General features: G+C 43.4%; 1 protein-coding gene across 2 annotated transcripts; it reads right to left on the bottom strand.

Moving 5' to 3' along the window:
* Positions 1-34,933: 34,933 nt before the first annotated feature.
* CDK5RAP1 (CDK5 regulatory subunit associated protein 1) lies at positions 34,934-68,812 on the bottom strand. 2 transcript variants are annotated; one of them, XM_036245458.1, is made up of 14 exons: positions 68,739-68,812; positions 65,537-65,867; positions 63,159-63,262; positions 62,648-62,682; positions 61,211-61,311; positions 59,710-59,920; positions 56,452-56,572; positions 52,446-52,676; positions 52,111-52,208; positions 49,921-49,976; positions 47,905-48,035; positions 44,942-45,091; positions 41,607-41,747; positions 34,934-35,211 (listed from the first exon to the last, which is right to left on the bottom strand). In XM_036245458.1, exons 2-14 carry the CDS (start codon positions 65,844-65,846, stop codon positions 35,122-35,124), a joined length of 1,779 nt encoding a protein of 592 aa, XP_036101351.1. In that variant the 5' UTR covers positions 65,847-65,867; positions 68,739-68,812; the 3' UTR covers positions 34,934-35,121. The 2 variants fall into 2 exon arrangements, with proteins under 2 accessions (XP_036101351.1, XP_036101352.1); XM_036245459.1 differs by lacking the exon at positions 34,934-35,211 and adding an exon at positions 39,464-39,606.
* Between the last annotated feature and the right edge of the window lie 3,277 nt (positions 68,813-72,089).

Genomic DNA, 72,089 nt, shown 5'->3' with positions numbered 1-72,089 from the left:
AAACTCAAGGTGGCTGAATTAATCGGTAAATGCCACCATAGTGACACCTGCCGCCATATAAGGAGACAATTTGTTGCATTTGCAAAAGACCATGCCATCTAGCAGCAATGTGTAGACAGTGAATTGCAAATCAGCAGAAGGTGCTCAAAGGAGAGGCAGCAAAAACAAAGTGCCCATCAGCCACTTACCCTTCTGGGAATGAATGAAAGCACCTCTTGGCGCCCACAGTCTCCACTGTGACTTCAAAAGCAGAATCTATGGCCCTAATACTGACTGTGGACATCAGTGGGGCAAGTGGGTGAAAAAAGAACAGAACCAGAGCACACACATCTGCAAACGTGTCTTCAAGTAAGTTCTTGGCCTTTTCAAACCTCTTCAGCATTTATGACAAGTATAAAGACATGCATAGTTGTAGTAGAGTGTGTGGAACTCTATCCCCCATTGAAAATAAAAACTTCAAAGTGAGGTGGAAATGTCTCTATACCAGACTTCATTCAGGTAAAAGCATTGGAAAGGATCTGGTTTTGGGGGTAAAGAAACATAAATAAAACATTCATTTTTCTTGTTATAAATAAGGTGTAATAGTAGCCAAAAAGTAGGTACACAATATTGATAAGGAAATAGTACAAAATCTGAGAGAAAGGTGGAAAACAACTGAAAATAACTGATCCAATAGTACGTAATAATAATGACAGTAAATTATGAAACACTCACACATGCCAAACATAAGCTAATTATTTAATATAGTTTATCTTCTCTGATCATCATTACAACTCCAAGAAAGGTCCAATATGATCCTCACATTATAGAAAGAAAAATAAGCCAGAGAAATTTATTAGATTATGTCCCAAGACCACACACTGAACCAGGATTCACACACACATCTGTCTGGCCCAAAACCATGTGCAGAGAAACTCTGCCTTCTCCAAAACACTGATTCATCACCTTTAATAAAACACAAGGCTCAGTGAAAATCTCATAAGAGATATATATCCCGAGAGGTAAAAATTAACCCACATTTTAAGCACAACTCCAGACTATTCAGGGACAGATTCCCTGCTGGAGGCCCTGTAACTCCAGTACCGACAAAGATCTGAGATGGATTACACCAGAGAAGGAAACTGAGGCCAGAGTGCTGCACAGACTGCGGGGTTCCAGAGACATAGACTCAGACAAGCACAGACACAGATAAAAGTACAAATATGTACACACCTGTGGTTTTTCACTAAAGAAGCGACCATGAAAGGTCAAAATCCTGATGCCTCTGTCACCAGGATGCCCACGGCTCAACTGGGCCTATGGTGACATCTTCACAGAGAGGCCATTAAAAATTGGCATCTGTGTTATCACCAGCAATTGTGATCCCAGCCAAGCCTTGGCCAGCCTTCAAAGGCCCTCTCTTTCCAAAGTCAGTAGGTCAAAGCGCTTAAGGGCTTGACAACATGGGAGTCCTAGTGCTCAGCCTGCTCAGCCACCTTCTGAGAAACTGTGTGTGGGGGTCCTGGATTAGCAGACGTCAATGGCTGCCCCACCTCCACAGGTTTGAGAGAGAGAAAAACAAGAAACCAGGAAGCCCGAAGGGGCCATTAAAGGCTGCATCCCAGCCCTGGCCAGTTTGGCTCAGCGGTTAGAGCGTCGACCTGCGGTCCAGAGAGACCCGGGTTCGGTTCCCGCTAAGGGCACGTACTTCGGTTGCAGTTTGTCCCCGGCCCTGGTTGGTCGCGCGGGTGGCAGCCACTCGATGTGTCCCTTCATGTCAATGTTTCTCACTCTCTCTCCCTTCCTCTCTCTCCCTCCCACTCTATCTGTACAAAAAATGGAAAAATATCCTCGGGTGAGGATAAAAAAATAAATAAATAAATAAAAAATAAAGGCTGCATCCCAGATGCGCCCCTCCCCACTTCTGGAGCTGGGTTCATTCCTTCCGTCCAGAGAAACCATTAGCAACAACAAAAAAGGGTCACACCCACGAGTGGGTGTCACAAATTCTGCCTAAATGATCGCTCAGCTATCCTCAAATGTCCAAGAAAAATAAGACGCAGGACGGTTGGGTTTTGTCTTCTGCTTCTCATCACGAGTAAACCCTTGGTTCTAGTCTTTGCGGAAAGGTCAGCTGCGTTTGTTCTATGCAGCTGGCATTTCAGCAAAGCCCCAAATGGGGTCTTTGGCAACTGGAACTGTATTTGAGGTTCACAGTCAGAACCACAGTGGGGTTGGAAAGGGCCAGGCGGCAAACATGCTGAGCCTGCTTGAAGACAGGAACCCAAACCAATGCCCACTTCAAGTGAGCAGAAGCAGACATTAACCATGCCCTCTGTCAACAGCATCTCCCTCTCCCAGACTATTGCTTTGTGAAGCTGGGATGACCCCACACAGCAAGCTCATGACAGGATGTTCAAATCACAAATATCCGAGTGGTAGGAACTGAACAGATGACTGAGAATAGCCCTCTTAAATAGGGGAAAGCCAGAGGCCCAGAGAACATGCTCTAGAAATTTGGGAGCCATTAAATAAGAAACAGGTGAGAGGAAGCCTGGCAGAGAGATGGAAATTTCTAGAACAAAATGAAAAGGACAGCAGACATCTGAAAACATTTAACTCTCAAGCCTGAGGCACTCTGGGAAAGGAACACAGGCTGAGCAATTTATGTAACAATCACGCTTCCAGTCCCCTGGCCTGACTTCATGTTCTCGCCCACTTCAGACACTTGCTACTTTCCAATCCTCCAGCATCCATCGCTTTATTCCCAAATCTTTGCAAGTGTGGATACTTCCTATCACACACACCTGACATAAAATGTCATTTAACAGGAAGACACCCTATCCAAAAGACCCCATGCCCTCTGCCTCGGGTCTCCACCCTAGAACTGGTCACTCAATGCTGAGTGCCAACCTTGGACTGGGCACAGTGCTGGCACCATCATTAAAGGGCTCTCAAGAAGTTGGCACTTGGAGCCTTATAGACTGCTCTCCTCTTCATTCAGCCAGCACACACATTATTTAAAGATAACAGGTCTTTAAAGGTTTAAAATAGGGAGGGGACAGATACTGGGCCAAGCTGCCCCCTCTGAAAATGTTCCAGGCCCTATTAACATCTCTTAGAGAGACACTGACAAATGTCACAACCACTACCAGGTGCTGACCTTGGAAATCAGCCTATACAACACCACCCTCATCAGCACACTTGAATTGAGTCCCTTCCTGTCTGATGACTTTCCCAAGAGGCACTGGTCTATAAATGTGGGATGCAGCTTTCCATCTGACACTTCCAGGCAGTAGCGGGAGGAGAATCAGCTTCCGAAAACGACCTCCCATCAGCGCCCACCCATCGACACTGGACAAGGTAAGAAGTCACTAAATCAAATTCATGAAAGAATGGGTGGAAAATCAGAGGTGGACACAAGCATAGGCAAGTTCATCAAAGGACGATAACTAGGGTTTTGCATTTAGAATCTCATCAGCCACGCCCTTTCCTAAGGAAACACACCGCTCTCTACTAGCATAGCAGGCGTCACAGTTGCCGGTTGTGCCACTGCTTTCAGAAAAGGGGGATCTGTTCCTGGGATTCTCCCGGGGTCTTACTAAAACATGATGTCTGACAGCATCGCCATCACCTCAGTCACAGGCACAGAATTTTATTAGTTTTTCCTTACAGGAGACTTACATGTCACCTGAATAAATGCCAGTTTCTCACAGATGAGGGTACAAATTAGAAAACTAATAAGAATGTGATGATGATTTATTCATAAAACCTAATTTGTTCAATGTGAAGGATCGTCAATGGTTTCTGATTATGTCCTTCCCAACATTTCTGCAATAGTGTTTCTTTTTTTTTATCCTCACCCAAGGACATTTTTTCATTTTTTGTTCAGATAGAGCAAGAGGGAGAGAGAGAGAGAAACATCGACATGAAAGGGACACATCGAGTGGTTGCCACCCACACAACCCAACCAGGGCCGGGGACAAACTGCAACCAAGGTACATGCCCTTAGCGGGGAACTGAACCCGGGTCTCTCTGGACCACAGGCCAACGCTCTAACCACTGAGCAAAACCAGCCAGGGCTGCAATAGTGTTTCTTTGATGATGTTGGTAAATGGCAGGCAGCCTGATCTAGGCAATGCCTACCTACCCATGGCAAGAACAAAGGTCAACAAGCCTGATTTTATAAAACTTTTCTGAAGAAAAACAATCCAAACAGACAGGAACTCCAATGTCTACTTGCTTCACTGAGGGAAAGTGCCCAGGACACATTTTGTTAGCCAAAATGTTAGATACAGACAGACTCCAAAATCATGGTAAGGGAAGAACCTGACAGCCAGAAAAGGAAATGATCGCCCTGGCCTTTTGGCTCAGCGGTTGGAGCGTGGGCCTGTGGACCAGAGAGTCCCGGGTTTGGTTCCCACTAGGGGCACGTACCAAAAAAAAAAAAAGAAAGAAAGAAAAGGAAATGATCTCCACTGAGTAAACAGCTGAGCTCAGAGTCTAATGGACTTTCCTGTTGGGGAGTGAACCCAGCTCTCTGCCTTCAGCTGGAAAGAGGAGTAATAATACTACCTAGCACCTAGTCTTGCTGGGAGAATTATATAAGATGTGGCAGATGTTAGCAGAGTAACCAGTACAGACACTGGCCAGTACTCAGTAAGTACATATGTATGGTTGTGTCCCATCCAACAGAGGTAGAGCTGAGACGTATCCATTTATACAGTCACATCAGTTATGGCTGTTCAATCCCAGCCAGGAGGAAGAGGCCATATGGCTGGTGGTCGGTAGTATCACTCATTGCCCTGCACACAGAAGAGGCCACAGAAGGTGGATGACCTAGTTAACTCACTCATTCACTTCATACACAGGGAGCCCACTTTGTGCCAGATTCTAATACAATGGTGTGAACTGGCTAATGCCACCATCGAACCATGCCAGTGCTCTCCCGAAACAGAAGAACAGGCCTCAAAAGACAAAGCAGCCCTAGCGGGTTTGGCTCAGCGGTTAGAGCGTCGGCCTGTGGTCTGGAGAGACCCGGGTTCTGTTCCCGCTAAGGGCGTTTACCTCGGTTGCAGTTTGCCCCCAGCCCTGGTTGGGTCATGCGTGTGGCAACCACTCCATGTGTCCCTTTCACATTGATGTTTCTCTCTCTCTCCCTCCTGCTCTATCTGAACAAAGAATGGAAAAATGTCCTCTGGTGAGGATAAAAAAAAGACAAAGCAGCCTTGGCCATTTTGGCTCAGTGGTTAGAGCGTAGGCCCACAGACTAATGAGTCACAGGTTCGATTCCACTCAAGGTCATGTACTCGGTTGCAGTTTCTGCCCGGCTCTGGTCAGATCATGCAGGAAGCCACCAGTCAATGTGTCTCTCTCACATCGATGTTTCTCTCTCTCTCTCCCTCTCATTCCCTCCCTCCCATTCTATCTGATGATAAATATAAAAAAATGTATATGCTAGGATGAGGATCTAAAAAATAAAGATTAGGCCCTGGCAGGTTTGGCTCAGCTGTTAGAGTGTCGGCCTGCGGTCCAGAGAGACCCAGGTTCAGTTCCCGCTAGGGGCCCGTATCTCGGTTGCAGTTTGTCCCTGGCCCTGGTTGGGTTGTGTGGGTGGCAGCCACTCGATGTGTCCCTTTCACGTGATGTTTCTCTCTCTCTCTCCCTCTCTCTCCCTCCCACTCTATCTGAACAAAAAATGGAAAAATGTCCTCGGGTGAGGATTAAATAAATAAATATATAAATAAAGATTAGCCTTGAGATAATCCACTCACAGGGAGATAGCTCAGGCCTCTGCACACTATCTTAAAATACCAGAGCAGCCCAATAACCAAAGAGGTGGCAGGTACCAAGCCAGGGAGTGGTTGATTGGGTGGTTTAGTCCTGATCATGATAACTACCAGAATGCTAGACACTGGGCACAGGTGAGCATAACTTCTTACTCTATACATTTCACCATCTGAATAATGAAGAATGGGCCTTCCCTTTCAGGGTTGTGCAGAGAGTTTAAAGCAACTGACATCCGTTTTTACTCCAAAAAGAGATTGGCACTTGCTAAGCTCACACCAACAAGACACTGCTGTACATTACCTGACCGGAAGTAGAGAGATACCTTGACCAACACTGGAGAGATAACATATGTAGGTGGATTTTTCAAAACTCTCCAAATACCCAGATGTTGACTCAGACCACTCCAAGGATGTTTGAGTCAAAAAGATTTGCAGGGACCCTACAAGTAAGGCCTATAGTAAGGGCTTGGTCTGTACTCAGCGAGTGCCACCTGGCCATAGACACCTTTATGCAACGGTGAAATAGAAGTGAAAAAGGGCCTTTATCAAGATATTGACTGCCAAGTGCTGAATCATTGTCTCTTGAATACACTATGCAGGCTAGAATATCTGCAAAATGAAAGGCACCCTTCGATAAGAGGTAGGTTCTCATATGTACGTCCAGTACAAACATACTGGCAGCCCGAGGGTCCACTGGGAATGTGGTGTCTGATGAAGGCCTCCTTTGCAGATGTCAGCTGCCAAGATGCTAACCCTCTGGGCCCTGGCTACCACACTGGCTGTCCAGGCAGAAGCACTTGACCTGCAGACCCCTCCTTCACTGCTGGAAAAACTTCCTGTCAAAAGACCCCTTCCACTACCTGGACAGTTCCACAGATATCCCCCAACTTCAAATGACTCTCCCCCTACAAAACATCTAGCTGAGACTCCCCCTGTGGCCAAGTGCTTCATGTCTAGCGGCAAACTCAATGACTGTAAGTAAGATTTCTTTCACCTATACAACTTTGACTTCCACACCACTCACACATGCTTCTCACTTCCAAGCCCAAAGGCTAATTATTCCTTCTGAACAAGTGGTTCTCAAAGAGGAGGTGATATCAGAATCAACTCAGGAGCTTGTTAACAAAACAGCTGCCTGGACCCTGGACTAGTGGCTCAGTTGGTTGACCATCATCCTGAACACCAAAAGGTTGTAGGTTTGATCTTCAGTCAGGGCACACACAGGAGGCAACAAATCAATGTTTCAGTCTCATTTTAGTGTTTCTCACTCTCTCTCTCTCTCTCTTCCTCTCTCTAAAAAATAAATCAATTAAAACAAAAAACATAACCTCAGATGAGGATAAATAAAAAAAGCTGTCTGGGGCCCACTCCCAGACTTTGTTGTAGCAGTAACAGTTTTCTTTTTATTGTCTTTATTTGAAAGAGAGTCAGGAACGGAGAGAGAGAGAGAGAGAAACATCGACTTCCTGTTCAACTTATTTATGCATTCATTGGTTGATTCTTGTATTCTGACCAGGGATTGAACCCACACCCTTGGCATATCAGGACAATGCTCTAACCAACTAAGCTACCCGGCCAGGGCAATACTGATATCCTGATAAGAGCTACATGATGCTGAGGCTGCTTGTCCGCGATCTACACATTGGGAAGGACATGTCAAAGCTAGCTTGGAGCCCTGGCCGGTTTGGCTCAGCGGTTAGAGCGTCGGCCTGCGGTCCTGAGAGACCCGGGTTCGGTTCCCGCTAAGGGCGCGTACCTCGGTTGCAGTTTGTCCCCGGCCCTGGTCGGTTGTGCGGGTGGCAGCCACTCGATGTGTCCCTTTCACATCGATGTTTCTCTCTCTCTCTGTTCCTCTCTCCGCCCCCCCACTCTATCTGAACAAAAAATGGAAAAATGTCCTCGGGTGAGGATAAAAAAAATAAAATAAAATAAAAGCTAGCTTGGAGAAGGGAGTTCTGAATCCAGCAACCTCTCCAGTTGCCTGCCTTTGATATGACACTTATCACCTGAACACTGTGTGAGGAGCTCTCACAGCTTCTCAATGCTGGGCCCCAGAGCTCAGCCTAGACACCCATGGGTGCTTAAAGCATCAACATGCTTGACCAGAAACCAGAAAGTAAGAAATCTAGGCCTACCTCCAAACCCCTGGACCAAATTCATGCTCCCCAAGCTTCCTTCTCAGATGTGGAATTCTGTCCCCCAGCAATCTCCCAGAGCCTGAGGCCAAAGGAAGTCAAGAATTGCAAGACTTGGCGAAGAAGTGACTCTTTGGGGGAAATAAGAAGGGAATAGGACTCATCATCAAACAAAGGCCAGCAGGAAAGTCCTCATGGCTACCCTCAATGCCCTGCAATCATTGCCTAGGTCAGCCTTCCAGCATGACAGAACAGAGTGACAGAGGGAAACTCAGCACCTGCCTACTGACCACAGAGCCAGCCCCAAAGCTCACCCACCACCGCTTTACCTCTAGGAATATGTGCTCCACTCTTCTGACCATCCTGCCTTATTACAAAATACTTTAAATTCACAGAAAAATTCAGATAGTGGTACAGAGGACAGCTGTGTACCTATTAGCTGTATTTGGTGGTGGTGCTGGTAGTTCATTTCATTGGCAAACATATAAAAACCCAAAAGATATACACAGCAAACACCTTTGTAACCAACATCTACATTAAGAATAAAACCAGGGGAAGGAGAAACCAGCCATGCAAAGAAATGCAGAAAAAGGATTCCAAGCAGAAGAACACCTAGAGTCAAGAGAGGGCCTGCCGTGCTCTGTAACAGAGAGGAGGCCAGTGCACCTTGAATGAGGGAGGAGCTGTATGAGATGAGATTCAAAGGTGCTTCATGGATACCAACACCATGAGCCAGAAAGCATCCATGAAGTAGATGAAGTGGTCCAGCTCAGAGACAAAATAAAAGCAAATGAAATGGAAATCTTCTGACAGAGTGAAGCAGCTTTATGTGCTCTTGGAATTCTTGGAATTACCTGGCAGCTTCACCTGAGGACACAGAAACTATAGTTTCTCAGACAGAATGAGGCAAACTGTGTCTGCCAGGGCTCATGTCCTTGCACAGCGGCTGCTTTGAGACTTCTCTCAAACTGTGGACATGCTGTCTTGCAAATGGTCTCAGGCCTAACTTAAAATATATCAGCTGCTAGGTGGGAGGGGGGTTGGGAGGATGGGTGGAAAAGGTGACAAAATTAAGACGTACAAGTTGGCCCTTTGAACCTGGCCTCCGTGGGCGGAGCGGCCCACCCGGATGGAGTCTCAGCTGAAACAACCCTAGCTGGAACTCAGAGGACAGCTTTCTGTCCCCTCCGGCAGATGCCTCGGCCTAGGCCAGAACAATGGAGAGAAAGGGGTAGTGGAGCAGAACGACTTGATGCCCAGGTGTGGTGGCATGTTGGACCTGAAAGGCCCTTGAGAGAGAGTACTCTAAAACAACAAAAAGCTTGAAGGAAAAGATCTAAAAGAAGCACACGAAAACCCAATAGTACCAATAGGCTGACTGGGCACAGGCCCTTACCTACAGCCTCTGCTGCTTCCACCGGGGTCAGAGCCAGTGCTCCCAGCTCATGATGTGCACCCGGATCGCTGCCCAGGGCTTCATGGTCGCAGCCATCTTGGTGGGTCTGGCAGTATCTGCTCTGAAGTCTAGACCCTGAGCCCACAGCCTGACCTTGAAAGCTCCCGGGAGATCATTCCCAGCCCCAGGAGCAACCACTGATCCTGCCACTGGGCTTACTCATCTCCCCTGATAAGCCCCTGTGCCAGTGGGGGAGGAAATGGCCAATTGAGTAATTGACAGATTTTTTTAAGGAATCTCTGGTCCGGTTCCATTTGGGTGTTGCATATATCTATGTCTGCTGCACTTGATCCACGCTCTACTTAATAAACTCTAAACCATTTGTAAAAAAAAGACGTACAAGTTGGTTGTTACAGAATAGTCGTGGGGGTGTAAAGTACAACACAGGGAACATAGTAAAAAATATTGTGGTAATTGCCTGGCCAGTGTACTTGCCTCATCCCATAGACTGAGAGGTTTCAGTTCAATTCCCCATCAGGGCACATACCTGGATTGCAGGCTCAGTCCCTAGTAGGGGTCGTGTAGGAGGCAGCCAATCGATGTTTCTCTCTCACATCAATGTTTCTATCTCTTTCCTTTCCTCTCTCTCTAAAAAAACAATAAACACATATTTAAAATATAAAACAAAATAAAGAATAAAACCAGGCATAGGGCTGAAGGCCCTGTGACTTACAGGGGCTGCATATCCTCCCTTCCTCCCCTTCTTCCTGACAAGACGAAGCTTCTAGCCTGATTATTATTCCCTTGTCATTTCTTAATTGTCGTGTCATGTGGCTACCCATTCTCAATCAAAACATTTGCACTGCATGTCATAAAGTTTCTCAAAAGTTGTCCTGCTTGCATTGTCTATCATAGTTATGCTTGTGACGTGATTTATCCATGAGGGAATTTTGTCCATTTTCCCAGAGATATTCTTCCTCATAAGTTCTCCACGATTTACATATCAATTGTATTGTTGTCCAATTGCGTGCTACTATAAGCAATGCTGACCACTACACTCTTGTATGGGTCTGAGGTTCACATGTGCAGTAGGTTCTCTAGGACATATACCGGGGATGGAGGTGTGTCCACATCACCCTACACAGGCAAAGGCCCTCCAGACCACAGAGTCCAGACACGGGAAGCAGCAGCAAGGCTCCAAAAGCCACGGCCTAGAAGCTTCACAGGGGCTGGTACTAGCAGACTTTTTCCTCCTGCTACTCTACTGGGCCAAGGATCTTGTCCCTCAATCCAATTCACTTTCATGCTAGGCAAACAAGGTGGACTGTCATCCAGATGTGACAGCTCTTCTGAGTTCCTTCCTCCAGCCATCAGGCAGCATGATAGGATAGGACCCTGTGACTTCACAGCTCTGACACTTGGCTCTTGACCCCTCCCCCTTCCCCACCGTCTTCTGAGATTCCAGTTCTCCCTGACATACTTCTCTCCAGTGTGGAGGCAAACCCACAGCTAGCACCTGCTCCACCCTGATGACAACGATGTTGCAGGGGGGTGAGAGCTGATGCAGGAGGTGTAGTAGAGGCAGTTTGTCAAAGTGGCAGGACGTCCTGAAGACCCTCAAGGGAAAAAGAGGACTACAGAAGAGAAGGGACTTGCACAGACTCACCCAGATGGAGAACAGAAAACTCCAGATCACTCAGCTCCACCAACAATTTCCTCAGCTGCCTTCTGCCTACTCAGCACTTAAAGGCACAATTGCTCATTTCATCCTGTGCCCAGTTACCCATCTATAGGTTCTACCATGCACCCATGAACAGCTGCAGAGACTGGGGCTCAGGAAAGAGAACACCCTGCCTCAGGACACATGGCCTTCAAGGGGCAGAGCCTAGTCTATATTAAATTCCAGGCTATTGGGCTCAAAAGCTAAACAAAGTCCTCTCATTCCATGCCCAATTCACTTCAGAGTAATATACTCAAACCAGGCTAGCCTCAGGGAGGTGCTAATAAATGTTAACTCTTAACAGGGAACTAGTATACTTCTCTGTCTCCAGGCTATCCTCGGGGGTGGGCAGAAGCAGGGATTGGTGTGTCCGGGAGGCATGATATACAGTGCCTATGGGCACACAATTCCTCAATGCAGGCTCTCCAGCTGGGAAGGTTCCTCTGGCTGAATCAGCTGGGCAGCTAATGATAAGAACATGTCTCTTCACCATTTTCAGATCTGAACACCACTCTGAATCCGCAGATTGAGAAGATACTGATGTGTGCAGAAGTGGATCTGGCCCTGGCCGGTTTGGCTCAGCGGTTAGAGCGTCGGCCTGCGGTCCAGAAAGACCCGGGTTTGGTTCCCGCTAAGGGCACGTACCTCGGTTGCAGTTTGACCCCGGCCCTGGCTGGGTGGTATGGGTGGCAACCACTTGATGTGTCCCTTTCACGTCGATGTTTCTCTCTCTCTCTCCCTCCCACTCTATCTGAACAAAATATCAAAAAAAAAAAAAGAACATTTAAAAAAAAAAAAAGAAGTGGATCTGGCCGGTGTGCTTGGGACAGTGTTAAACACAGTATCCAACTTGGATGTGCTGTCTCTGTTAGATCTCACTTCCTCCCTCAATATCCTCGGTGATGGTGGTCTTAGTGGTATCCTGGGCAAGGGGAGCAACAGCGAGTCCTCAAAGTCCCCACTGCCATTGCTCCCAAAAGTCACTGATGCTGTCAGTAACCTGATACCCTTGGCCCAAGGGGCCCTGGATGGCCTACTACCCAACATTATAGGGAGGGATTCTACAAGAAAAGCTGATTATGACTCTTCTCTTCTCTCAAATCTCCCCGTGCCCCTAAGTGGTGTGCTTAACAAAGTTGGCGAGCTCAAAGAATCCACCAAGGGTGTACTAAAGTATGTGGAGCCCGGTGGCATCAATGATGCACTCTCAAGTGTGCTGGGAAATATTAATGTCAAAGATCTCTTGATGGGGCAAGTGATTCCTTGACCCTAAGTTATGGCACAAGAGAAAGCTGATGTTCGGGGAGACTGAGGTTCAACTTCCTAAAATCCCATGAAAAGGGACAACCATGATTTCACGAAGTAATATTCCAGCTCTGTGGTAAAACTCTGCCCTTTGGTGGGAAATATGAATAAGATTTCTTGAGCTTAAAGAACTGGGTGGGAGCCCTGGCCGGTTTGGCTCAGCGGTTAGAGCGTCGGCCTGCGGTCCAGAGAAAGAACTGGGTGGGAAATGGGGCAGATAATCCAGGGGATGGATAGATAAATCGTAGGTTCTTAATTGGCTGCTTCAAAGGCATTTCTCCACTGCTCAGGCTGATTACTTGAGTTAGGACTGACCCTGGATGCTGTCACGTTGCAGATTACAGGTTCAAAAAGCAACTGTGGAGAACAGGATGTGAACCATGACCGGCGATGAGATCCTCATCCAGGCCATGACTACTGCCTTCATAGGTGGAAAAGGGTGAGCCTCTCTCCCAATCAGTCAACTGGGTTGCCTGGACCAGACCCTTAATATTCAGTGTCCAGAGCCAAGCAGAGACAACACAGAGTAAGGCAGAATGTCTGAGGATAGAGCTACTTAGGCACCACGCACAGCTGTTCCTCTCCTCCAGCCCAGAGGACCAAGGGGGTACAATGACATCATGGAGCCCCATCCTCAAAGAATGTAAGGAAAGCCAGAAACCCTGATTTCTTAAGAAATATGCATATTTCAGATGGCCAATGGAGAGAGAAACCACAGAGTGCCTCCCATACTGATGGCACTGCTATTATGGGAAGTATACCTTCCAAATAATCTGCGCTCTCCACAGAGAAGCAGCCCACTCTTACACGCACTGTCCTAGGCACTTGGGGGAGGGAGACATTTAATAGCACTCTGGAAGCTCCAACTTAAACATGCATGCATGCACACATTCACTCATCCACCTAACAGGTAGTTAATAATCACTGCTCTATACCAGATGCCAAGTGGGCACACAGGGAGGACTAAAAGTGGTTTCTGTCCTTGGTGTGAGTCAACATGTGGGAGAGGAACAAGTTCACAGTAGAGACCCAGGGCATGGAAGACGTGCGAGGTGCAGGAACCCACACTGGGGAAGACTTCCTGGACTAACACAGCACTGATACCCCTCACTGACCGAGGCACTTAACTGAGGCACTCTCAACGGCTGGAAGCCTCTTGACAACCTCATCGAGAAAGCAGTCCTGTCTCAAGATTGGGAAACCAGTGGAGACCAGCAAACCAGTCATCACCCTTGCTCAAACTCACACAGCTGAAACACGGCAGCGATAGCATTTGAACCCAGGCATTCTGCCTCCAGAGCCCATGTCTGTGACCAATACAATTAGCAGTGGCAGGAAGAGCCATTTGTCTTCTCCAGAACATCCGACGTTAATAAGACCAGGCTCTGGTAAAAGGTGGATTTTTCTTGTGCTGTCATTCTCACAACAGATAGCTGGGGTGCTGGGCACAAAAGTGAATAGTAATGGGCATCTAGTTACAAGGTAGCCTGGTGCCTCCAGCAAAAAAGAGAAAAAAGACATTCTGAAGATTAGTCAGGATAGGGATTTTCCAATGTTTATGGAATGCCTGCCACGAACTGGGCTCTGAATCCTGTGTACAGGGGGCAGTCATCCTTGGGGCATGCTCATTGGAAAGCGCCAAATTTTCTCTCTCTCCAATCCCCTGGACAAATTCATGAGGATGACTCCCAAAATGCCTATCACTTTGGCTGAGCAGCATCTTGCACCTAGGTCTGGTTTCACCTGTATCTTGCTCTCCACAGCTTAGTAGGACCTATAATCAGCCTCCTGGGATTTCAAGTGAATTCGGGTGTGATTCTGAACATTGGTATTTTCACAAACAACGACCAATGTGTCAGCCTCCAAGTCCAGGACAAGGACATCAAAGCCAAGAGAGTGTACCTTCAGTTGGTGAAGACGTATATGAGACCATTTTCCTCATTTTGGGGATCAACGAGCCTTGTTCGTGAATGTCCCCACTGGTACACAGAGGGTAGCCTCATAGATTAGTTCAGCCAATCCGATGTTTTTGTTTTGTTTTGTTTTTTCCTTTATTGATATTAGAGAGAGAGAGGAAGTGAGAGGGAGAGAGAGAGAGAAACATCAATTGGCCGCCTCCTGCATACCCTGCACTGGGGATTGGGCCCACAACTGGGGCGTGTCCTGACCAGGATTCAAACCAGCGACCTCTTGGTGCATGGGTGGACACTCAACCACTGACCACACCCGCTGGACCGATTCAGTGGTTTCAATGATTGATACACAGAGGCCCAGCAAGGGGTCTCTGCTAGGGAACAACCCACTATGTTTGAGAACAGCATTTCCTTACTTGATCTGCATTCCACCTACATAGCACAGTTGTGTGTTTTCTTCTAGTTTTTTTGTATAGCAATGCATTCACCTAGATCAAAATTCAAAAACTACAAAAAGCTGTATAGTGAAGTCTCCTGCCCACCCATGTACACCAGCTGGCCATATGCTCCTTAGAAACAACCAATGAATCCAGTCCCTTTGTCTGGTTTTCAAGATATTATTTGCATAGGCAACAAATATGTGTGTACCTACCCACACACATACGTGGGCAGATATTATAGACACTGTTCTGCACTCCAATTGTTTCACATAAAAAAAAAAATTTCATGAGCCCTGGCTAGTTTGGCTCTGTGGTTAGAGCATCAACCCGCAGACCAAAGAGTCTCAAGTTTGATTCTAGTCAAGAGCAGGTACCTCGGTTGTGGTTCATCCCTGGCCCTAGCTGGGGGTGCAGGAGACTACCAGTCAAAGTGTCTCTCTCATATCAATGTTTCTCTCTCTCTCTCTCTCTCTCTCTCTCTCTCTCTCTCTCTCTCTCTCTCCCTCTCTCCCACTCTATCTGAAAATAAATAGAAAAATATCCTCGAGCCCTGGCCGGTTTGGCTCAGCCCTGGCCGGTTAGAGCATCGGCCTGCGGTCCTGAGAGACCCGGGTTCGGTTCCCGCTAAGGGCATGTACCTCGGTTGCAGTTTGTCCCCGACCCTGGTTGGGTTGTGTGGGTAGCAACCACTCGATGTGTCCCTTTCACATCGATGTTTCTCTCTCTCTCTCTCCCTCCCACTCTATCTGAACAAAATATCAAAAAAAAAAAAAAATGTCCTCGGGTGAGGATTAAAAATATATATATATATATCCTCGAGTAAGGATTAAAAAAAATATCAATAAAAAATTTTTTTGCCCTGGCCAGTTTGGCTCAGTGGTTGGAGTGTCGGCCTGCAGACCAGAGAGTCCCAGGTTCAGTACCCGCTAGGGGCATTTCCAAAAAAAAAATTTTTAATTCCATTAGCCACCCAGCCAGTGTGGCTCAGTGAGTAGTAAGCATTGACCCATGCACCAAGAGGTCATCAGCTGATTCCCAGTCAGGGCACATGCCCAAGTTATGGGCCCAATCCCCAGTGGGGGGCATTCAGGAGGCAGCCAATCGAAGTTCTTTCTCATCCATGTTTCTATCTCTCTCTCCCTCTCCCTCTAATATCAATAAAGAAAAAAATATTTTTTAATTGCATGAATTAGTTGCATCAGTAAATAGCGTCTTTTTTTATTTTATTTTTTATTTTATTTTTTAAATCTTTATTGTTGAATGTATTACAGATGTTCCTCATTTTTCCCCCATTGACCCCCTCCTCCCCACTCCCGCCCCCCTCCCACCTTTTTCCACATTATTGTCTGTGTCCATTAGTTATGCATATAAGTTCCTTGGTTTATTTCTTCCCACCCCCCAACCCCTTTCCCTTTGAGGTTTGTCAGTCTAGCAATGAATTTGTACTTCTTAATTCCTTCATCTTTTTCACCCATTCCCCCAACCCCCCTCCCATCTGGCAACCAACAAAATGTTCTCTGTATCTATGAGAATGTTTCTGTTCTGCCCATTCATTTTGTTTGTAGATTCCATTGTTGATAGATATGTATTCATTGCCATTTTGTTTGTTCATATATTTTATCTTTTTCTTCAAAAAGACCCTTCATCATTTCATATAATAACAGTTTTCTGGTGATGAACTCCTTTAACTTTTTCTTGTCTGGGAAACTCTTTATATGGCCTTCGATTCTAAATGACAGCTTTGCAGGATAGAGTAATCTTAGTTGTAGGTTCTTGCTTTTCATCACTCCGAATATTTCTTTCCACTCCCTTCTGGCCTGCAAAGTTTCTTTTGAGAAATCAACTGACAGCCTTATGGGAACTCCCTTGTAGGTAACTAGCTGCTTTTCTCTTGCTGCTTTTAAGATTCTCTCTTTATCTTGAACCTTTTGCATTTTGATGATGATGTGTCTTGGTGTGGGTCTCTTGGGGTTCATTTTATTTGGGACTCTGTGTGCTTCCTGGACTTGTATGTCTGTTTCCTTCACCAAGTGAGGAAAGTTTTCTACCATTATTGTTTCAAACAGGTTTTCAATTTCTTGTTCTCGCTCTTCTCCTTCTGGCACCCCCAAGATGCGAATGTTGGCATGCTTGAAGTTGTCCCAAAGGCTCCTTACACTACCCTCATTTTGGGGGGATTCTTCTTCTTTTCGCTGTTCTGATTGGGCGTTTTTTGCTTCCTTATATTTCAAGTTGATGGTTTGCTTCTTGGATTTAAGTACTCTACTATTGAATCTGTGTAAATTATTCTTTATTTCAGTTAATGCCTCCTTCATTTCTGACTGTACATCCATCATTTCTAACTGGTCCTTTATTATGTTCTTGAGGCCCTCACTAAGTTCACTGAGGTTCTCATTAAGTTCACTGAGCATCCTTATAAGCAGTATTTTGAACTCAGCATCTGCTAGGTTGCTTATCTCCATTTCGCTTAGTTCTTTTCTTGGGGTTTTGTTCTATTCTTTATTTGGGACCGGTTTCTTTGTCTCCTCATTTTGGCTGCCTCCCTGTGTTTGTTTCTGTATATTACTTAACCAGAGGTATGGGGCTATCTGAGACCAGATGCTGCTTGTTTGAAAGAATTTAGGAAAACCTGAGGCAGGATCCAAGACAGGCCAATCCTATGGTTAAGCAACTGGCAACAGCTTGGGTGGGCCTGAAAGCTGGGTGGGGCGGGGCCTCAGGGAGTCACCAGGGTGGGGCTACCAGTGTGAGCCAGGTTGCTGGAGTCCCAGATATGGCAACTGTCTGCCGCCCCAGGGAAGGGCTCACCAAAGGAACGAAGGCCTCTGACAGCACATTTGTCCCGGAAAAAGCCCCCTCTCCAGCCCTTGCTCCAGTGCCAAACAGCTCAGTTCTTCCCTGTATGTCTCTGGCGTCCCTCAAGCTGCTTCACCTCCAAGCTTAGAGGGAGAAAGTCTGATAAATCCGTGCGCGGGCCCTTTAAGAGGAGCTGCCTGGGGCTCCAGCCGCCTCAGCCTCCCGCAGCCTCAGTTCCCACTGGTTTTTCCAGCCAGAAGTTATGGGGACTTCTCTTCCTGGCACTGGAACCCTGAGCAGGGTGTCTGGTGTGGGACGGAGACCCCTCAGTCCTCAGGGAGGACCTTCCCAGCCGAGGTGTCCTCCTGATTTTTATCTGCCACACGTGGGTGTGGGACCAGCCCGTCTGCCTCCGCCCCTCCTACCAGTCTCAATGTGGCTGCTTCTTTAATTCCGTAGTTGTAGGACTTCCATTCAGCTTGATTTCAGGTGGTTTTGAATGATGGTTGTTCTGTAGTTTAGTTGTAACTTTGATGTGGTTGTGGGAGGACGCGATACCGCGTTTACCTACGCCGCCATCTTGACCGGAAGTCGCGTCTTATGTTATATCTACCGAGAACTCCATTATGAAGGTGCACTATAATTTAAGCAGTCCCTTATCAAATAGTTGTTTTTTATTTTTAGTCCTCACCCGAGGACATTGTTTTTTTGATATTTTGTTCAGATAGAGTGGGAGGGAGAGAGAGAGAAACATCGACGTGAAAGGGACACATCGAGTGGCTGCCACCCGCACGACCAACCAGGGCTGGGAACAAACTGCAACCGAGGCACATGCCCTTAGCGGGAACCGAACCCGGGTCTCTCCGGACTGCAGGCCGACGCTCTAACCGCTGAGCCAAACTGGCCAGGGCCAAATAGTTGTTTTTTTCCAGTTATTAACATTAGTAAGGTTCCAGACAAGTCTGCTCATCAAAGTGCACAGTATGTGAAGGATAAATTCCTCCATGTGAAACAATGAGTCAGATGTCCAGCCTTGGTAATTTTCCCAGGTGTCCTTGCATCTTCTTTCATGACTAAAACTGAAGGTGAAAGGGCTCAGGTGGCTGCAAATGTTCAACAGCAGCACACCATCACAGCTGTATCCATGGATGGTGTTGTAGACCAACGAGACAGACCAGACTCAGACTCCGAACTGGGTTCAAATTAAGAGAGCTTTATTAGCCACGGCGACTGTCCCATCCTATGCAGAGGAGAGAGCAGCCCCGAGCTCAGGGGGAGGGTTGCTTATATAGTTGTCTTAGCCCCTGTTAAGGAATTTGGATTAAGGGTATGTGAGCAAGCAAGCACGTACAGAAGCAGATATTTGCAGTTAGCTGTTAGGCCTGAGGGAACAATCAGTTTCTGTGTACACAAAGCAATGGTTATCTATACAATGCAGTGGTTATCTATTAGCAGATAGTTCTTGCCATTCCCTTAAAAATCCAGGGGGCAAGGTCATGTGTTTGTCCTTTACAATGGGTGAGCTCCAAAGTTTGGCAAAATCCAGAAATGCAAAATCACACAGCTCTCCACATGTTTCTTCCACAGGGTCACAGATATTTTGCCTCTCCCTGTCCCTTTGCCCTAGTCACTGGAAAGGGGAGGGCACCACTACAAAAGTCTATGTCATTGAGGGAAAGACAGGAAGAAGCCCCTTAGCGATGGCCTGATTCTGGAAGAGATGTGGGAAGGTCACATTGGCTTTAGGAGTCCAGAGGCTAGGGGATGCAACATTCCCTCTGGCCCAAAAGACCCCAATAGCAGGATAGGACAGTGCCTCAGGCTGGGGTGAAGGAGAGGGTGACTAAAAGAAGGCCAGGAACTAGAAGAGGGAGATGGAAGGAGGCCAGGGGAGAAGGGAAGAGGAGCTGGTGAGGAGATGGCTGGGCCTGCTGCATTTCCTCTGCAAAGCTAACTGGTGGTTAATTTACAGATGAAAGATGCAAAATCATGTGACATTGACCTCAGTGATTTCAACAAATGCAAGAACTGTGAGTACGAACACTGACTTTCCTGGGGCTGCGGTTAATGCAGAGAGTGGCCAAGCGGTTAATGCAGAGAGTGGCCAAGCCTCCTTAGGAATCCCGTTGGGTGACAGACAGCAGAGGATGGAGCTGTGAGCTGCAGCTGAGTACCTCCATGCACCCAACAAACTCCTCAGCACACTCAGGGCAGAAAATGTGGCAGCTTACCTGCTTTTCCAAATTTATGAGACTCATTATCCAGGACACAGCAGGACTAAAAGCCTCTTTTTTTTTTTTTTTTATCCTCACCCGAGGACATTTTTCCATTTTTTGTTCAGGTAGAGTGGGGTGGGGAGAGAGAGGAACAGAGAGAGAGAGAAACATCGATGTGAAAGGGACACATCAAGTGGCTGCCACCCGCACAACCGACCAGGGCCAGGGACAAACTGCTACCGAGGTACATGCCCTCAGCGGAAACCGAACCCGGGTCTCTCAGGACCGCAGGCCGACGCTCTAACCACTGAGCCAAACCGGCCAGGGCTAAAAGCCTCTTAAGAGTCTCAGCGGTAGCTCCCCAGGCCAGTTGGTTTGCAAATTGCACAAGTGGGTGGAGCCTGAGCAAGGAGCAGTCCTAGGCCATCACACCTGGGAGGCTGAGATGCAGAGATTCCCTGCAATATCCCCAAAGTACCAAGAAGACAGGGATAATAAGAATTGGTGGGACAGCAGCCACCAAGACAGCCAAATTAAGAAAGTGGTGGCATTTCACAAATCCCATAGTAGAAGAAACACGAAGCCTGAGCAAGAAGCCTTTTCCTCCCCGTGGAGGTTTTCATTTATTAAAAATTGTTAAGCCCAGCCCTGGCCGGTTTGGCTCAGCGGTTAGAGCATCGGCCTGCAGTCCAGAGAGACCCGGGTTCAATTACCACTAAGGGCATGTACTGCGGTCGCAGTTTGTCCCCAGCCCTGGTTGGATTGTGCAGGAGAAGGCAGCCACTGGATGTGTCCCTTTTACATTGATGTTTCTCTCTCTCTCTCTCTCTCTCTCTCTCTCTCTCTCTCTCTCTCTCTCTCTCTCTCTCTCTCTCTCTCTCTCTCTCTCTCTCTCTTCCTCCCTCTCCCTCCCACTCTATCTGAACAAAAAATGGAAAAATGTCCTTGGGTGAGGATTAAAAAAGAAACAAAAATCTGTTAAACCCAACCAGTGTGGCTCAGTGGTTGAGCACCAGCCCATGCACCACAATCACCAGTTCAATTCCCAGTTAGGGTACATGCCCAGGTTGTGCACCAGGTGCCCCATGAGTTGCATGCAGGAGATGGCCAATGGATGTTCTCTCTCATCAATGTTTCTCTCTCTCTCTCTCTCTCTCTCTCTCTCTCTCTCTCTCTCTCCCTTCTTCCCTCTGTAAATCAAATTATGTTTAACCTTTAAAAGAATAAATTGTTTATTAAATTTGTCACCAGGAAAACAGTAAATGATGAGGGTGGAACTAGGGAAAATATATGAGAGTGTAAAAACATTTTTATCTTTTTTTTAAACTGTTTTTAATTTTTTCTTTTATCCTCACCCGAGAACATTTTTGCATTCATCTTCAGATAGAGCAGAGGGAGAGAGGGGGAAAGAGAGAGAGAGAGAAAAACATTGATGTGAGAGAGACACATTGAGTAGCTGCCATCCACACAACCCCAACCGGGGCAACCGAGGTACGCGCCCTTGGCGGGAACCAACCCGGGACTCTCTGGGCCGCAGGCCAACGCTCTAACCGCTGAGCAAAATCATCCAGGGCTATAAAAACATTTTTAAATCTCTATCAGCCTTACATGTTCCATTCTTCTTTTTTTTTTTTAATCTTCACTCGAGGATATTTTTCCATTTATCTTCAGACAGAGTAGGAGGGAGGGAGGAAGGGAAAGAGGGAGAAAGAGAGAGAAACATTTATGTGAGAGAGATGGTTGCCTCCTGCACGACCTGACCAGAGCCAGGGACCGAACCACAACTAAGGTACGTGCCCTTGACCGGAATCGAATCCGTATCTCTTTGGTTTCAGGCCGACACTCTAACTGCTGAGCCAAACCAGCCCGGGCCATGTTCCATTCTTAATAATTAGTAGGTATATCTGACCAATAAAAATACCAACTTCTTTGTATTTTGCTTGTTGGCTCAATCCTCACAAGTTGTACATTCCCATTTTTACTCTAACTCCCAAAGTCTCATATCTGTGGCCAAATCAAGAACTAGAGGAGAGTGTGGTGAAATCAGCATTGGCCTTAGTGCTGGTGTCCCACCTCCTGCTCTTACACTCCATACATCACTTCGCCTCCCTATATCAGCCCTGAGTCAAGAGATGGGATCAGATGAATGACAAGTGCATTTCAGCTACAAGTGACAGAAAGCACAACACAAACTGGTTGCACAACAATAAAATCATCAGTACTGAGCATTAAGAGATGGTGCTAGCATCAGCAACAGCTGGATTCCAGGCCCAAACGATGACACCAGAATCCATCTCTTGGCTCTACCACTTCTGGGCAGGCTCTACTTTGACTCTACATGGAGTTCCCCACCTACCAGGAGCTTCACCATCCAATTCGTTCTGGAATAGCTCAAATGACAATCACCCAGAAATAACCTCCAGGGCTTGCCTGCAGCCAGCTTATATCTTAAGAGTATAATTTATCTTTTATCTCCCCATAGAGAGACCTTCAGGCAGCAAACTAAACCCAGTGCACGTGATACCAGAGAACTATCAAGAATGAAAGCACTCTGAAACTTCTCTGAAGTAATATGGAGCCAAGGACATCCTTGTGATTAAGGAGCCAAGTTGAATAGTGTTCTGAACATGTCAACTACTCTTTGGAACTGCACCAACAGTACCTTGATTTAACAAGTGCAAGAAAATCCAGAATAGGGTTTGGGGCATTTTGTAATCATCTCTTTAACAATTATCCTATTTTCATGCAGAAAACGACCCACTTGTCTTCAATTCCTACATACAGGAGTTTTGTAGTGTGTTCATGATAAGTAAAAGCACTATACATACTAGGAACATAAAAATCAACAATGTAAATGATGAGGCAGCAAAGCCCAGGATTAATTTATCTAGGGCACTAGGGGACAATGTAACAATGATGAAGACTTTTCTTCTCATACCTCTGCCCTCCGCTCTCCAACTCCAGTTGTTTTCCATTGGCCCAATATGAAAATCACACAGGGGCTAGGATCCAAAGTCCCCATCATCACATGTTACACAGAGAAAGGCACAGACCAAATGCTAAAAGATACATGGAACAGAGCAGGTAAGAAGAGCCTGGTGATGCTATGAACAGGACAGCAAATGATCTAGGTCCAGCTCAGTGACATGTCAAGTGGCTATTAGAGGGAAGCCAAGCCAAACAGGAAACCTATAAATAAAAAGAATCTCAGAAAAGTTTACAAGAGGGGTACTGAGAAACACAACTGTGATCAGAGACCCTCCACCCTGTGTCGTGTCTGCATAACATATCTGCTCTGGAAACAAAAGAGCTCAGATTGTAGACACCAAGACTAGATAGGCTAAGCAGGGTCAGCGACTGGGCTTTCCTCACAGTAAGGAGCAGCACTCCACAAAATAAAGGTCGAATCACACTATTACCTTCAGCCCTTTGTCCAAACCTTCGGACTTAATTTCTTCCCAGGCCAGTACCTCATATAGTCAATCCATTTTGGTAAGTGGCTGCATAATCCACCCAGCTTTCCTAGTCAAACACTTGGGAATTGGTCTTCATTCCCCCCTCTCTCACCTGTCTTGTTGATTTGTCTCAGGAACATTTTTCCCCTTCTGTTTGTTTCTCTCCATCACCATCCTAGTCCAAGTCACCGACATCGTTTAGCAGGGCTACTGGCCTCCCTGCCCTTGCCTCCTATGATCCATCCTCCACCTGGCAGCCAGAGTGCTCTTTATAAAAATCTATACTCCCTTCTTAAAAACCTTCCAACCAGTGATGAGTATGTGAAAAAATCAGAACTCTCATTCTTTGCTGGTGGAATGTAAAAATGGTTCAATCTCTGTGGAAAACAAGTTGGCTGTTCTTCAAACAGTTAAACATAAAATTTACATATGACCCAGTAATTTCACTAGGTATATGCCCCCCAAAATTAAAAACAGATATTCAAACAAACCCTGTTCAGAGCAGCACTGTTGACAATATCCAAAAGGTATAAACAACTCAAATGTGCATCTATGAATGAATGGATAAGCAAATGTGGTATATACATACAGTGGAATATTCTTCAACCATACATAAAGAATGGAGTACTGATACATGCTACAACGTGACTCAACCTCAAAAAGATTATGCTCAGTGAGCAAAACCAGACACAAAACATCACACATTGTACAATTCAGTTTTATGAAATATTCAGAATAGCTAAACGCATAGAAACAAAATACAGAGTTGTGGTTGCCAGGAGGACAGAGAGTAGGTAAGGAGGAATACCTGCTTAATGGGTATGGGGTTTTATTTTGGAGTAATGGAAATGTTGTGGAACTAGACAGAGGTGGTAGTTGCACAACATTCTGAATGCCACTAAATTGTTCCCTTGACAATGGTTAATTTTATGTTATGTGAATTTCTCCTCCACTTAAAAAACAAAACACCTTTCAACCCACAGTAGCAACAAGGTGTTGGTGTCTGATACCATTCTTCATAAAAGTAATCAGGGCTCCTTGAAGAAATGGCTAATTCTAAGACTGGAGAGGAAATATAAAAGATGTCCCTAGCCTTAGTCGGTTTGGCTCAGTGGTTAAAACATCGACCCGCACACCAGAGAGACCCAAGTTTGTTCCCACTAAGAGCGCATACCTCAGTTACAATTTGTCCCCAGCCCCGGTTGGGGTCGTGTGGGTGGCAACAAGTCGATGTGTCTCTCACACATCAATGTTTCTCTTTCTCTCTCTCTTCCTCCCTCTCTCCCTCTCACTCTATCTGAAGATTAATGCAAAAATGTCCACGGGTGAGGATAAAAATAAATAAATAAATATCCCTAGAGCTTCTTATAGTTATTGAAAGTAAGAAAGTGCTCACACAAAAATAAATAAATAAACCCACAATGATGGAGGTTATGTCAAAGGGATACAGGGATAACTGAAAGAGCTGACAAGACTGAAACAATCTGACAAACAAAAAAAATAAAGTAGTATTGGATTATAACCCAACATATAAAATAAATATCCAGCAGTCTATACTAATATGAATAAATGGCACAATAAATACATGGGGGAGAACAGACACATCTCCCATGCAAAAGACTCCTAAATTATTTATATAGCTCCTCCACCCTGTGGAGGTAGAGCATAACTTCCCATTCCTTAAGTTTCGGCTGCATGGTGACTTTCCTCCAAAGAGTACAATATGGAAAGGGAGGGGGAGACAATTTCACAATGAAGAAGGTTAACATGAGGAGTGATAAATCACACTAATAGTCTGTACCCTTATAATGTAATGAGAATGACACCTGACCTCTGTGGTCCTCCTCCTAGAAATACATGACTCCAGTCTAATAAAGAGAAAAATATGTGACAAATCCCAACTGAAGAACACTCTACAAAATACTGACCTCAAAACTGTTAAGGTCATCAAAAACAAGAAAAGTCTGAGAAATGGTCACAACCGAGAAGAGACTACGGAGAAATGACAACTAACGGTACTGTGTTATCCTAGATGAGATCCCAGAACGATAAAAGAGATGAGGAAAATACTAGGGATATCTGAATATAGTATGGGCTTTAGTAAATAATGTATTGACTAACATAACAAATGAACCATATTAAATTAAGATTTTATAATAGGGATAAATGGGTGTGGAGTATAGAGGAACTCCCTGCACTATCTTTGAAATAATTCTGTAAAACTAAAATAGTTCTAAAGTTGAAAGTTTATAAACAAATAAGAAGTAAAATAAAATATTATTTTGGAAAGGAAGTGAAGAGGAAGAAAAATAAAAGGACACAAGAACCATCCTGAAAGAGTTCCCAATTCCCAAATTGGGATCAATTTGAGAAAACAGAATAAATATCACAGTATAAACCAAAATACAAGGTAAACATCCATGAGGCCATACTGACATAAATAAATGAAGGGATAAACAAATAAACAGGAGAGATGAGGCATGTTTTCTTGACAGAAGAATCCCAAATAATATGTGTAAATACTCCCATATTTAAACATACGGGAGGTAGAGCTTAAGCCCACCATCTTTTTTCGAAGGACAGGACTTGGTGACTCACTTCCAGAGTAGAGTACAGAAAAGAGAAAATGGCAACTTTATAGTGAAGAAACATGGCAAACAGCATCTTAACCAGGTGATAAAGATTAACTTCAACAATGACGTTCATTCATATCCTGTACTCCCTGATTTGATTTGATGAAGAAGGTACTAATCATAAGAAGACATCAGAAAAATCCAACTTGAAGGACACTCTACAAAATACCTAACCAGTACTCTTCAAAAGTGTCCAAGCCATGTAAACCAAGAAAAGACAGGAACTTTCATAGATCAGAAGAGACTAAGGAGACATGACAACTGAATGCAGTGTAGTATCTTGGATTGGATCCTAAAACAGAAAAGGTATATTGTTAGTGAAAAAACTGGTGAAATATGAATAAAGTTTATATTTAGCTAATGGTAACATGTCAATATTAATTTCTTAGTTTGGACAAATAATACTACAGCTATATAAAATGTGAACATCAAGACAAGCTGTGTGAAGGATTGAGGGGAACTCTTACACTAACTTGACAACTTTTCTGGATAGCTAAAATATTCCAAGGTTAAAAATAAAAATTAAGCCCTGGCTGGTTTGGCTCAGCAGTTAGAGCATCAGCCCACAGACCAACGAGTCGCGGGTTTGATTCCGGTCAAGGGCACATACCCGGTATTGGCCCTGGTTGGGGTCATGCGGGAGGCAGCCACTCTTTCTTCCTCTCTCTCCACTCTAGCTGAACAACAACAACAACAAAAAATTAAAATTAAAAAGCAGCCCAGTCAGTGTAGCTCAGTGGATTGAGCATCATTCCATGGACTGAGAGGTCCTGGTTTGATGCCCAGTCAGGGCACATGCCCGGATTTCAGGCTCAGTCCCCAGAAGGGAGTGTGCAGGAAGGAGCTGATTGATGTTTCTCTCTCACATTGAGAAATCTCTCTCTTACTTCCTTTCTCTCTAAAAAAAAGTCAATAAAAACATTTTTTTTTAAAAAGAAAGCATTATGCTTAGTGAAAGAAGCCAGACACAAAGCTTACATTTATTATTATGATTACATTTATATAAAATTTCCAGAATAGGCAAATTCAGAGACAGAAGATATAGTAATGTTTGCCAATGGATAGGAGGAGGGAAAATTGAAGAGTGTCCACTAACAGGTATGAGGTTTCTTTTGGGAGATGAAATTGTTATAGAATTAAACAGTGGTGATAGTTGCACAACCTTGTGAATAAACTAAAAAACCACTTAACTGTACACTTTAAAATGGTGAAATTAATGCTATGTGAATTATAATCTCAATAAAAAGGGAGTCAGCCAAAGTAGCTATAGTAATATTAGACAATGTAGATTTCAAAGCAAAAGATATTATTAGTATTAAAGAAGGTCACAGCATAACCCTGGACAGTTTTGCTCACTGGTTAGAGTGTCAGCCCATGGACTGAAGGGTCTTGGGTTCGATTCCCAGTCAAGGGCATGTACCTGGGTTGCAGGTTTATCCCTGGCCCTGGTTGGGGTCTTGCAGGAGGCAATCAATAAATGTGTCTCTCTCACATTGATGTTTCTCTCTTTCCCCCACCCCTCTCCTTCCCTCCCTTCTAACTCTATCAAAAAATTAATGGAAAAAATATCCTCAGGTGAGGGTTAATCAAGAAAAAAAAAAAAAAAGGAAGGTCATTTCATAATGATAAAGGAATCAATTAATCAAGGGAACTTAAAAATTCTAAATGTTGCCCTGGCCGGTTTGGCTCAGCAGTTAGAGCATCAGCCTGCGGTCCAGAGAGACCCGGGTTGGGTTCCCACTAAGGGCAAGTACCTCGGTTGCAGTTTGTCCCTGGCTCTGGTTGGTTATGCAGGTGGCAGCCACTTGATGTGTCCCTTTCACGTCAATGTTTATCTCTCTCTCTTCCTCTCTCTCCCTCCCACTCTATCTGAACAAAAAATGGAAAAATGTCCTCCGGTGAGGATAAAAAAAAAAATTCTAAATGTTTATTCACCTATTAACAAAGCTTCAGAATACACGAAGCAAAACATGATAGAACTGCAAGAGGACAAAAGACAAATCTATAATTATTTTCAGAAATTTTAATAACCCTCCCTTAGTAGTTGATAGAAAAACTAGATAGATAGTAAGCAAGGATATTATAAACTTGAACAAAAACTTGAATTGATTGGCATTTATAGACCTCTACACTCCTCGCCCCCCAAAAAAGAACTCTACACTCGACAACAGAATACATATTCTTCTCCTCTCCAGTGTACACTGAATATCTACCAAGATAGATCATATTCTGAGCCATTAAACAAGTCTCAATAAGTTCAAATGATTTAAATCATACAAAATATATTCTCACAGTAGAATTAAATTAGAAATCAATAATGTAAAGATCTCAGGAAAATCCTTAAATATGAGGAAATTAAATAGCCCAGTTCTAAATAACCCATGGGTAAAAGAAATCAAAAGGGACATTAGAAAGTAGTTTTAAAATTAATAAAAATGAAAATACATGTCAAAATGTGTGACAGGAAACTCCAGGGTCACTTGGGGATTGGGGATCACAGGAGAGGGACTATAAAGGGACATGAGAATATTTTCAGGGGTGATGGGTATATTCCCTATCTTGGTTTGATTAATTTTTTTATTGTATACTTTAAATATGTACATTGCCCTGGCCCGTTTGGCTAAGTGGTAGAGCATCAACCCATGGACCAATGAGTCACAGGTTCAATTCCAGCCAAAGGCATGAACCTAGATTGTGGTTCGTCCCTGGCCCTGGTGGGAGTCGTGCAGGAGGCAACCAGTCAATGTGTCCCTCTCACATCAGTGTTTCTCTCTCTCTCTCTCCCTTTCTCTCCTTCTCTCTCTACCTGAAGATAAATAGAAAAATATCCTCAGGTGAGGATAAAAAAAACAAAAATATGTACATCAATTACACATACCTCAATAAAGATATTAATTAACAGTGTTTATGGTGTTTAATCATTAGTGTCAAACAAATACACCCACACAAATCACTGTCTATACAGAGATTATCTCTGAAAAGGCATATTAGAAAATTATAAAAGTGCTGGCCTTTGTAAAAGAAAATTTAGGGGTCTAGGAGAAAGTGGTAGGAGGGAAACTGACCAATTATAGATACCTATTGGGTTGTTTGAATGATTTACCACATGTATATCTTTTTCTTTTTTTTTTTTTTTTTTTTTTTTTTTTATAATCAACACCCGAGGACATTTTTCCACTTTTTGTTCAGATAGAGCGGGAGGGAGAGAGAGGAAGAGAGAGAGAGAGAAACATCGATGTACAAGGGACACATCGAGTGGCTGCCACCCGCACGACCAACCAGGGCCGGGGACAAACCGCAACCGAGGTACATGCCCTTAGCGGGAACCGAACCCGGGTCCCTCCGGACCGCAGGCCAATGCTCTAACCGCTGAGCCAAACCGGCCAGGGCACATGTATATCTTTTTCATAAAAAGTAAAATAAAATATAAAAAAGTGGGGTTTTTTATTATTTTTATCGTTATTGTTGAATGTATTACAGATGTTCCTCATTTTTCTCCCATTGACCCCCTACTCCCCACTCCCGCCCACCCTCCTGCCTTTTCCCACACTGTGGTCTGTGTCCATTGGTTATGCATCTAAGTTCTTTGGTTTATTTCTTCCCACTCCCAAACCCCCTTCTTTTTGAGGTTTGTCAGTCTAGCAACCAATTTGTTCTTCTGAATCTCTTCACCTTTTTCACCCATTCCCCCAACCTTCCTCCCATCTGGCAACCAACAAAATGTTCTCTGTATCTATGAGAATGTTTCTGTTCTGCCTGTTCATTTTGTTTGTAGATTCAGTTGTTGGTAGATATGTATTCATTGCCATTTTGTTTGTTCATACATTTTATCTTTTTCTTTCTTTCTTTTTTTTTTTTATGTTTTTTTATTTCTCTTTTTTTTTTTTCCACATCTTTATTGTTGGATGTAAAATGTATTACAGATGTTCCACATTTTTCCCCCATTGACCCCCTCCTCCCCACTCCCGCCCCCCTCCCACCTTTTCCCAAACTATTGTCCGTGTCCATTGGTTATGCATATAAGTTCTTTGGTTTATCTCTTCCCATCCCCCCAACCCCTTTCCCTTTGAGGTTTGTCAGTCTAGCAATGAATTTGTGCTTCTTAACCCCTTCACCTTTTTCACCCATTCCCCCAGCCCCCTTCCCAACTGGCAACCAACAAAATGTTCTCTGTATCTATGAGAATGTTTCTGTTCTTCCTGTTCATTTTGTTTGTAGATTCCATTGTTGATAGATATGTATTCATTGCCATTTTGTTTGTTCATACATTTTATCTTTTTCTTTAAAAAGACCCTTCATCATTTCATATAATAACGGTTTGGTAGTGATGAACTCCTTTAACTTTTTCTTGTCTGGGAAAGTTTTTATATGTCCATCGATTCTAAATGACAGCTTTGCAAGATAGAGTAATTTTGGTTGTAGGTTCTTGCTTTTCATCATTCTGAATATTTCTTGCCACTCCCTTCTGGCCTGCAAAGTTTCTTTTGAGAAATCAGCTGACAGCCTAATGGGAACTCCCTTGCAGGTAACTAGCTGCCTTTCTCTTGCTGCTTTTAAGATTCTCTCTTTGTCTTGAATCTTTTGCATTTTGATGATGATGTGTCTTGGTGTGGGCCTCTTGGAGTTCATCTTGTTTGGGACTCTCTGTGCTTCCTGGACTTGTATGTCTGTTTCCTTCACCAAGTTAGGAAAGTTTTCTGCCATTATTGTTTCAAACAGGTTTGCGATTTCTTGTTCTCTCTCTTCTCCTTCCGGCACCCCCAAGATGCGAATGTTGGCACGCTTGAAGTTGTCCCAGAGACTCCTTACACTATCCTCATTTTTTTGGATTCTTTTTTCTTTTCGCTGTTCTGATTGGGCGTTTTTTGCTTCCTTATATTCCAAATCGATGGTTTGCTCCTTGGATTTACGTACTCTATTATTGAAGCTGTGTAAATTATTCTTTATTTCAGTTAAAGCCTCCTTCGTTTCTAACTGTGTAGCGATCATTTCTGACTGGTCCTTTTTTATGCTCTTGAGGCCCTCACTGAGTTCATTGAGCATCCTTATAAGCAGTATTTTGAACTCAGCATCTGTTAGGTTGCTTATCTCCATTTCACTTAGTTCTTTTCTTGGGGTTTTGTTCTGTTCTTTCATTTGGGACCTGTTTCTTTGTATCCTCATTTTGGCTGCCTCCCTGTGTTTGTTTCTGTGTATTACTTAATGAGAGGTATGGGGCTCACTGAGACCCGATGCTGCTCGTTTGAAAGAATTTAGGAAAAACCTGAAGCAGGATCCAAGACAGGCCAATCCTATGGTTAAGCAAGTTGCAAGAGCTTGGGTGGGCCTGAAAGTTGGGTGGGCCTGAAAGTTGGGTGGGACGGGGCGGGGCGGGGCCTCAGGGAGTCAGCAGGGCGGGGCTACCAGTGTGAGCCAGGTTGCTGGAGTCCCAGATATGGGAGATGTCTGCCACCCCAGGGAAGGGCTCACCAAAGGAACAAAGGCCTCTTACAGCACGTTTGTCCCAGAGGAAGCCCCCTCTCCAGCCCTCGCTCCAGTGCCAAACAGCTCAGTTCTTCCCTGTATTTCTCTGATGCCCCTTGAGCTGCCTTCCCTCCAAGCTTAGAGGGAGAGAGTCCGATAAGTCCATGCGCCGGCCCTTTAGGGAGCTGCCTGTGGCTCCAGCCAGGTCAGCTTTTTCCTCAGTTTCCGCTGGTTTTTCCAGCCAGAAGTTACGGGGACTTCTCTTCCTGGCACTGGAAACCTGAGTGGGGCACCTCATGTGGGACGGGGACCCCTCAGTCCTCAGGAAGGACCTTCCCAGCTGCGGGAGCCTCCTGATTTTTATCCGCCACACTTGGGTGTGGGACCAGCCCGTCGCGCCGCCACCACCCTTCGCGCCGCAGCCCCTCCTACCGGTCTGGATGTAGCTGCTTTTTTTTTTTTTTTTAAATTCCGTAGTTGTAGGACTTCCATTCAGCTTGATTTCAGGCGGTTTTGGATGATGGTTGTTCTGTAGTTTTGTTGTAACTTGGATGTGGTTGTGGGAGAACGCGATACTGCGTTTCCCTACACCGCCATCTTGACCGGAAGTTTATCTTTTTCTTCAAAAAGACCCTTCATCATTTCATATAATAATGATCTGATGATGATGAACTCCTTTAACTTTTTCTTGTCTGGATAAGTCTTTATATGGCCATCGATTCTAAATGACAGCTTTGCAAGATAGAGTAACCTTGGTTGTAGGTTCTTGCTTTTCATCACTCTGAATATTTCTTGCCACTCCCTTCTGGCCTGCAAAGTTTCTTTTGAGAAATCAGCTGACAGCCTAATGGGAACTCCCTTGTAGGTAACTAACTGCTTTCCTCTTGCTGCTTTTAAGATTCTCACTTTGCCTTGAACCTTTTGCATTTTGATGATGATGTGTCTTGGTGTGGACCTCTTGGGATTCATCTTGTTTGGGACTCTGTGTGCTTCCTGGACTTGTATGTCTGTTTCCTTCACCAAGTTAGGGAAGTTTTCTGCCATTATTGTTTCAAATAGGTTTTTGATTTCTTGTTCTCTCTCTTCTCCTTCTGGCACCCCAAAGATGCAAATGTTGGCACGCTTGAAGTTGTCCCAGAGGCTCCTTATACTATCCTCATTTTTCTGGATTCTTTTTTCTTTTTGCTGTTCTGATTGGGTGTTTTTTGCTTCCTTATATTCCAGATGGATGGTTTGCTTCTTGGCTTTACCTACTCTATTATTGAATCTCTGTAAATTATTCTTTTAGTTAGTGCCTCCTTCATTTCTGACTGGTCTTTGTTTATGCTCTTGAGACCCTCAATAAGTTCACTGAGGTTCTCATTAAGTTCATTGAGCATCCTTGTAAGCAGCATTTTGAACTCAGCATTTGTTAGGTTACTTATCTCCATTTCACTTAGTTATTTTCCTGGAGATTTTTTCTGTTGTTTCATTTGGGACCTGTTCTTTGTCTCCTCATTTTGGCTGCCTCCCTGTGTTTGTTTTTATGTATTACCACACGAGAGGTATAGGGCTTGCTGAGACGAGATGCTGCTTGTTTGAAAGAATTTAGGAAAACCTGAAGCAGGATCCAAGGCAGGCCAATCCTATGGTTAAGCAACTGGCAACAGCTTGGGTGGGCCTGAAAGTTGGGTTGGGTGGGGTGGGGCGGGGCCTCGGGGAATCACCAGGGCGGGGCAACCAGTGTGAGCCAGGTTGCTGGAGTCCCAGATATGGCGGCTATCTGCCGGCCTGGTGAGGGAAGGGCTCACCAAAGGAACAAAGGCCTCTTACAGCACATTTGTCCTGGAGAAAGCCCCTCTCCAGCCCTCACTACAATGCCAAACAGCTCAGTTCTTCCCTGTATGTCTCTGGCACCCCTCGAGCTGCCTCCCCTCCAAGCTTAGAGGGAGTGAGTCCGATACGTCCGTGCACGGGCCCTTCAAGAGGAGCTGCCTGGGGCTCCAGCTGCCTCAGCCTCCCTGAGCCTCAGTTCCTGCTGGTTTTTCCAGCCAGAAGTTATGGGAACTTCTCTTCCTGGCGCTGGAACCCTGAGTGGCGAGCGGGGTGTGTGGTATGGGACGGGGACCCCTCAGTCCTCAGAGAGGACCTTCCCAGCCAAGGTGTCCTCCTAATTTTTATCTGCCACATGTGAGTGTGGGACCAGCCCATCCACCTCCGCCCCTCCTACCAGTCTCCATGTGGCTGCTTCTTTAATTCCGTATTTGTAAGACTTCCATTCAGCTTGATTTCAGGTGGTTTTGAATGATGGTTGTTCTGTAGTTTAGTTGTAACTTTGATGTGGTTGTGGGAGAACGCGATACCACATTTACCTACACTGCCATCTTGACTGGAAGTCTAAAAAAGGTGCTTTAAAATGCCTTTTGAGCCCAGCCGGTGTGGCTCAGTGGTTGAGCATCGACCCATGCACCAAGAGGTCACCAGTTCAATTCCCAGTCAAGGCACATGCCCAAGTTGTGGGCTAAAACTCGAGTGCAGGCATGCAGGAGGCGACCAATCGATGTTCTCTGATTAATGTTTTCCTCTCTCTCCCCCTCTCCTTTCCTCTCTCTAAAATCAATAAAGAAAAAAAATTTAATACCTTTTGAATAAAGAACGAGGGTGAAGAGCTATAACAAATGTTTTCCTCAGGAGAAGACAGACCTTGAGAGCAGAAACCAATATTCCCTGACCAAAAAAGCACCTAAGGAAGAGGTTTCCAGCCTGGGGTTCCCAAAAGCAGTCTCACAGGTCAGTGGAAAGAGTGTAAAGGAGATCAAGGGCGAACACAATAAAAGCCTCAGAACATCCTAATGTACTCCATCTGTTATAGAAGGAAAATTGTTGCTCCAGTTTGATAAGAACTCACTATGTTCCATAGATAGTGCTAACTAAACTCTTGACGAGTATAATCTGACTCCAAATGTTCCATGCTACCATCTTTTGGTGTTTTTTTTTCATGATACCCACAAAATGACAATCTTAGTAGTGAATGGGCCAAGAATGAGTGTTCAAAGCCCACTAGCAGGTAATAATGTCTTCCAAAACTCCAAATGCTGTCAGACTCGAAGGCAAAGAATGAATTGACAGGCTAATTAAGAGGTCCAGAGAAAAATCCTCAGGTAAAAAATGAGAATAAAGCGAGGAGATAAGTAGCCCTGGCCAGTTTGGCTCAGCAGTTAGAGCATCAGTCGGTGGACTGACGGGTCTCAGGTTTGATTCCCAGTCAAGGGCACACACCTGGCTTGCAGGTTCGAGCCCTGGCCCTCCTCAGGGTTGTGTGGGAGGCAACCAATCAATGTGTCTCTCTCACATTGATGTTTCTCTCTCTCCCTCTCCTTTCCACTCTCTAAAAATCAATGGAAAAAGATCCTCAGATGAGGATTAACAAAAAACAACAACAACAAAAAAGTGAGGGGATAAGCAGGTGAGTCAATGTCATCAAATCAAAATGTTAGAAAGATCTATAGCAGTTTTTCCCAATCCAATGGTTCTCTCTACCTTACCCTCCCCTTCAGTCTCTAACTCCTAGGGTTCAGGGGAGAAAACCAGAGGGGTTAGCAGTGTCCACAACAGAAATTGGGTTGGGAAACACTTAACACAGACACTCTAGAGAAAATCCCAGAAGCACTAACCAAAGCAGAAATGATATAAAGGTAGAGAGACAGAGGGACCACTTTAGTTTAGGTAAATTTAATGATTACAAAGACTGTTCATGTAGTAGAAAAGAGATGCATTTTCCATTTGACATTAAGTTGCTTCACCACTTGCAGCTTGTCTTCAAAGCTTCATTACCTCTTTCATTAGCAACCAGTCATATCTCCCTTATGTTGGAAGGACCGCCCACATCAACTCTGAAGCCATCACTCAGGTGAGCAATATGCTGCGGAGTCCTTCAGAGTGGTCCTGCAGAGAACATGTCCTCTAAGAGTCTGAGAGCTGGTGGAGGTAATCTGAAAGAAAACCAGTCAGGAGAAGGCAAGGTAATCAAGACTGTACCACAGGGATATAATGTGGAACCTCCTGAGGAGAGGCCACCAAAAGGGATGGAGATGACAGGCCAGCAGAAACTGCATGGTCCCTGTATGCCACCAATCCTGGGAGGAAGATAATCTGATACAATGGCAATGCCTATAATTTAAAAGGTCCAAAATAAGTCAGTCCCAAACAGCTACTTCTTCCTTTCCTTTGGAAGATGGCTTCTCCCCAGCACTAACCATAGGTTCAGGTGTGAGCTGCCCATCACAGACCCTGCCCTCCTAACTCCAGAGGTAAACTGTAATCCAGGCTGGACTAGTCAAATCCTTCCTTAGGATATTTAGGACCAAAATTTGGTGAGAAAGGCTCTCTTTCCTCTCTGATTAAGAGCTAAAAGCAGTACCAGTGGTCTCATTTCTTACCATGAGAACAAGTCGGTCCATTAGTAAATATTTATAAAGTACTTTTATGTTCTAGGAATCGTCCCAGGTGCTGGAGACAATAAGATGAACAAAAGAGATATTTTCCCTGACCTCAGAAGAGCTTTCAGGAAAAAATAGACAATAATATGTAAATAAATAAACAAAGATGATTCAAGCACTGAAAAGAGCTATGGAGATAAAATGGGCTAATGCGGTCAACAATGACCAGAGCAAGGCGGATGGAAGCTGCCCTAGCACTCCAGTGGGCAGAGAAGGCCTCTCAACGAGGTGACATTTGAGAAAGAATCTGAAGGTTTTTTTTTCCTTTATTGATTTTAGGGAGAGAGGAAGTGAGAGGGGGAGAGAGATGGAAACATCGATGAGAGAGAACATCGACTGGCCGCCTCCTGCACACCCCCACTAGGGATCGGGCCCACAACCTGGGCATGTGGCCTGACCGGGAATCAAACCAGTGACCTGTTGGTGCATGGGTCAATGCTCAACCAGTGAGCCACACCGGCCAGTTTTAAATAATGCAGCCAGACAAAGATCAAGAGCTTCCCATGCAACACAGCACTGATACCAAACTAGTTTTGAGGGACAAAAAGGAAGCTACCAAGTCAGGAAGAGAGGGAATAGGAAGAGTGGAGGAAATGAGAGGTTGCAAAGGTAACTGGGACAGATCAAATAAGGCCTTAGACACCTTGCATTTCATGTTGGCTCCAATGAGAAGCCACTGGAGGGCTTAAGCAGAGGAGTAAGTAATCCAGTCTAGAAAGGTCATATTACCTAGTGTGGGGCAGACAGATTAGAAGAGGACAAGAATGAAAGTAGGAAATAGGAAACCTCTGAAATTTTCATGCACTGCTGGTGGGAGTATAAAATGGTACAATCTGCCCTGGCTAGTTTGGCTCAGCGGTTAGAGCGTCAGCCCACGGACCAGAGTGTCCTGGGTTCAGTTCCCAGTAAGGGCATATACCTCGGTTGGGGTCGTGTGGGTGGCAGCCACTCAATATGTCTCTCTCACATCAATGTTTCTCTCTCTTCCTCCCTCTCTCCCTCCGGCTCTATCTGAAGATAAATGCAAAAAAAATGTCCTTGGGTGAGGATAAAAATGGTACAATCACTTCAGCTAGTTTTCTTTTTTTTAATTGTTGACTATAACATATGTCCCCCATTTTCCCCCTCCACCCGGCCTCGGCCCCACCCCAGGCTTTCCCCACACTACTATCTGTGTCCACGGGCTATGCACATATGCATATAAGTTCTTTGGTTAGGCTCTTCCTGTCCTACCCACCTCCCTCCCTTGGCTATTTCTATCATACAAATCCTATGACCCAGCAAATCTAAGCCATATACCCAATAGAAATGAATATGTATGGGCACTAAAACACATGTATAGGAACAATCATATCAATTCTACTCATAATAACTCCAAATTGAAAACAACCAAAAAGGCCAACGACAGTACAATGCATAAATAAATTGTGGTATATTCACACAAAATGAATAGAGAGTGTAATCATAGACGAACTGTACAACATAAGTTTGAGGAAAGAAGACAGACATCAAAAATATATAATGTATGATTCAATTGTATAACAATAATCCTGGCTCAGCTTGAAGCGTCCAGGTTCGATTCCCAGTCAAGGGTACATATCTGGGCTGCAGGTTTGATCCTCAGCACCAGTCAGAGTCATGCAGGAGGAAACCAATCAACGTCTCTCTCTCTCATGTTGATGTTTCTCTCTCTCTCTCCCCCTCCCTCCCTTCCACTCTATCTAAACAATTAATGGAAATATATCCTCGGGTGAGGATTAACAAAAAATTTTTTTTCTTTAATTGTATAACAATAAAAAACAGGCAAAACTAAACAATGGTATTAGACATCAGGATGCAGAGCAACTGGTAGAAAAATAAGGGACAGTTATCGGGATTCTGAAAATATTCTATTTCTTGATTTGGGTGTTAGTTACATGGGTAGGTTCACTTTATGATAATTCATCAAGCAGTACACTTATAATGTGGCAATTTTCTACATTTATGATATACTTCAATAAGATAATTCAGTTTTAAAATACAGAAGCAGAAAACCAGTGAAGAGGATACTACAGTCTCCCAGCCAAGAAATGATGGTGGCTTGGAGAAAAAAAGAAATGGTCAGGTTCAAGATATATTCCAGAAGAAGAACTGAAACAGATGGACTGTGGATGGGAGTACAAGAAAGCAAGTGTCTAGGATGATTCCTAGAGTTTTGAGTTGAGTAATTGAATGGTGCCATTTACTGAGACGGGGAAGTCTTGAAAAGACGAAAACTGCAAGAAAGTAGGAAGAATTCATTCTGTTTTGGCCACATTAAGTTTACAATGAGAGAGAGAAAGGAGGTAAGCGCAAATCTCTTGAGATGAGAAGGGATGGAAGAGAAGGCACAAGGAGCAGCACTGACGGAAGATGCAGATGCTTCCTACAGAGTGCCAGGCAAGCAGATGGCATGTGTACGTGGAGAGGTTTGAGTGAGCTGGTAGAAATGATGCTGAGACAATGAGGTTTCATCTGACTGTATCTATTTTCCCTATGAAATATAAGGCAGACATCATTTGAGACCATGGTTTGGATAAGTAGATGAAGATTTAAGAAGAGAAAGTCAATTTACTAGGGAAATATCATAGGATCAAGATTTCAGGGCCATGCTCAGTGCTCATTTGAGTTTTGTGGTCATGAATTTCAACTGAGTGCAGTCAATTTACGTTGAAGAGACTATCCCCCAAAATTTCTCTTCTTCTTCCTCAGGAACAAAACTCCCAATTTTTTTTTTTAATCCTCTCCCAAGGACATTTTTTGTTCAGATAGAGTGGAAAGGAGAGAGAGAGAAACATCGACATGAAAGGGATACATCGAGTGGCTGCCTCCCGCACGACCCAACCGGGGCCGGGGACAAACTGCAACCGAGGTACGTGCCCTTAGCGGGAACCAAACCCGGGTCTCTCTGGACCACAGGCAGACGCTCTAACCACTGAGCCAAACCGGCCAGGGCAAAACTCACAATTTTTAACTGGACACATCGTCATTCAGAATGAAGACTACATTTCTCAGATTCTCTGAAGCCTGGTGTGGTATGTTACTATGGCAGAAATAGTGTGTAGAATTTCTGCAGCGTCCTGAAGGAAAGAGGGCATGCCTTTTCCCTTTCTTCTTCCTCCTTCCTGCTACCTAGAATATGGGCAGGATCAGCTATCTCTGATCCTGCGGCAACCTTGAGAATGAAGACTACACACACAGGAAACAAAAACAGGACCCTGGCTAGTGTGGCTCGATTGGTTGGAACATCGTCACATACACTGAAAGTTTTTGGGTTCAATTCCTGGTCAAGGCACATGCCTAGCCCTGACTGGTTTGGCTCAGTGGTAGAGCGTCAGCCCGCAGACCAATGAGTCACGGGTTTGATACTAGTCAAGGGCACATACCTTGGCTGTGGTTTGTCCCCAGCCCTTGTCAGGTCCTGTGGGAGGCAACCAGTCAATGTGTCGCTATCACATCAATGTTTCTCTCTGTCTCTCTCTCTCGCCCTCCCTCCCACTCTATCTAATGATAAATGAAAAAATATCCTCGGGTGAGGTATAAAAAAAATGGAAAAAAGAAAAGGCACATGCCTAGGTTGCGGGTTCGATCCCCAGCCCCAGAGCATGTGCCAATCGATGTTTCTGTTTCTCTCTCTCTCACTCCACCCCACCTCTCTCCACCACAATCAAGTCCTGGACCTCCCATATCTAGATTTTTATGAGAAAGAGAACTCTTACCTTATTTAAGCCACTATATTTTGAGTTTTCACTCTCCATCATCTGACCTAATTTACATAATACAGATTAACTATGTGCTTTTCCCCAGCAATGTTCAGCTGATAGGGTGCAGATGCAGAGGAAGCAGATCACCACTTTTACCAGGGTTGGGCTTTAGCCAAATAAGCACAATAGAAGGAAAAAAAGAGACAAAAGAAGTGAAATTTATGAGGGAGTAAAAGAGAATACTATGTAATACAGCATAAATTTCTTAACAAATGGAATTTTTCCATTTTACAAAAAATATCATACTAACATAACACTGCAACCCAACCCACCAACCTTATTCTTTTTTTCAAGTAACCCTTAGCTACAGTGTAAAGAAAGTCGGAGGATGTATGAGAAGGCAACTAAAAATCAAAGAAACAAACATTCAGAAGAGAAAGAAATAAGAAAATAAGACACTATTTCAAAAAAAGAACAAGTGGAGAAGCCTATGAGGAATTGTTTCTAGAGCAATAACATTGCTGCCTAGTAGGAATTACTCTACTTAGAAAATTCCTAGGTAATGTTTAAGTAAGACAATCCCCAGTCAGGACAAGGACAGAAGGGAATGGATTCATAAAGTCACCAACCAGCTAATTGATTATGTTGCAAGTTTTCGTCAGATGGACAGAACAAAAAAGTTCTAAGTGTTGGTAAAAATTTTCAGGCCAATCCAAAAAAGTTATGTGCCAAGGGAGTGAACCTCCCTCAGCTGCTAGCCATGGACCATGGCTCCCATGATTCAAGATGAAGGTGACAGTAAGAGCAAGTACAGAAAACAGAGTAGAGAGTAAGGCACTAAGAAATAGGTAAGAGGCCCAGCCAGTGTGGATCAGTGGTTGAGCATCAACCCATGTACCAAGAGGTCACCAGTTTGATTCCTGGTCAGGGCATATGCCCAAGTTGTGGGCCCAATCCCCAGTGAGGGCATGCAGGAGGCAGCCAATCGATGTTCTCTCTCATTAATGTCTCTATCTCTCTCCCTCTCTCTCTAAAATCAATAAAGAATAAAAAAATTTTAATATAAATAAATAAAAATAGGTAAGAGAACAAAATACTGATCAACATAAGCAGAAAAAGAAATACCTCTCTCCACCTCTCTCTCTGCAGATGCTCCAGAGCTCAGTGTTGGAGAAACAGCTTTGCTCCTGCCTACCTCATCAGTATGTGTCCTGCCAGTCTATGGTTCTGGGGCAAAGTGAACATGAGGACCAGAAGGAAAGGAAGATGGCAATAGCATACCTGTGATAGTGTAAGAAGAAAAGGAAGAAAGGAGAAAATAAAGGAAGGAGAGAAGAAAGGAGAACTATCCCAGTGAAAGGAGGAAAAGAAGAAAGGGAAAATCACACAGCCATTCAGCTAGATCTGCTAGTCCAGGAAAGGGACCCAGAAAACTGAAACGCATATAAGTTAGGGATGCCTGAAGCATCAGGGACCGCGAAGAGGATGATGACCCCTGACAGAACTATCAGAAGACTAAATAGTCTGGCTGGTGTGGCTCAGTGGTTGAGCGTCAACCCACGCACCAAGAGTTCACCAGTTTGATTCCCGATCAGGGCACATGCCCAGATTGTGGGCCCGATCCCCAGTGGGGGCCTTGCAGGAGGTGGCCAATCGATGTTCTCTCTCATCAATGTTTCTCTCTTCCTCTCTCACTTCTTCTCTCTCTAAAATCAATAAAGGGGGAAAAATTATTTTTTTTTAAGAAAGACTGAATAATATAATGGTTTAAAATGTGGACTCAGTCCAAATCCCTACTTTACCACTTGCTGGCTGTGTGACTCTGAGTAAGCTACTTAAATTCCTGGTGCTTCAGAGAACTATCAACTCACTAAAAATCATTTATGCTCCCTGGCCTCTCTGCAACAGGAAATTATATGCAACTAAGTACTTCCACCTCACCAAAAGCCCAGAAAGAACATTTCCAGGGAAAGAGAGAAGAAAAACAAGAAAGCATTAGTTAGAAACAGTCTAAAATTTAATTCAAGGTACGCTTCCATTTTTCAGGTTGAGAAGAGATTTTTATTTTACTGAAGAATTTCCCCAGGAAAAAAATTCATTCCCCCAAATTATCCAATCCAACACCCTATTTCACAGTGCAAGCCAAAGCCCAAAAGGACACCTTACCTTCACCAGCACATAGTCCCCAGGCTGAGCTCTGACCCTGAGCCCAGAGTTAGTGACATCCTCCATCTCTACATCAGGAAATATCACCTTAAGGTTTCCATCATTCCGGCCACACAGGTCAGTGGCAGAGCGTTTACTGAGCTGCAGAAAGAACAGAGAAGACTGTATGAACCTGTCAGTATCAGTTCTTGGAAGGCAGAAATCATGCCTTGTCTGCCTCAGATCCCCAAGGGCCTTACTCACACAGCATTCCTTAACCAAGGAATCTCTGAAGAAGTCTGTGTTTACCACTGCTCCATCAACAAGGGCAATACATGGCACACAATAAAAATTCAATCAAGTTTTGTAGATTCTACATTAGTGAATGACTCAGTCAATTAGTCTTTGACTACAGAATTCCCTTCAGCAGGAATGGACCTCCAACAGGACTGAAACCAAGGACGTATGGGTGATGGGCTTGGCAAACCAATTTTCACTGTGCCCAGTTTCAATAGTCATCACTGAGAAATATTCTGGGGTTGTTTTGCCTGGGTTACTTGCCCATAATGAATAGGCAGACTTGAAGCCAGAGTCGCCATCACACATGCAAAAGACAAGGCTAGGAGAATAATAAAACCAGAATGATGGAATTAATATCCAGAATATACAGCCATGGGGAAGTGACAAGAACCAAATTTATCCTCCAACCTTAAATAACCAGTAAACTTGACAAAGGATATGAAATAACTATTTTCAGATTTTGGACAAGACTGGGATCCCCAAGAGAAAAAAAATGAATGTGCCCTCCAATCACCCCTGCATTTTGCCAGAAGGTACATGCCAGACAGAGTATGCAAAGAAGAGAGGGAGATCTCAAGGCAGAGCATGATGATTCTCTCTGTAATGAGGGATCAGAGTACAGGGAACCTGCATAACTAGAAATAGTAGGACAAGTTCTAGACAGGAGGGAGACAAGCAGAAAAAGAGCTATAGAAATGTGCAAAAGGATCCCTTGAGTCTCTGCTGGATACTACTACATGCTTTCCTGTAGAGGGAAACTCCATGAAGTCAGGCATAGAAAGTAACTGGGAACTGTCAGCTGATCAGCTCACAGAGCTCACACGGCGCTAGGAATCATTTGCTCTACCACTAAACAGTCTTCATTGATTCCTTGGGACATTCAGTACTGTCTCCAGAAGAGCCATTAATTAGTAATGAGGCTAAACTATCCCTATAACAAAAAAGCTTTTCTTTTTTCATCCTCACTTGAGGACATTTTTCCATTTTTTGTTCAGATAGAGTGGGAGGGAGAGAGAGAGAGAGAAACATTGATGAGAAAGGGACACATCAAGTGGCTGCCACCTGCACGACCAACCAGGGCCAGGGACAAACTGCAACCGAGGTACGCACCCTTAGTGGGAACCGAACCTGGGTCTCTCCGGACCGCAGGCCAACACTCTAACCACTGAGCCAAACCAGCCAGGGCCAAAAAAGCTTTTCTAACAAAACTTAAAAACAAGCTTTGAAAGGATCAATCTGACCTGTAAGTAACATCACTGCCTATCAGAACAAAGACAAACACAAAATCCAGACACTGAAAAATAAACTTGCATTGTCTAATATCCAATCAAATACAACTAAATATGCCCAGAAGCAAGTACGAGACAGCATATTATTTTGTCAGTAAATACTTTAGTATATGTTTCTAAAAGATAAGAACACTTTTTAAAAAAATAAATAATGCTATTATCGTATTGAAATAATTGACAATAGTTTCTTTGTCAGTGTTCCCATTTCCTTGCTGTCTCATAAAAGTTATTTTATGGTTGGTTTATTCAAATCATCGAACCTGCTTCAAAACAACTCACTGGGGGCAGCAGAGATGAAATAAGATTAGCTATGATTAACATTTTTTTTTTTTTTTGTATGTGCCCCTAGTGGGAACCAAAACCAGGACTCTGTGGTCCACAAGCCAATTGATGCTCCAGCCACTGAGCCAAACCGGCCAGGGCCACTATGATTAACATTGTACTGACAATTGTTAAGACCTGTTATTAGATATCCAGAATGGGCAGAGTGCCTTCCAGACACCTGACATTATTCCTGCGCTTGAGCTTCATAAAACATTCCTAAAGTTTTGTACAAAAAAAAAAAAAAAATCTTTTTGGCTTAGTCTGAATGACTTGAACAAATTTTTCACTGTTACTACTAGAGAATCCTAACAAACACAAACACCAGGCAATTGGTGGCTTTGATGCTGCCATATCCTAAGACATGGAGCAGGAGTCTCCTTCCCCAAACCAGAACATAGAAAACTCACAGAAAGGGCCCTGTCTCTCTTTCCCCTCCTTTTCACTGGCTATAGCATGCCAGCTTCACAAATGGTCAGGTTCCCAAACTCACCCCTTATGCCATCTGTTTAGTGCTCTCCCTAAATGATGGTAAGGTCCCCAGGCTTAACCACAGAAGCCTACAGAAACCACAAACTTCCTGAAATACAGTACATTTCTAAGAAAGAATTAAAGACAGACAATAAAATTGATTCTAAAAATATACATATGATACTGCTTCCAGAAAGATGGAGCAGACATACTTTTCCTTAATGCTTTCACTAGGTACAAAAATATCCCTCAGAAATGAACGAGGAAATCAAGACATTCTAAGATAAATGAAAACAAAGAAAATCTGCTGCCAGAGTATGTAAAGGAAGTTCTCTAAACAGAAAAGAAACAATAAAAGTAGGATCTCTGGAGCATCAGGAAGGAAAAAAAGAACACAATGACATGACTATACAGAAAATCCCAAGAAAACTACCCAAAAAGCTCCTAGATCTATTAAGTGAATTCAACAAGGTCTCAGGATATAAGATAAACATACAAAACTCAATTATTTCTACATGATAGCAACGAATGCACAAACACCTGAAATTAAAAACAGCAATTACAATAGCTAAAAATTAATAAACAAACATACTTAGGTGTAAATCTAACAAAATATACAGGATCTGCCTGGCCAGTGTGGCTCGGTGGTTGAGCGTCGACCCATGCACCAAGAGGCTACCAGTTCGATTCCCAGTCAGGACACATGCCCAGGATGTGGGCCCGATCCCCAGTGGGGGGCATGCAGAAGGTGGCCAATTGATGTTCTCTCTCATCAATGTTTCTATCTCTCACTCTCCCTTTCTCTTCCTCTCTTTCTAAAATCAATAAAGAAAAAAAAATTTTTTAAACATGTACAGGATCTATACACTGACAATTACAAAACTAATAAAAAGGAATCAAAGAAAATCTAAATAAAGGGAGACATACTATGTTACAAAAAAGAAACAAAATATATGTAGATACATATGGTCTCACCCCCTCCACCAGCACCAGCTGGGTACAACCCATAGAGATCTTGTTGGCTTTCGTTGCTTCTTCTCGGAAGACAGTGATAAGTTCCTCCAAACGTCTTAATTTTACCTCTTCCAGGACATCATCCTTCAGCCTGTGATATGCCCGTGTCTTCTATTAAAAAAAAAAAAAAAGGGAGGTCACCAAGGACCTAGAGAATCCATCTTGAGGCATAATGGAGAACCACGTTCATTCCATCTACAAGTTACAGACATATGTACAGAAAACTCAAGCCACACCATGAGTGTTCTCTAGTTCCAAGAGCCTTCTAAGAGATAAAGATGCCCAGCCGGTGTGGCTCAGTGGTTGAGCGTCAAACCATGCACCAAGAGGTCACAGGTTCGATTCCCAGTTGGGGCACATGCCCAGGTTGTGGGCCAGATCCCCAGTGGGGCATGTGCAGGGGGCGACTAGTCGATGTTCTCTCTCATCAATGTTTCTCTCTCTCTCTCTCCCCTTCTCCCTTCCTCTCTCTCTCTCTAAAAATCAATAAAGAAAAAAAAATTTTTTTTAATTAAAAAAAAAGAGATAAAGATAGCTATGCAGCGAAGTCACTGTTTTTGCAAGGGCTAAATTTTAAGTTTAGCACTGAAAATCTTTATACAATGTCCTAAGGATAAAGGTTACATTTATACATATACTAAGTAACTCATGTACCAGGTTACTCAGCCACACAGTTTATAAAGTCACAAGATGCAAAGCAGCCTAACTGTTTTATCAATAAGTAACTAGAAAAACAAATTATGGTTTATTTACACAATGGAATATTACACAGCTGTTAGAAAAATGAGATAGCTTTATATATATATATTGATATGACTGCTCTCCAAAATATACTATGTTTTTAAAGATTTCTTTTTAATTTATTTGTAGGGAGGAAAAAAGAGAGAAACATGGATATGAGAAACACCGATCGGCTGCCTTCTGCACACCACCTACCAGGGATCAAGCCTGCAATCCAGGCATATGTCCTGACCAGGAATCAAACCGGCAACATTTCAGTGCACAAGACAACAACCAAGCAACTGAGCCACACTACCCAGGGCTCCAAAATATACTCTCAACAGAAATAAGCAAGGTACAAATGAACTTGTACAGTCCGGCTGATGTGGCTCACTGGTTGAGCATTGACCCATACACCAAGAGGTCGCCGATTTGATTCCCAATCAGGGTACATGCCCAGGTTGTGGGCCCAATCCCCAGTGAGGGGCATGCAGGAGGCAGCCAAATGATGTTGTCTCTTATCGATGTTTCTATCTCTCTCTTCCTCTCACTTCCTCTCTCTCTAAAATCAATAAAGGGGGAAAAAATGATTTTAAACAAATGAACCTGTATAATAACTTTAGAATAGAAAGAGTATCTATAAATATGTTTTAAATACATGAAATATCTCTGGAAGGTTGTAAAAGAAACTGCTAAGAGCAGTTGCCTTCAGGAAAGAAACTGAAAATCAGGCAACCTGGGTCTTAAGAAGGAAGAACTTCTTACTGCATATGATTTTGACCTTTTGAATTTTATACCATGAGCATATATTACCTAGTTAAAAAAGAAAAAAAGAAAGAAAGAAAATGTATCCTTGGCTGGCCAGTGTGACTCACTTGGTTGGGTGTCATCCCGTGCACCTGAGGGTTGCCAGTTCAATTCCAGGTCAGGGCACATGCCCAGTTTGGGGGCTTGATCCCCAGTAGGGAGCATGAAGGAGGCAGCTAATTGATGTTTCTCACTATCCCTCTCCCTTCCTAAAAATCAATAAACTATTCTTTAAAAAAATGAAAAGAGCCCAGCCAGTGTGGCTCAGTGGTTGAGCATCAACCCATGAACCAAGAGGTTGCCAGTTCGATTCCCAGTCAGGGCACATGCCCAGGTTGTAGGCCTGATCCCCAGTGGGGAGCAAGCAGGAGGCAGCCAACCAATGTCCTTTCTCTCTCATTGATGTTTCTATCTCTCTCCCTTTCCCTTTCTCTCTCTCTAAATATCAATAAAATTAAAAAGAAAAAAAAATTTTTTTAAAGAGTCATAAAAAAAAGAAAATTTATCATTGAAAAGCCTTTGCATCATCCAACACCACAGTATGCATACAGGTTTATACACACACACATGAGATCGTAACACAGTTGGAGAATCACTGAGCTATACAAAAGTATGAAATAAAAGAAAAACCAATACACCAAAGTGTGGGCATGCAAATCAATTTGCCTTTGCGAGAACTACCAATTCCACAGAGAAAAATGGAGAATAGGTAGAGAATCCTAAAACAGAATTCTCTTACGGGGTTTACTCTATTCTGTCTTATTAACAACTTACCTATATTGTACACTTATCATTAGGCAATTCACCCCTACCACCAAGAAAAAGGCAGCAGACCAGGACTATCCCCTCTGCAAGAAATACATTACTCTCCATTTCCTTCCTCACCTCCTTCTACATTGTTTACCTGGGAATCTATGTTATAGGAGAAACTCCAAAGTGGGTATCAGTGAGTTCACTTGGCCTAGAAAAACTGAAACTAAAAATAGCTGAGGATGGCTGGGAAGGTGACAAGGAGCCTCTGTAAAACAAATCACATCTGTAGGCCAAAAAAGAAGTTCTGCAGGTTGAGAAATTATTTTAGATTTCTTGTAAAGAGAATAATGTCCCTCCCTCCCCATTCAAATTCTAAACAACTTAAACATAATTTCAAATATTCTAATAAAGAGAAATGTTGGCACAGGTAATTATTTTTCATCTCCAATTGCTGAATTATGTAAACCAGCAGACAGGTTGATTAGATAAAATAAAGAAATGAATGGTAAGATCCTTGTGGTTTCTCAAGGGCTACCTTGCTGCCACTTACTTTTATTCCCAGTTATCTACAGTCAAACCCAAACTGGTCAGGAATGATATCAGTCTCAGCATAGAAGCAGTTCCTCACCCATCCCAGAGCTCACCTGTCTCATACTGTAGGCAAAGAGGAAGCCCATGTTGTACTGAACTTCCTGAAGCAAAGACACTGTCTGGAGGTGATCTTCCTCTGTCTCACCACAAAAGCCAGCAATGAAATCACTGCTGAGGCTCACACCTGCAACACACAACAAACGACAAAGGACAGCATATCCCTGCTGCTTACTTTCAAGAGAGGTCTTTGGCACTTGCAGGCTAGAGAGAAATAGCAATTGTAAGGCCTTTCCTAGAGCTATTTGGCCCATGTGCTAAACAGTCACTGTAGGGCAAGGGGGGATAGACCAGCTTATCTACAATGCTCCCACGCCAGAGCCTGGCTTCTCATTGTACACTCTCCTCGGTACTAGATAAAAGTATTTTCACTTCAGACGTGGAATTTAGGAACACAGTAAGAGTCCACATTTTCAAATTGGTCCTGCTTTTACTGGTAAAAACCTTGCAGTGCCCCATATAAATATATTTTTTTTTTTTTTTTTTTTTTTTTTTTTGTGGTACGTGCCCCTAGCAGGAACTGAACCCGGACCTCTCTGGTCCACAGGCCGACACTCAACCGCTGAGCCAAACAGGCCAGGGCTAAATATATTCTTGAAGTTAGTTTAACACAATGTTCACTTAAAATAGTAACAATAACTACTACTATTTACTAAATACTCACTGAGTGCTATACTTTACTATCTAACTTAACCTATTTACTTTTTCCAAAAATCCAATGAGGTGAGTACTATTAACTGTATTTTATAGATGAGGAAACTGCAGCCCAAAGAACCTCCACACCATCCTGTCCCATAAAGATGAAAGTATTTATGCATATTACAAGTTACAATCATTAAGAATTTGGACAAAATGTAAACATTGCCAACCAAACCTAAACTAAAAGACTACAGAGTAATTTTATGAGGAGGAAAGAAAAAGGATTAAGATAAATAGGAAACGAATGACCTCTTAAGTACATATTTTTAAAGATATCAATTGCCCCCAAATCAGAACTAATTTAGACCATATATAACTTTGCCAACTAACAAGGAAAAACAAGGTCTTTCTCATATACTCAGAAACACAAAAACATAGAAAATGAATCTCTTGCCCTGGCCGGTTTGGCTCAGCGGTTAGAGCGTCGGCCTGCGGACCGGAGAGTCCCGGGTTCGGTCCTGCTAAGGGCACGTACCTCAGTTGCAGTTTGTCCCCGGCCCTGGTTGGGGTTGTGTGGGTGGCAACCCCTCGATGTATCTCTCTCACATCGATGTTTCTCTTTGTCTTCCTCCTTCTCTCCCTCTCACTCTATCTGAAGATAAATGCAAAAATGTCCTCAGGTGAGGATAAAAAAAAAAGAAGGAAAATGAATCTCTTTAGCCTTGAGGCCACAAGCTGATCCACATCTCTGAGTATTTCTAGCAAGACCAAAACATTAAAAAAATCAGAAAAAAGTAAAGAGAGAAAAAGAGCCCTGGCTGGTTTGGCTGTTAATTGGAGTGTCGTCCTATACACCAAAAGGATGCAGATTCAATTTCCAGTCATGGTACAAACCTGGGTTGTGGGTGCAGTCCCTGGTTGGGGCCTATATGAGAGGCAATTGAACAATGTTTCTCTCTCTCTATCGCCCCTCTCTTCCTTCCACTCAAGAGAGAAAGAGAGAGAGAGAGAGAGAGAAACAGAACTAAAGAGAAGCAAAAGAAGTGTTAAAGTCCGGCTGGTGTGGCTCAGTGGTTGAGTATTGACCCATGCACCAAGAAGTCACCAGTTCGATTCCTGGTCAGGGCACATGCCCAGGTTATAGGTCCGATCCCCAGTGGGGAGCATGAAGGAGGCGGCCAATCGATGTTCTCTCTCATTGATGTTTCTATCTCTCTTTCCCTCTCACTTCCTCACTCTCTAAAATCAATAAAGGGGGGGGGGGAGAGGAAGTGTAAAAGGTGTCATTAAGATACTGCCACAGGTGTTGCCTGTATCTGACCAAGACTGTGGTCACTGTAATGTGTTCAGCAGAATACATTTCTTAAATGTACCTGGAATAGACTCTCTGATATGATGAATTAACTCCACATAAGCTTCTCTTGAATAGCTGCAATAAAGAATAAAAAGAAAAGCCTTAGATGAATCAATCTTCTTTAAATGAATTCTATAAAAAGGTAACATTATGAATTACCACATGTAATCAATTCTCACCCACACAGGACAGTACAATAGGTTAAAGTATCCAAAAGATCTCTTATGATCCAAATCCTTTACTGTGACTTAATTTAGAGCCTATGAATTTTTAGTTCAAAAACATAAATTGTTTTAAATAACCTTCTGTATTTAACTAATAATGAAGACAGATAAAACATTTAACCGGATCTAGGTGACTTTTTTTTTTCTTTATTGATTTAGAGAGAGAGGAAGAGAGAGAGAGAGACAGAAACATCGATGAAAGAGAACATCAACTGGCCACCTCCTGCATGCTCCTCACTAGGGATTTGGCTCACAACCTGGGCCTATGCCCTGACCGGAAATTGAAACAGAGACCTCTTGGTGCATGGGTTGACATTCAATCGGAGCCACACCAGCCTGGCTAGGTGACTTTTTATATGCCCTTCTGGTCTCAAGATTATGGTCAGAGGGATACCAAGATCACCAAGAATAAGTTGGAGGTTGCCAAAGACTTGTTTAAAAGTGTTTTCAAGTCTGACTGAGAACTCTGACATTTGGGGGGTGGGAGGGATAAATAAATAAAAGGATGCCCAGCCTGTGTGTTGGTTGAGTGTCATCCCATGCACCAGGAGGTCGCTGGTTCGATTCCCGGTCAGGACACATGCTTGGGTTGTGGGCTCAATGCCCAGTAGGGGATGTGCAGGAGGCAACCCAATAGATGTTTCTCTCTCAATGTTTCTATCTCTCCCTCTCCTTTCCTCTCACTGAAATCAATAAAAAAATATTTTATAAATAAATAGCCCTGGCCGGTTTGGTTCAGCGGTTAGAGCGTCGGCCTGCGGTCCTGAGAGACCCGGGTTCGGTTCCCGCTAAGGGCATGTACCTTGGTTGCAGTTTGTCCCCGGCCCTGGTTGGTTGTGCGGGTGGCAGCCACTTGATGTGTTCCTTTCACACCCGATGTTTCTCTCTCTCTGTTCCTCTCTCTCCCTCCCACTCTACCCGAACAAAAAATGGAAAAATGTCCTCGGGTGAGGATAAAAAAAAAAACAAAAAAAAAACTAATAAATAAATGGATCTCTAAAACTCTTTGCCAATGTCAAAAACAAGTCGCCCTGGCCAGTTTGGCTCAGCGGTTAGAGCGTCGGCCTGCGGTCCCCAGAGACCCGGGTTCGGTTCCCGCTAAGGGCACATACCTCAGTTGCAGTTTGTCCCCGGCCCTCCCTGGTTGGGTTGTGCGGGTGGCAACTACTCGATGTGTCCCGTTCATGTCGATGATGTTTCTCTCTCTCTCTCTCTCCCTCTCTCTCTCCCTCCCTCCACCCCCCTCCCTCCCACTCTATCTGAACAAAATATCAAAAAGTGTCCTCGGGTGAGGATAAAAAAAAAATTAAAATAAATAAATAAATAAACAAACAAACAAACAAGTCAAGCCCTGGCCGGTTTGGCTCAGCGGTTGGAGCGTCAGCCCGCAGTCCAGAGAGACCCGGGTTCGGTTCCCGCTAAGGGCACGTATCTTGGTTGCAGTTTGTCCCCGGCCCTGGTTGGATTGTGCAGGAGAAGGCAGCCACTCGATGTGTACCTTTCATGTCAGTGTTTCTCTCTCTCTCTCTTCCTCTCTCTGCCCCTCCCACTCTCTGTGAACAAAAAATGAAAAAATGTCCTTGGGTGAGGATAAAAAAAAAAAGTCAAAACACTAGTTCTATACAGCTTTCCATCTGTCACATTCTCCTTTCAGTCTTACCTCTGCTACATTTATTATTCCCAAAGTAAATAGAACTGCACTTAAATTCCAAGACCTAAAAAACTTAAAAGCTAAAGGATTAAAATCTGTGTGCCACACTGTAGGTGCTTAATAAAAAAAATGCTAAACAAACTAAATGAGTGATCCAGTCCTTAGCCTACACTTAGTGAACAAAAGCAAATTACAATATTCATGCATTTATTCATATAACATGTTTACTGAGCAGCTACTATGTGCCACACACTAATCTAGGATTTTAGACACTGTTTGCTCCTTAAAGAGACATTGAAAGGTGTAGGATACCCCCTCCCCAAGCAAGACTGACCCCCTCCGCATGGCTTCCAATACACGGCTACTTCCACTCTGAGCTGGTAGATGGATCTGTTTACAGATGTTGTCTCTCTCATGAATCAGCTGCAGAACCTGATCAAACAGAACACATTAAAAGTCATCAAAGTCTCACCAAAGAATCTTACGGAAAGGATTACCACCCCCACTGTTCTCTGCCAAAGTTAATTTTCAAGTAATTAAGAGGCTGACTGAACCAAACACATGAATTGCCCAAATGCTTTACTTTTGTTCAAACCATGTTCTGTCTGTCCCAGACATAAATGTTTAAGGACACTGTTATCAGTTTGGCAGTTATCTACAGATACATACCTCATCAGGAAAATCCTTGGGGTGGGGAGAGGTAAAACGAATCCTCATTTCAGGATCTATTCTGGAGACCTGATCCAGAAGGTGAGCAAAACGAAGGCCCCCTTGCTTGGTTTTATAGTTGGTAGAAAAGCCACGGCTAAGGTTGGTGGACACTGCATTGTTGAACTGGACCTCTGAATTGTCCCGATAACTATTAACATTCTGACCAAGTAGTGTCACTTCTTTCAACCCCTGTAAAGAGGGAAATAATTAATTATTTATTTATTTATTTTCCTCACCTGAAGACATTTTTCCATTTTTTTGTTCAGAGTAGGAGGGAGAGAGAGGGAGAGAAACATCAACGTGAAAGGGACACATTGAGTGGCTACCACCCACATGACCCAACCAGGGCCGGGGACAAACTGCAACCAAGGTACGTGCCGTTAGCGGGAACTGAACCCAGGTCTCTCCGGACCGCAGGCTGACACTCTAACCGCTGAGCCAAACCGGCCGGGGCAGAAATAAATATTTTAGAAGCAATTTTTAAAACCAATTTGGTAGCTTCATGCCAAATCACTAATTAGCTGAACCTACCAAGAGCCATCCATAAATGTGTTGTCTTGAACCTGATAATTTCATGCTTGGGCATCTTATGTGAAGACTTAACTTCAGAATAAAACCTTATGTAAACATTAATCTTCAAATACTTTTTAGAGTAGCAAAAAACTAGATGCAAACTCAGTGTTCAGTAATGGTTAATATAACACCACAAATCAAATTAGGACACCATTCCGTCAGGTGAATGTTATATAAACATTACCTATAAAATATTCTTGCCAAAAATATTTAGCCTAAATTGAATTGTTTTTACACCTAACTTCCAGTTTACCAGAATCCAGGGGAATCGTTTTCTTGGTTTTTTTGTTAATACTCAACCAAGAATATTTTTCCATTGAGTTTTAGATAGGGTGGAAAGGAGGGAGGGAGAGAGAGAAATATCCATGTGAGAGAGACGCACTGATTGGCTGCCTCCCGCACAGCCCCATCAGGGATGGAACCTACAACCCAGGTATGTGCCCTTTGGTCTGAGGGCCATAGATCAAACTGCTGAGCCAAACAAACTAGCCAGAGTCAAGGGAAGAGTTTAAATGAGGAAGCAATCAAACAAATCCAGATGTGTCTGATCTCTTCAAGAAATAAATATATCATTTAAAGCAAACAACAACAAAGAAGTGGAAGGGCTATTTTAAATTAAGATATTGAAGAACTGTAACAACCAAATTAAACTATACTAATCTTGAGTGCACCTTGGTTTAAAAATCAAACAGCAGCCCTGGCTGGTTTGGTTCAGCGGTTAGAGTGTTAGCCTGCAGTCCAGAGAGACCTGGGTTTGATTCCCATTAGGGGAATGTGCCTCGGTTGCAGTTTGTCCCTGGCCTTGGTTGGGACGTGCAAGTGCAGGTGGCGGCCACTTGATGTGTCCCTTTCACGTCGATGTTTCTCTTTCTCTCCCCCCGCTTCCCAATCTATCTGAACAAAAAATGGGAAAATGTCCTTGGGTGAGGATTGAAAAAAAAAATCAAACAGCAGCCCTGGCCCGTTTTGTTCAGTGGTTAGAGCATTAGCCCATGAACTGAAGGATCACAGGTTTGATTCCCGGTCAAGGGCATGTACCTGGGTTGCGGGTTCCATCCCTGGCCTCAGTTGGGGTTGTGTAGAAGGCAACCAATCAATGTGTCTCTCTCACACCAATGTTTCTCTCTCCCTCTCTCCCTTCCACTTTCTCTGAAAATCAGTTATACACATACACACACACACACACACACACACACACGCACCCATCCTCAGGTAAGGATTTAAAAAAAAAAAAAAAAAAGGCTGTTTACTTAAATGACTTCTCATCAACAACCATTGTTTTTTGAATGAATGAACAACAATCTGTTAAAGAAACAATATTCTATTCTGTTTGTAACTATAGCCTAAAAATCTACATGAAAGAAACATCTTTTAAAAAGTTTCTCTAGTCCAGCCAGTGTGGTTCAGTGGTTGAGCGTTGACCCATGAACCAAGAGGTCGCTGGTTCAATTCCTGGTCAGGGCACATGCCCAGGTTGTGGGCCCGATACCCAGTGGAGGGCATGCAGGAGGCAGCCAGTCGATGTTCTCTCTCATTGATGTTTTTATCTTTCTCTCTCTCTCACTTCCTCTCTCTTTAAAAAAAAATAAAGAAAGAAAAATATTTTTTTAAAGTTGCTCTATAGCCCTGGACAGTGTGGCTCAATTGGTTGAGTGTCATCCCATGCATCAAAAGGGATTTATCATATGCCCGGATTGCAGGATCCATAGGGGGTATGCAGGAGGTAGCTGACTGATGTTTCTCTCTCACAATGATGTTTCTTTCTCCCTCTCCCTTTCTCTAACATCAATAAATTTTTTTTTTTTTTTATCCTCACCCGAGGACATTTTTCCATTTTTTTTGTTCAGATAGAGTGGGAGGGAGAGAGAGAGCGAGCAAGAGAGAAACATCGACATGAAAGGGACACATCGAGTGGTTGCCACCTGCACGACCAACCAGGGTCGGGGACAAACTGCAACCGAGGTACATGCCCTTAGTGGGAACCGAACCCAGGTCTCTCTGGACCGCAGGCTGGTGCTCTAACCGCTGAGCCAAACTGGCCAGGGCTAAAAACATTTTTTTAAAGTTACTCTATAAGTAAAATAAATAAGTGACTAACAGATACTTCAAAACACAATGCAGAATCATAACTTTTCACAAGTCAGTGGCTTTGAATTCACTAAGATTCACTTAAATGTTAAGTTCCTTTTGTTATATGCAAATACCTTAGAAAGGTTAGGGAGTTTTTGTCACCACCTCAGTCTACTTAAACAGAATGTCTCTATCCTGAGACAGTGAGTTTTGATACTGTGGGGGAGATGGAGGGGAAAGGAAGGAGACAACTTCAGACCAGGAAGCACTTGGAGAAGTGGGGTATGGGGAATATCTCACAGTCCCTATGTGAGCAGCCAGGAACCAAACGAAGAAAACTGAGACTCTGGGGATGGGGAAAAGAAGAGAGCACTGCCAGAGAGTAAGAACGAAGACAAACTGCTAACTCAGAACTGAAGCAGGGGTTAGCCTCCCTTGGCTCCTGAGCCAAGCAGGTAATGAAACAGGGAGACTCGAATAGAAGAAAAGTTCCACATTCCCACCTACTGTCCTATTCCACACGCTGAAAGATTCAGGCCTAATGTTAAGGAGAGACCTCTTCAAGGGCTGAGGGAGGAAGGAGGTATCTTCCTAAAAGGAGGAAAGCAGTGGGTATCTCCCCTCTAGTCCCTGATCTGATTCACTAGCCTCATCTATTCTCTGCAAGCTGGCCCAGTGGTAAAATGAACAAGAGATTTGGGAGGTTTCCCTTGAATAGTTTAATAAATCATTCTGTAAAAAATTACTATGTGCCAGGTAGTTTAAAAACATTTAAACTACCATATCCTTCCAATAACAATCCTCCCAATAACCTGGCAAGAAAGGTCTTATTATATCCTCTTTCATAGATGGGGAAACTGTGTTTCGAAGTAGGTAGTTAAATGACCAGTGCCAGGGCACCAAGCCAGAGAACAATGGAGCCAGAATTCATACTTAATCATCTGATTCTAAACTCATGCTCTCATGTATTATTTTATCCTCTTTCTTAGATGGGGAAACTGTGTTTCAAAGAAGGTAGTTAAGTAAGACCAGTTAAGTAAGCCAGAGATGGTAAAGCCAAAATTCACACTCAATCATCTGATTCTAAACTCATGATCTCATGCTCTCTCCATTCTACTGTGTTGCCTACTAAGCAAACTTCACAGGAGATCTGCCTATAATTTGTGAGCAGCAAACCAAAGAGGTACACCCAGGTATTTCTTTCTGGCCAGGTAGCTTCTACACTTGAACAGCTTAGAGATAGCACAGGCTGCAAAACTAGAACGTTGTCCTCCTCCTCCCACACACATGCTCTGGTAAGAAAGCCTGAAGAACTTTTCACCTGCTCAGAAAGCTTTCTCACTTCCTCTAGAATGGAGGCAACAGGCCGACTCCTCTCCCGGCCACGTGTGAAAGGAACGATGCAGTAGCTGCACATGTTGTCACAGCCTCTCATGATAGACCTGGGGAAAAAAGCACCAGAACTTAATAACAGGATGTCTTGGTCCAAACCAAGGAGGTCACAGCTCCCTTAGCATTATCCTTTGGCTCTAAATTCTCTTGGCAGTGTTCTCACACTGGACCAATCTGAGATCTAAGAACTAAGGCAGACATTTTTTTTATCTTTAAAAATTGGTCTTTCATCCCAGAATAGAAACCAAACCATAAGTTGTGGATATAGTGGTTACCCTGAGGGACCAGCAGTGAAGGAATGGGGTATAGACGTATCACATCCGGACTTTCTACAATTTATACTTATATATTGTTTGAACTTTCACATCCAGACCAAAAAAATAAATATTATAAAGTGTGTATAAGGAGTAGAGACATTGGATTTTTTTTCTTTGTTGATTTTAGAGAGAGAGGGAGGGAGAGGCAGAGAAAGAGAGAGAAATATCGATGAGAGAGAACATCGATTGGCCGCCTCCTACATGCCCTCCAGTAGGGATTTGGCCCACAACCTGGGCATGTGCCCTGACCAAGAATCGAACCAGAGACCTCTTTGTGCATTGGTCGATGCTCAACCACTGAGCCATACCGGCTGGGTGAGACATTGGATTTAAAACACAGGGGTCTGTAGCCCTGGCCAGGTAACTCAATTGGTTGGAGCATCATCCTATACACCAAAAGGTTGCAGGTTCGATCCCCAGTCAAGGCACATGCTGGAGACAACAGATTGATGTTTCTCACCTCGATGTTTCTTTCTCTGTCTCTCTCTCTGTCTCTCTCTCTGTCTCTCTCTCTCTCTCCCCCCTGCCTTCCTCTTCCTCTCTCTAAAATAATCAATAAAAACGTATCCTCCAATGAGGATTAAAAATAAATAAAATAAAACCCACGGGTCTGCATGTCTCACATTCCTGGCCCAAAAGCTAGGTATCTCAGTTAAGACACGTTCTTTCATTTGCATCCTGTGTATGAAAGCCTCAATTTATTGTAAGGAAATAACTATGGATAGATATGTACCAACGATGTTCACTGAGAATGCATCCTAACAACAGAATATTGACTAGCCATTAAAATGATGAAGGTTGGCAAATTTTTTCCTGTAAAAAATGAGATAGTAAATATTTTAGGCTTTGCAGACCATACAGTCTCTGTCGGAACTATTCAATTCTACTACTGTAGTGGTGAAAGCAGCCACAGACACTGTGTAAACAAAAGGGCACAGCAGCATTTCTTCTTAATCTTTACTGGAGGATATTTTTTTCCATTGATTTTTAGAGAAAGTAGAAGGGAGGGAGGCAGGAGGAGATTGGATGCATCCTGCACAAGCCCCGAATGGGGCCGGGGATCAAACCCAGGTACATGCCCTTGACGAGATATTGAACCTGCAACCCTTCAGTGTGCAGGTTGACACTCTAACCATTGAGCAGTGCTAGCCAGGGCACTGTATTTCAATAAAACTTTACTTACTAAAACAGGCTGTAAGCCAATTTGCCAATTTGTTACAGAAAATTTAATAACATAAGAGATGTTCACTGTTTTAAGTAAGAAAAGGTTATAAAACCAAGTATACCAAGAGCTATTTTTTTTATAAATAAACACAAAGCATATACACATAAGCACAAAGAAAAAGATAGCGATGATATACACCAAAATGATAATAGTGTTTATCATAGGTGGTAGAGGTAACTCTTACTTTCTTCTTTATGTTTTTCTATCTTTTCTACATATTCTTCAACAAATATAAACTATTTTTAACTTAAAAGATAAGAGGAGAAAGAAAAGGAATCAGGAAAGCCCAAGATATTTTCTTAAGTGAAAAAATAAAAGTATAGGCCTAGCCAGTTTGGTTTAGCAATTAGAGTGTCAGCCCTCAGACCAAAGGGTCGTGGATTCAATTCCCATCGAGGGCACATGCCTGGGTTGCAGGTTTGATCCCCAGCCCTGCTTGGTCAAGGTCATACAGAAGGCAACCAATCGATGTGTCTCTCTCACACCAATATTTCTCTCTCTCTCTCTCTCTCCTTCCCTCCCTAGCTCCCTTCTTCCTTTCCACTCTATCTAAAAATCAATGGAAAAATATCCTCAGGTGAGGATTAACAAAAAAAATAAATGAATAAAAACAAAACTATAGAAGGGAGGGTAAGGCCTGGCCGGTATGGCTCAGTGGTTGAGCAATCAACCCATGCACCAAGAAGTTGCTGGTTTAATTCCCGGTCAGGGCACATGCCCAGGTTGTGGGCCCAGTCCCCAGTGGGGGGCATGCAGGAGGCAGCCAATCAATGTTTTCTCTCATCGATGTTTCTATCTCTCTCTCCTCCCTCTCTGTACAAAATCAATAAAGAAAAAATATTTAAAAAAAAAAAAAAGAGCCCTGGCTGGTTTGGCTCAGTGGTTAGAGTATCGGCCCACGGTCTAGAGAGTCTTGGGTTCGGTTCCTGCTAAGGGCATGTACCTCAACTGCAGTTTGTCCCCAGCCCTGGGTGGGGTCGTGTGGGTGGCAGCCAGTCGATGTGTCTCTCTTACATCGATGTTTCTCTTTCTCTCTTCCTCCCTCTCTTCCTCTGACTCTATCTGAAGATGAACGCAAAAGTGTCCTCGGATGAGGATAAAAAAAAAAGAAGGGGGTGTAGGAAAGACCCCATTTTATGTATATGAATGCATATACAAAAAATACTTCTCGCCCTGGCCAGTTTGGCTCAGCGGTTAGAGCGTCGGCCTGCGGTCCGGAGAGACCCGGGTTCGGTTCCCGCTAAGGGCACGTACTTCGGGTTGCAGTTTTTCCCCGGCCCTGGTTGGTCGTGCGGGTGGCAGCCACTCGATGTGTCCCTTCACGTCGATGTTTCTCTCTCTGTCTCCCTTCCTCTCTCTCCCTCCCACTCTATCTGTACAAAAAAAGGAAAAATATCCTCGGGTGAGGATAAAAAAAAAAAAAAATACTTCTCAAAGGATAATACAAGAAACAACTAACACGCCACCTTTGAAAGGTGGCCTCAGAGACTGGGTAGGTGTGATGATAGGTGTGAGGGAGTCTTATATATCATTTCTTGTATTTTATATTGTGTGCATGTATTAATTTTTTTAATGTAATAACATTAACATATTATTTTAAAAGTAAGAAAGCAGTATATTCCCTGCCTCTTGGACAGTAACTCACACAAAAGCAGAAGTAGCACTGGGACTCGTCTGGACTGGCATGACATCAGCATAAGTTTCATCCAAAGAAAGCAGCACGTTGGCAGCCTGCTGGCCTGACTCAGCAAAGGCCAGCAGTCGAGGAAGGTCCCGATAGGCATCTGGACCAGCCAAAATATCCACCATTTTCTCTCTATGGAGGATCTCCTCCTTCAATCTCTCAGCCATGCAGCCTGGGAGGGAAAAGAAATAAGCACTGTTCTAAAATTCATCTTGTCTCATGGCTTCTCAGTACACATGATCTCTAGCACAGAAACTTCTCTAGGAGTTTAGCATCATCCCTCAAATTTGCCTCAACACTTCCATAGCACTGGAACCTGCATCTTCCTATACAAGAAAACCACAGGGAAAGGGCTCAAGAGCAATTCAATTAAATGCCCAGAAAAATTAAGCCACCATCCAAAAACCTTTCTAGATATGAACCACCTCTTTTTTCAATTGAAAATCACTTGTTGCTATAAATAAAAATATTTTGCATCAAGAATTTATTTTTTAAAATAAAACTTACGTCTGGCCAATGTGGCTCACTGGTTGAGCATCGACCCATACACCAAGAGGTCACCAGTTTAACACCCAGTCAGGACACATGCCCAGGTTATAGGCCCGATCCCCAGTGGGGGGCATGCAGGAAGCAGCCAATCGATGTTCTCTCTCATCAATGTTTCTATCTTTCCCTCTCCCTTCCTCTCTCTCTAAAATCAATCAAGAAAAAAAAAGAAATGAAACAATTATTTAAAAATACATATATGCTCCAACTGTGTTTTAAACCATCATGAAGAAGAATTAACTATCCTACAAGGGACACAGTCTGTTTTAAGGTTAAATACATTAAATTCTAGAAACAAGAGGGTACAGAATATTTATGGAAATATGCTTTCCAGCTATCTAGATCAGAGCTGTCCAATAGAACTTCTAAGATGATAGGAATGTTCTTTACCTGTGCTGTTCAAACTGGTAGCCACTAGTCAAGCTTGGCTACTGAACAGTCACTATGTTGCCAGTGAGACTAAAGAAGTAAATTTTTAGTATTATTTAAGCTTAATTAAATTTAAATAACCACATATGGCTACTGGCTACCATACTGGTCAGTACAGATCTAGATCTTCACTTGCGTATGCTTCAGGAGTCAATATGAAATGTGCCTGCACTGTACATTTATGCTTGCTGCCTCCACAGACTCCAAATGCTCTCCTATCCATAACTCTGCCACCATGAGCCACAATGGACTCCAGAAAGGATACGCTACTTTCTAAGTACCTATTACTTCAAGGCACTATGAAAAGCCCTTTTATGAGCTTTATTTCATTTAACCCTACAGCTTCTGACATTAAGTACAAGAGATGCACAGGGTACATAAGATGTCTTCACACACTGGGAATCTGGCCTCTAGGGGAAACCCTAGTACATAAAACTACATGGAGCCCAAGTCTCAAAACCCACAAAATCTTCAAATTACCATATACCTAGAATCCCAATCTTCAGAGGTACTCGGGAACGGAGCCGTTTTTTCTTCAGGGCTTTAAGCTGATGTAAACGACTCCAAATGGTCTGTTCAGCCTTCTCCCTACAGAGATTAAGAAGTAGACCTGAACCTGCAAACAAACTACAGAGCAACCTAAAAGAGTAGGACAATGAGACTAAAATAGAAGCCTTCAATGCTTTAAATGAATGCCTACCCTCAAGGCTTAGGGAAGGTAGGCAGGGAGCAACTGAAGAAGCACCACTTGCTATAACATTCCTAGAATGACACCCTTCTTGCCCATCTCCAAATCCTGACAAGCCTAGGCCAAACTCAAAAATAATCTGTTTCACAAAGCCTTCCCAACTCTACTCTGGTAGAGAATTTATTCTCCTCCCTTTTAATTACCATATCACTTGAACTATACTTGCTCAGTACTTAGCATTTATCCTTTTTATTGTTTGATTCTTTTTACCTAGGGCTTTCCACCAGATGTTAGAGCTATCTGTATGTCTGTCTTAGTTCCCATATCAGACTAAGCTCCTTAAAGCCAGGTTCCATGAGGGAAGAGTTCATTTCTGAATCTCCCAAAGCACCTAGTTCTGTGTCTTACAACAGAGACTCTCAGAACAAAACTGTTGGATTAGTTAATTAAGTGACAGTATAGCCAGCTGAGAAAACATTAACATTAACATGCCTTGTACACAGAAACAAAGTATGAGCCCTGGCTGGTTGGGCTCAGCAGTAGAGCGTTAGCCCTTGGACTAATGAGTCTCAAATTCGATTCCAGTCAAGGGCATGCACCTCGGTTGCGGTTTGTCCCTGGCCCTGTTCGGGGTCGTGCAGGAGGCAACCAATCGATGTGTTCTTCTCACATTGATGTTTCTCTCTCGCTCGCTCTCTCTCTCTCTCTCACTCGCTCTCTCTCTCGCTCTCTCTCTCCTTCCCACTCTATCTGAAGATAAACAGAAAAATATCCTCAGGTGAGGATTTTTTTTAAAAGTATGAAAAAGGCTATGTTCACCTCTGATGGATGCCACTCATGTCTGTTCAGAAGAACTCTATCCCCCAGCCACTGACTGCATACTAGCCTTTATTATATGAACAACCTCCTAAACATGTGCAATTAGCTATAAGAAAAAATCTTGGGAAAAGTTGGGTGACTCAGTACACTGTTTCCTCATCTATAGAGTGGGTTTGATAACATCACCTACCCCAGAGTTGTTGTGAGAATTAAATTACTTAGTGCATGTACAGTGCTCAGCACAGGACATGACAAACTGCACATGCTCAGCAAATGTCAACTAGTTCATTATTGTCTCCATTGCATAAAATTGCAAATCCCTTGACTCATCTCCATAGGTAGGCCAGCCTGGCACTGTTAGCTCTGGCATTATTAGGTAAGATATATTCACTCTCTAAGTAAAGAATAAATTCTCACCTGATAGAACATGTGACAAGGAGGATCACATCAGCCTAAGTGGAAAGCAAGGGAAAAGAAAATTATGAGATTAGTCTTGTAGAATCACTGCCCATGGCCCTTTTTTTGTGGAAAAACATACATAACATTTACCATTTTAACCAATTTTAAGTGTACAGTTCAGTACCATTACATTCACAATGTTGTGCGATCATCACCACCATCAACCTTCCAAAACTATTTCATTTTCCCCAACTAAAAGTCTATTCCCATTAAACACTAATTCCCAACCCCCACCCCAATCCTTGCAGTCCATTTTTAACTTAGTTCCTTGCTTAAAAGTGACCACCACCATAAAAATTTCAAAAATAATTAAACAAATGTACACTTTGGTCCCATGCTACACACTTAACTCAAAGGAACTCACTCTCACCAGGCCATACCCTGTTCCTGAAATCGCATCTAAGAACTGGCACAAATGCAGAGTCTCACCCAGGTCCAGGAAACATAGGGAAACAAGAAATATGTGTACCTCCTGGAGATTATTGGTCCGAAGATAGCCATTCTTCTGTAAGATGGACCAGACTATCTCTGTGTCATTCACATTCATCTGGCAGCCATAGGTCTCAAGGTAGACTGCGATGACAGAGGGGTTCCATGGTAAGCAGACAAAAAGGGACCATATGTCTCAAAGGTCTCCTTCCCAAATGCCCCAGAAATACTTGATACAACTGGTTATTCACTAAGTCCTCTGTTGCCTCAATTCTAAGACATTATTAATTGCCAGATGTACTACCAAATTAATGAAGCCTTTCAAAACAAAAAAAAATACTACATTGTATACACACACCAATTATAAGCCATGAAACTTAAAATATGGGGGAAACATACACCTAAGAATCAAGAAAATATGGTTAAAAAAAAATTAGAAAAGGGGGGATTAGCTGACAGTACTGATTATCAACGCAGAAGAAAAATAAATTTAAATCCACATATAGTCCTGGCCAGGTAGCTCAGCTGGTTAAAGCATCAACCCAATATGCCAAGGTTGGGGTTCGATCCCCAGTCAGGGCACATACAAGAATCAACCAATGAATGCATAAATAAATAGAACAAACAGACGTCTCTCTCTCCCAAAATTAATAGATGAAAATTTAAGTAAATAAATAAATAATAAAATAAATAAATAAACCCATATGTTAAACTCCTCCTTCTCAAAATGAAGTTCTCCAGAGGTAGTATCATTAGCCAGTATACTTTAATTTGCAGACCCAAATCAATTCTAAATAAAGTTAAAAGTTTAATGACAAAGAATTATATAAAACCAATAGAAAATACCAGTAATGTTAAAAGAAAGTAAAGGAGGGAGAGAAGGAAAAGAAAAGATCCGAATTTTGTATGGCCAATGTAGTTCAGAGGTTGAGTGTTGACCCATGCACCAAGAGGTCACCCGATCAAGTCCTGGTCAGGGCACATGCCCAGGTTGTGGGCCCATCCCCAGGGTGGGGCATGCAAGAGGTGGCCAATTGATGTTCTCTTTCATTGATATTTCTATCTCTCTCTCCCACTCCCTCCTTCTCTAAAATCAATTTAAAAAAATTTTTTTTTAAAGATTATAATTTTTTTTAAAACCATCCTTGGCTCATTTACCTTGTCTAAAAAAAGAAAACACTAATACTTATGTCAGAGAGGAACTGAAGGAAACAACAAATTATAAAGGACTGCAAAATAGCTAGCAAGGGGTCGCAAAGTATACATACTCCATGATTTATTAATTTAACTCCTAGAGATTTATTCTGGAGAAAAAAATTTAACAGAAGCAATATCTCTCTATTTATCTATCTAGCTATCTCTATGAGAAATAGATATATCACTTATCTCTCATATTATTCTATGAGAGACAGATAAAGACATAGATATTGATGTAGATATAGATGAGACACTTATAGTATTACTTATAATATAAAAATTTTGAAACAACCTAATGTCCAACTATAGGGGACAGGTTGGGAAATATCATGGTATAGCTCAATGTAACATTTTGTACCAATATTTAAATTTTTAATTATAAATAATGTAGTATTAGGAGAAATGTTAAATGAAAACAAGTTATAAATTATTTTCAACTTATGATATCAACCAACTCTTTAAAAATTCTAAAGGGAAATTGTTTTTTGAAACAGAACAAAGGGAGAAAGGTCTGACTATCCCTTAATTCCCCTTCAAACTTTGTTTAAGACATTTAACTGATTGCACAATGTTTCTTAAAAACAAAAACAAAAAAACTCTGCCTAAATATAAAGAGTGAATTTCTTTTATTCTTTATTGATTTTCTAGAGAGAGAGGAAGGGAGAGGGAGAGGGAGAGAGAGACAGAAACATCAATGAGAGAGAACATCGAATGGCCACCTCCTGCATGCCCCTCACTGGGAATCAGGCCCACAACCTGGGCATGTGCCCTGACCAGGAACCTAACCAGTGACCTCTTGGTGCATGGGTCAATGCTCAACCACTGAGCCACACCAGCTGGGCAAGAGTGAATTTCTACAGCACCAATTGTGAAAGCTGCCTTATAATTAAGACAATCTAAATATTAGAACAGAAATTACAGGGTTTCCAAAGGTAACCACAGAAAGGCGTTGGTGGTATAGTGGTGAGCATAGCTACCTTCCAAAGGTAACCAAAAAGAGGACTATCCAGGACTCTATTCCCAGTTGAGTGTACCAACACTATAAGTTTCTTTATATTGTTACTTGGTGGAATTTGACAATTCCATAATTTAGTAAGCCTTCCCATACTGTTAACCCTCCAAAGCCAGGTCTGTAATAAAAGAACAGTTAAGAATCAGGCCATGGATGATAGAAAAAAAGCAAAGCAGAAAGCCCAAAGACAGTCAAAAAGTAACACCAACCTTTTCTCTGCCTTCCTAATAATTCATCCACTGTGAGATATGGGGGTGGGTCCACCACATCCAAAGAAGAAAGCTTCTCTTGAGGAACTGAAGCACTTCTTAAAAAATGCTGAAAAGTCGGTCCAGTGGCCAGCCTGGAACTGAAATCCTTCTGAACTCCATTTTCCTGCTGCCCCTCTGGACGGGGACATGAGGTGCCAGAGAAACTGCTGTGTGCCCTGCAGGTCCGTAGCAGCAACCAAGACACAGAGGCTAAGGGCCCCCACCCCAGACACCTCTGTGCTTGGAGGATACACTGTAAATGATGCATGGCACTAAAACAGCCCAAAGTCTGCAAAAGAATAACAGACATCATCGACATTTATTGAACACAATGTACAGGGCACCACTCTAAGTACTTCAAGTGTATTAATACATTTAATCCTCACAAAAACCCAAGAAGATACTTTTAACAATAGTATCCCTATTTTTACAGGTGAAAAAACTGAGGCAACTTTCCCAAGATCACACAAAGGAATGCCAGAGATAAGCAAATCCAGACAGTCTGTTTTCAAAGCAAAGGGGTGGTAGAGATGAGATGAGAAGCCCTGACAAAATAAAGTAGCACCTGGCTGGTTTGGCTCAGCAGTTAGAGCGTCGACCTCGGACCGAGGGGTCAGGGGTTCGATTCCTGGTCAAGAGCACATACCTGGGTTGCAGTTTGGATCCCTGGCCCCTGTCAGGGTCGTGCAGGAGGCAACCAATCAATGTGTCTCTCTCATATCGATGTTTTTCTCTCACCCTTCCTCCCTTCCACTTTATCTAAAAAAAAATCAATGGGAAAATAGCCTCAGGTGAAGATTAACAAAAAATAAATAAAATAAAATAAAATAAAGTAGCACCTTGTATAGGAACAATTCTAAAGGCTTTAAGCATATTAACTCATTAAATCTTCATAGCAATCCTAAGCAACATAGGCAACAGACACTATTATTATGCTATTCAGAGATGAGGAAAGACACAGAAAGGCTGAGGAACCTACCTAAGCTCCCACAGCCAGTAAGCAGTAAAGCTGGCCACCACTGCCTCCAAATACTGTGAAAACCACTTACTCACTGAGGACATCTTCCTAACATGGGGCACTGTATGCCTGATCAGTGACTCCTACCCTCCATGAGTCTCAAATTACAGATGGCTGAAGGGATGGAAAATGGCACAACCTTTATAGGGGGCAATTTGCCACTTTCCATCAAAATTACACACACACATAAAACCTTTAACCAAGTAGTTCCATTTCTAAATATTTACCCTACACATATACTCTTACATGTGCAAAATGACCTACATATAAGGATATTAGTTGCAGCAGTGTTTCTAATAGCAAAAGAATAAAAAAGACCTAAATATCATCAATAGGGAACTAGTTAAGTAAGTCATAGTAAATCATGCAATGGATAAGATGCAAATGTTAGAAAGTGAGGCTGAATCTATGACATGACAAATGTAAGGAAGCAAAGTGCTAGAAACTACCTAAAGTATGCTACACTTGAATCTGCGGAGGAAGGAAGGTGGAAACATTAAGGTACATATTTGTAAGTGCACACAATATCTCTAGAATGCATAAGAAACAGTGACCACCTCCCAGGAATAAACCCAGGTGACTAAAAGTAGAAGATATGGAGACATACTTTCCACCACATATTCTTAATGGACAGCCTCATTCCAGCCATACCAGACAGACATCTTTGTACCGATTTTCACTAATTTGCTAGGTTTTTACACATGCTGTCTCTCTGGCTGGTATATTTTCTCTATTGACTTGGCCAACTCCTGCTTCCTCCTGGAAGCCTGTCCTGGCCACCATCCCCAAAGTCTAGGTTGGGGTCCTCCTCTAGGTCCCTAAAGCCTCCTTATCACTCTCTATCACAAGAGTAATTATACTTTGCTGTTACATACTACTTACATTTTGACATCTCTTATAAGTGGGGAGGTACCTGAAAGCAGGAAACCAATCTCATTCATATCTACATCAGGCGCTGTACGTGTAAAATGAGCAGATGTGGCCTGTTACCTTTCCAAGCTGATCACCTGCTGCATATGCTACCAGTATTTAGGCAGGAGCAGTGCCAACTTCCTTTCCAGTGTCAGAGAACAGCAAACTTTTGCTGCGAGCTTTAAAGTCACCAATTTCTGCCCCTTACTTGTGTGACCTTGGGCAAATCAAATCCCTGCCTCTGAACTGTAAAATAAGGATAAAAGTCGTACCCACTCCCAGAGATGTTGTGAGAATTAAAGATTTTAAAAAGCTGCCCAGCCGGTGTGGCTCAGTGGTTGAGCATCGACCCAGGCACCAGGAGGTCACTGGTTCAATTCCTGGTCAGGGCACATGCCAGGTTGTGGGCCCCATCCCCAGTGGGGGGTGTGCAGGAGGCAGCCAATTGATGTTCTCTGTCATTGATATTTCTCTCTCTCTCTCCCTCTCCCTTTCTCTCTAAAATCAATAAAAGAAAAGAAAAAAATTTTTAAATAAGGATTTTGAAAACCTCACTTCACATACAGTGAGTTCTCAGTAACTTCACATCTGCAGCTCACATCCCCTCTCGTGTTAGGTGTTTGGCACTGAGGTTAAGACCCTGGAGTTGGAGTCTGACCCAAGGCTCCCTAGCCAGGTAACTTTGGGCACCTGCGGGCTTCTTAAGCTCTGAGAGGTTCCATTTCTTCATGTGTAAAATAAGGACAATCGTACCTACCCCTATGTCTGTTGTCAGGATCATATGTGATAATACAAATAAAATGCTAGCATAGCCCAAGGGAGACGCCCTGTGGGGACTCAGAAATTAATTGGTAGTCAGCAAAAACCAAGAGCCAGGAACCTCATCCCAGTATAAATAAAATAAACAATAAAGCATCCCAAACATTTTATTGGGTGACGACAATGTGTCAGGCGTGGTGCTACTCTGTGAGGCAGGTTCTACTATCATCCCACTTCAAAGGTGACAAGGCTAAGGCTCGGGGTGAAGAAGGATGACCTGCCTATGGTCACCAGCGAGTAGGCAGCAGGGCTGGGGTGCGAACCCCGACAGTCTGAGACCGGGGTCTGCGCCGTAACCACCGCGCCATCCTTCCCTTGAACACCGCGCATTTTCGGGCCTCCGCCGCCTCTCCTGCCCCGCGTGGACCCTGGGCGGGTGCGCAGGCCACCTTCACCCGGCGTGCCTCTCACCTCCCGCGGACCGAGCGCCCAGCGTCCCGCTGCAAACGCTCTTCTCAGCCTGACGTGCTGCCCTCTCAGCTGTCTGCAGGTGCGCGCGCCCGCATACGCGCGACTTCCGTTCCGCCGCGACTTCCGTCCGGGTGGTTCCAACGGAAGTGCCTCCTCTGTAAGGTCCGGGCGGATACAGGCTCAACTTTGAAAAACCTCCACTACTCGTGAGCCGGCATGTGACAACTGAGCCCTTGAAATTGGTGCGTGCGTGTTAAATGGGCTATAAATGTGAAACACACTGGATGTCGAGAAAAAATGCAAAATGTCTTGTCAGTAATTTTTACACTACTACTTGTTGAAATAATAATAGGGATATATTGGATTAAATATGTTCTTTAAATTAATTTCACCAATTTCTTTATACTTTTTAATGTTGCTACTGGGAAATTTTAAATTACATACGTGGACATCAAAGTTACAACTAAACTACAGAACAACCATCATTCAAAATCACCTGAAATCAAGCTGAATTGAAGTCCTACAACTATGGAATCAAAGAAGTAGCCACATCCAGATGGGTAGGACAGGCTGGTCCCACACCCACATGTAGCAGATAAAAATCAGGAGGACACCTCAGCTAGGAAGGTCCTCCCTGAGGACTGAGGGGTCCCGGTCCCACACCAGGCACCCCGCTCAGGGTTCCAGTGCCAGGAAGGGAATTCCCATAACTTCTGGCTGGAAAAACCAGCGGGAACTGAAGCTCTGGGAGGCTGAGGCGGCTGGAGCCCCAGGCAGCTCCTCTTAAAGGGCCTGGGCACGGACTTATCGGACTCACTCCCTCTAAGCTTGGAGGGGAGGCAGCTCAAGGGGCACCAGAGACATACAGGGAAGAACTGAGCTGTTTGGCATTGGAGCGAGGGCTGAAGAGGGGGCTTTCTCTGGGACAAACGTGCTGTCAGAGACCTTTGTTCCTTTGGTGAGCCCTTCCCTCAGGAGGCTGGCAGACAGCCACCATATCTGGACTCCAGCAACCTGGCTCACACTGGTAGCCCCGCCCTGGTGATCCCCTGAGGCCCCACCCCACCCAACTTTCAGGCCCACCCAAGCTGTTGCCAGTTGCTTTACCATAGGATTAGCCTGTCTTGGATCCTGCTTCAGGTTTTCCTAGATTCTTTCAAACAAGCAGCTTCTGGTCTCAGCCCCATACCTCTTGTTAAGTAATACACAGAAACAAACACAGGGAGACAGCCAAAATGAGGAGACAAAGAAACAGGTCCCAAATGAAAGAAAAGAAAAAATCTCCAGGAAAAGAACTCAGCGAAATGGAGATAAGCAACCTAACAGATGCTTAGTTCAAAATATGGCTTATAAGGATGCTCAATAAATTTAGAACTTCAGCGAACTTAGTGAGGGCCTCAAGAGCATTTAAAAGGACCAGTCAGAAATGAAGGAGGCACTAACTGAAATAAAGAATGATTTACACAAATTCAGTAGTAGAATAGGTAAAGCCAAGAAACAAACCATCCATCTGGAATATAAGGAAGCAAAAAACACCCAATCAGAACAGCAGAAAGAAAGAAGAATCCACAAAAATGAGGATAGTGTAAGGAGCCTCTGGGACAACTTCAAGCATGCCAACATTTGCATCTTGGGGGTGCTGGAAGGAGAAAAGAGAGCACAAGAAATCGAAAACCTATTTGAAACAATAATAGCAGAAAACATCTCTGACTTGGTGAAGGAAACAGACATACAAGTCCAGGAAGCACACAGAGTCCCAAACAAGATGAACCCCAAGAGGCCCACACAAAGACACATCATCATCCAAATGCAAGAGGTTCAAGACAAAGAGAGAATCTTAAAAGCAGCAAGAGAAAAGCAGTTAGTTACCTACAAGGGAGTTCCCATAAGACTGTCAGCTGATTTCTCAAAATAAATTTTGCAGGCCAGAAGGGAGTGGCAAGAAATATTCAGAGTGATGAAAAGCAAGAACCTACAACCAAGGCTACTCTATCCTGCAAAGCTGTCATTTAGAATCAATTGCCATATAAAGAGTTTCCCAGACAAGAAAAAGTTAGAGGAGTTCATCACCATCAAACCATTATTATATGAAGGGTCTTTTTGAAGAAAAAGATAAAATATATGAACAAACAAAATGGCAATGAATACATATCTATCGACAACTGAATCTACAAACAAAATGAACAGGCAGAACAGAAACATTCTCATAGATACAGAGAACATTTTGTAGTTGCCTGATGGGAGGGGGTTGGGGGAATGGGTGAAAAAGGTGAAGGGATTAAGAAGTACACATTAGCCCTGGCCAGTTTGGCTCAGCGGTTGGAACTTCAGCCTGCGGACCAGAGAGTCCTGGGTTCGGTTCCTGCTAGGGGCATGTACCAAGAAAAAAAAAAAGTACACATTGGTTGCTAGACTGACAAACCTCAAAGGGAAAGGGGTTCGGGGGTGGGAAGAAATAAACCAAAGAACTTATATGCATAGCCAATGGACACAGACAACAGTGTGGGGAGAAGGCGGAAAGGGTTGGGGAGTGGGGAGGAGCGGGTCAATAGGGGAAAAACGAGGAACATCTGTAATACATTCAATAATAAAGATAAAAACAAAAAAATTTACATATGTAGCTCACATTCTATTTCTACTGGGCTGTGCTGTGCTGTAGGTTAAAGAATCCAGACTCAAGTCTCCAGCCTGCACCCCAACTGGAGTTACAGATTCATAGTTCAGTTGCCTAAGTGGCACTTCCCTTTATATATTTAATGACCATCTTTAACTTTATACAGAACTCTTTATTTCCACACACACATCCTGACCCCAAACCTGTACCTGCCCAGTCTGACCCACCTCAATGAAGGACCCAAGCATCCTCCCAGTTGCACTAGGGAGAAAATGAGGAGTCGTGTTTGTTTCCTTTCCCTCAATCTCTACACTCAAGTAGTCAGCAAGTCCTCCTGTCAGCTCTAACTCCAAAATGTCTCAAATCTGTCCACTTCCAATTTTTCCATTCTGCCCTTGCCCTGGTCTCCTAAGACTGTTTCCCACACAGAGCCTAAGAATGTTTATTTGTTTGTTTTGTTAACTCAGATCACATCACTCCTCTGCAGAAAACTCAAGATGGCTTGCCATTACCTTTGCAATAAATTCAGATTTCTTATTGTGTCCTAGGAACTGCATGATCTAATCTTTGCTTACTTTACTTCTCCAACCAATTCTTACTTCTTAACTTCTAACATGTTCTCTCTAGTTGACTAAACTGCAGCTACATAATCTTATTTTACCCTAAGCACATGTTTATCTCAGAGCCTTTGTACTTACTCTTTTCTTTCTGGAGTATTCTCTCAAATTGTTTTTTTG

The sequence above is a fragment of the Molossus molossus genome, unplaced genomic scaffold (assembly GCF_014108415.1).
Source record: "Molossus molossus isolate mMolMol1 unplaced genomic scaffold, mMolMol1.p scaffold_m16_p_6, whole genome shotgun sequence".
Taxonomy (NCBI): domain Eukaryota; kingdom Metazoa; phylum Chordata; class Mammalia; order Chiroptera; family Molossidae; genus Molossus; species Molossus molossus.
This window is presented reverse-complemented; position numbering and strand designations above follow the sequence as displayed.

Coding starts and splice junctions, on each gene's coding strand:
- CDK5RAP1 (XM_036245458.1), bottom strand. CDS start 65,846: ATGCATCATTTACAGTGTATCCTCCAAGCACAGAGGTGTCTGGGGTGG. Junction 62,683..63,158: donor GGACCAATAATCTCCAGGAG/GTACACATATTT, acceptor CTTTCCACTTAG/GCTGATGTGATCCTCCTTGT. Junction 59,921..61,210: donor TCTGAAGATTGGGATTCTAG/GTATATGGTAAT, acceptor TTTCCCTCCCAG/GCTGCATGGCTGAGAGATTG.